General features: G+C 35.6%; 6 protein-coding genes and 2 non-coding genes across 9 annotated transcripts; 6 read left to right on the top strand and 2 right to left on the bottom strand.

Moving 5' to 3' along the window:
• The first annotated feature begins 23,371 nt into the window (after positions 1–23,371).
• Positions 23,372–26,169, top strand: LOC145579413 (uncharacterized). The gene is made up of 8 exons (XM_081636661.1): positions 23,372–23,654; positions 23,764–23,853; positions 24,455–24,514; positions 24,634–24,673; positions 24,793–24,886; positions 25,506–25,565; positions 25,645–25,736; positions 25,842–26,169. Exons 1-8 carry the CDS (start codon positions 23,539–23,541, stop codon positions 25,926–25,928), a joined length of 639 nt encoding a protein of 212 aa, XP_081492787.1. The 5' UTR covers positions 23,372–23,538; the 3' UTR covers positions 25,929–26,169.
• A 286-nt stretch (positions 26,170–26,455) lies between these two features.
• Positions 26,456–28,865, bottom strand: LOC145579412 (uncharacterized). The gene is made up of 4 exons (XM_081636660.1): positions 27,935–28,865; positions 27,111–27,218; positions 26,908–27,017; positions 26,456–26,801 (listed from the first exon to the last, which is right to left on the bottom strand). The coding sequence occupies exons 1-4, from the start codon at positions 28,671–28,673 to the stop codon at positions 26,730–26,732; spliced, it is 1,029 nt and encodes a 342-aa protein (XP_081492786.1). The 5' UTR covers positions 28,674–28,865; the 3' UTR covers positions 26,456–26,729.
• TRNAF-GAA (transfer RNA phenylalanine (anticodon GAA)) lies at positions 27,773–27,845 on the top strand. The gene has a single exon. It is a non-coding gene; the product is annotated as a tRNA-Phe (tRNA).
• A 513-nt stretch (positions 28,866–29,378) lies between the features above and the next one.
• On the bottom strand, positions 29,379–37,091 carry LOC145577401 (DNA-directed RNA polymerase II subunit RPB2). Its single transcript, XM_081634819.1, has 16 exons — positions 36,575–37,091; positions 34,613–34,834; positions 34,231–34,521; positions 33,054–34,082; positions 32,453–32,608; positions 32,256–32,360; positions 32,010–32,135; positions 31,855–31,932; positions 31,654–31,749; positions 31,452–31,567; positions 31,278–31,347; positions 31,142–31,195; positions 30,913–31,056; positions 30,527–30,826; positions 29,900–30,322; positions 29,379–29,801 (listed from the first exon to the last, which is right to left on the bottom strand). The coding sequence occupies exons 1-16, from the start codon at positions 36,839–36,841 to the stop codon at positions 29,679–29,681; spliced, it is 3,600 nt and encodes a 1,199-aa protein (XP_081490945.1). The 5' UTR covers positions 36,842–37,091; the 3' UTR covers positions 29,379–29,678.
• Positions 37,092–40,900: 3,809 nt separating this feature from the next.
• On the top strand, positions 40,901–43,932 carry LOC145579411 (CASP-like protein 1C2). The gene is made up of 3 exons (XM_081636659.1): positions 40,901–41,140; positions 41,264–41,366; positions 43,621–43,932. Exons 1-3 carry the CDS (start codon positions 40,986–40,988, stop codon positions 43,852–43,854), a joined length of 492 nt encoding a protein of 163 aa, XP_081492785.1. The 5' UTR covers positions 40,901–40,985; the 3' UTR covers positions 43,855–43,932.
• Positions 43,933–45,108: 1,176 nt separating this feature from the next.
• LOC145579410 (putative 2-carboxy-D-arabinitol-1-phosphatase) lies at positions 45,109–49,019 on the top strand. Of its 2 annotated transcripts, none has more exons than XM_081636658.1 (7): positions 45,109–45,386; positions 46,724–46,845; positions 47,538–47,657; positions 47,750–47,849; positions 48,131–48,270; positions 48,388–48,467; positions 48,568–49,019. In XM_081636658.1, exons 1-7 carry the CDS (start codon positions 45,230–45,232, stop codon positions 48,692–48,694), a joined length of 846 nt encoding a protein of 281 aa, XP_081492784.1. In that variant the 5' UTR covers positions 45,109–45,229; the 3' UTR covers positions 48,695–49,019. The 2 variants fall into 2 exon arrangements, with proteins under 2 accessions (XP_081492784.1, XP_081492783.1); XM_081636657.1 differs by having other exon boundaries at positions 45,110–45,386; positions 46,694–46,845; positions 48,568–49,018.
• A 5,761-nt stretch (positions 49,020–54,780) lies between these two features.
• On the top strand, positions 54,781–61,746 carry LOC145577400 (callose synthase 11-like). The gene is made up of 2 exons (XM_081634818.1): positions 54,781–60,322; positions 61,409–61,746. The coding sequence occupies exon 1, from the start codon at positions 54,938–54,940 to the stop codon at positions 60,293–60,295; it is 5,358 nt and encodes a 1,785-aa protein (XP_081490944.1). The 5' UTR covers positions 54,781–54,937; the 3' UTR covers positions 60,296–60,322; positions 61,409–61,746.
• Positions 57,927–58,006, top strand: LOC145580522 (small nucleolar RNA J33). Its single transcript, XR_014099544.1, has one exon. It is a non-coding gene; the product is annotated as a small nucleolar RNA J33 (small nucleolar RNA).
• Positions 61,747–64,713: the final 2,967 nt, after the last annotated feature.

Raw genomic sequence — 64,713 nt, 5'->3', positions numbered from 1 at the left:
ACGGCGAAGAAGAGAAGCGAGGTCATTCATGGTGAAAGAGATAGAAAGTTTAAGAGAATTGAAGAGGGTGGAGAGGAGAGAAAAAATAAAGATTGTTGATAATATTTGTCCATGATTTATGCTTGAATTGTTTTGATAATTGCTTGAGATTCTCGAATTTATCTAAAAATGCCCAAAAAATCAAATTTGGGCTTTCTTATGTTATGTATAATTGTTAAAATTGATTGTCTCATAATATTGTGTGTTGAATTGTGAGCCTTTTGATAATAGATGCATGTATTTTGGTTGAGAAATGAGCTAGTTATGTTATATTCATGACCTTTAGTACGAGCTGTTTAATGGAGGTTCCCCCATTGTTATACATATCATTAAACAAATTATACATATCCTCAAACAAGTTATACATATTCTCCATCAAATAATTTATATCCTCCAATAATTTATACATATCCTCTACTAGCTGGATGATATCCTCTATTGGCTATATGATATCATTTATGATTGTGTCTATGATATCCTTTATTGACTAGATAATATCCTCTATTGGTATATGACATCCTTAGAGAATATCATTCAGCCAATAGAGGATATCGCATCCTATCAATAGAGGATATCAAAAATTCTCAAGACTGACGAAACATTTGATCAGTCCTAGTCCGAACTAACGCAATAACTTCTCTTGTTTTTTTCATGTCAAAGTATAAAGAAAATCTTTCAAATGTGCAAAATCACATTATTGAAGACTTTTTTTTTTTTTTTTTTTTTTTTTGAAAAATGATTGAAGACTATATGTAGTCAGTTTACCCAGTTAAACTTGCAAAACTTGTGAATTTCCTGTTAACTTTATGTGATATTCGAAATTCTTATACCAGTACTAAAATGGACCACGTTATCTAGTTATTACGAGTATTAAAAACTACTAATCAATTATTCTCACTTAATTATCTAATATTATGAATTGGTCTTTAGTCTTTATTTCAAGCACTAATGTTAAATCAATACAATCTTCCCATCAATCTTGCTTAATTGCCACACAATTAAGCAAAACAACGTATAATCTAAAAATAGATTGTAAAGGAATAAACACTACATCAGTACTAATTTAAATTACTTCTACTCCTCTGTAATGTAATCCGTTAAGGCATTATTAATATTTTAAACTAAAACTTAATTAATTATTAATTAAGCTATTAGTCAACCATTGACTTCATCTATACAATAACGGATCACCCAAGTGAACATGATTAATAGACATACACCAATAACTTAGCAAATGGCTAAAAATCCACACGCCTCAACTAATGCAGGTCGGTTTGTCATATTACGTATTATTATTATTCCAATATTACTTAACTTTTGTACAGTACCTTTTTTTTACGTTATCATCAGCCTACGTACTGCATTACTGCAGAATTAAACACAAAAAATAATTAGTTGCTTAGACGTCTTTTATTCATTATATTATTAATTCAGTGTTTACAAATTATTATTTTAATCAATTGAGTGTACGTGGGTTGAACGTTTTCAGTCTCTTGACAGATGCATTAACTATTAGCAAGTAAATCGACTCATTCAAGATCTTATTTCTTTGTGTACCTGATGGATTTTTGTACGGATCAGAGTAGATTAGAACCATTGTGAATCAAGTGATAGAGGTGCTAAAAACTAATTTGACTAATCCGATCTGAAATTAATCTGAATAAAATAATATAGATTCGATCCTATTTTACCAAAATCGAACCAATTACTTGAATTTACACCTCTAATTGTGATGATATGGGGATAAAAGCACAATATTATATGACCACAAATTAAAGTAGATATGAAATGGTGCGTTATTTTATGTGTCGTATCTACTGTTTAGGTCATACCTTAGCTTTAGGGAAAAGCATAACAAAAAAACATACTAAAATGAATGAAAGTTCATTTAGACACACAGGGACTACACGTCTGCACAACACAATGGTATGGGAAAATTGTATTATGTATCCCGGGTGTACCATACACCTAGGATCATTTACTCATTTAATCAACAAATGAGCAAAATAATATTGCAACAATCACCGTCACAATGCCATCATCTTGGGGAACTCCGGAAGAACTCTTACTAGCCTGCACCGTTCAACGTCACGGCATCAACGCTTGGGACTCCGTTTCCAGAGAACTCCAAAATCGCTCCTCTTTCTCTCACTTCACTCCTCTAATCTATTAGCAGAAATACCGCGACCTTAAACACTACTTTACCTTCGACGTTGCCGGCAAAATTTTCGGTGATGATGCCGATTTGTGGCTTGAGGAGTTGTGCCGCCTCCGCGTTGCCAAGCCAATTACGATCTTTGTTTGACTTAATTTCTAAATTTAGGAATTATTTTGATTTATATGTATTTGAGAAATTCATCATCAATTATGCTCTTCAAATTTGTTGAACAGTTTTTGTTTTCATCATCAATTGATCTTGTTGAACGATTTTTGTTTTCAATTTTTGCAATTTGAAGATTATGAATTAAATCGTGAAAGCGGTTTGAATTATATTGCAGGGCTCGTACAGCAGGAAGAAGTTTTCTAGAAGCAGCGGTCTAGAGTTTTGTGGTTGACCAAGGGAGAAAAAAATACTAAAATTTTCCACCAACGTGCTTCCAGTAGAAAGCGTCGGAATTCGATCCGTAGACTTCGGGATGATGATGACGATGTTCATTCTGGTGATGAGGAGATTGGGAAAGTGGCAGTATCCTATTTCCATCATTTATTCACTTCTTCAAATCCGTCTATGATAGAGCATGCCCTGCAATCTTTCCAAGAACGAGTTACCGGAGCTATGAATTTAACGTTGCAAGCTGAGTATACAGTGGATGAGATTACAACAGCTTTAAACCAGATGCATCCCATTAAAGCCCCTGAGCAAGATGGTATGTGTCCTTTATTTTTTCAATCGTACTGGCATATTGTTGGTCCCTCTGTGTCAAATTGTGTACTTGCTATTTTGCGTGGTGCTCCGATTCCTCGTTTTTTGAATCGTACATACATTACTCTTACTCCAAAGAAGAATAATAATGCTGATCGTATGGCTGATTTTCGTCCTATTGTGTTGTGTAATGTGGTTTATAAATTGGTTTCAAAAGTGCTTGCAAATCGGCTTAAAGTTTTCCTTGACAAGATTATTTCTGTAAATCAGAGTGCTTTCACTCCTGGTAGATTGATTTCAGATAATATTCTTGTGGCTTTTGAGTTATTCCATTATGAGAAAAATTTGCCGAATAAGGGTGGTTGTATGGCTTTGAAACTGGATATGTCTAAGGCGTATGATAAGATTAAATGGAATTTTCTTGAGGCTCTTCTGCAAAAATTTGGCTTTGATCAGAGTTGGTGTGAGAGGGTGATGGACTGTGTTAGGTCCGTGTCTTTAAATGTGCTAATAAATGGTCGACCAATGGATGAGTTTTCACCGGGAAGAGGTATTAGGCAGGGGGATTCGATTTCTCCGTATCTTTTTACTACCTCCGTTTCATATTATTTGCAACTTTGGGGTATTATTTGTGAGAGATAAAATATTACAAAGTTACAAATAATATGAAACGGAGGTAGTATATTGTGTGCCTGAGGTTTTTTCTCAACTCCTTAGGGATGCTGAGGAACGGGGGTCTCTTCGGGGTGTTCGTATTGCTCAGACGACACCTTCTATTTCCCATTTGTTGTTTGCAGACGACTATATTATTTTCTCTAGAGCAGCGGTGGGAGATGCAAAAGAGATTCAGAGTGTTCTTACTACTTATGAGTTGGCATCGAGTCAAAAAATTAATTTTGATAAGACGATTGTTTCTTTCATTAAAGGGGTGGTAGGAACTCTGAGATCGGAGTTAGCTAGTAAGTTGGGTGTTCGAATTGTTGATATTCATGATCGATACCTTGGGCTTCCTACGGTTGTTGGAAGATCTAAGAAGGTGATTACGAGAAGGGTGAAAGAAAAGTTGTGGAAAAAGCTTCAAGGGTGGAAGGGGGTGGTGCTATCTAAGGCGAGTAAGGAGGTTATGATAAAGGCAGTGACCCAATCTCTCCCTACCTACGCGATGAGTGTATTTAAGTTTCCATCTTCTTTTTATGATGAATTGCGATCTCTTGTTGCTCAATTTTTGGTGGGGTCAGAAACAAGGTGAACGGAAAATTCACTAGCTAGCTTGGTAGAAGTTGTGTAAGAGGAAGAGTGAAGGGGGCTTGGGATTCCGTGACTTTAAATTGTTCAATTGGGCTCTGTTGGGTAAGAAAGCTTGGAAATTATTGACGAAGTCGTGTAGTATTGTAGAGCATGTGCTTAAATCTCGTTACTATTCCAATTCCTCTTTTATGCAGGCTGATTTGGGGGTTAACCCAAGTTATACGTGGAGGGGAATTGCGGAAGCTAGATGGGTGATTCGACAAGGTGCTAGATGGAGAGTGGGAAATGGTGAGTCAATTCGTGTGTGGTCTGATCCATGGGTACCTCATACTCAAACACATATGATCCTTTCACCTCGAGGGAATGCTGACTGTAATTTGAGGGTGAGTGAGCTGTTGGTTCAGGATTCAGCTAACTGGGATTTTGCAAAGCTGCAGCAATACTTTTTGCCTTTTGAGTGTGATAAAAATTAGCAGCATTCCGCTAAGCTCTCGTCTACCATGTGATCGCATATGCTGGGACCTAGAGAAAAATGGTGAGTACTCAGTCCTATCGAGTTATGTTTGAGGACGACAGGAAACAGGGTCAGGAAGCTGCTTCTTCTTCTTGTACTATCTGGAATCTCATTTGGCATTTACATGTTCTGCCACGTGTTAAGATCTTTGCATGGAGGGCCTGTCAGAATGTGCTCCCTACCTGTCATAACATTCATTATCGGATTCGAGACTATGATCCTAATTGTTGTATTTGTCAGCGAGATTTTGAGACTACTCTTCATGCCCTTAGAGATTACAAGCTTGCAAAGGAAATCTGGAACAAAAGTCACCATGCCTATGCTGCTTGTTAAGACTGAGTAGTATCATTGACTGGTGGGAGAGTATTTTTGTAGAGTTTGATAATGATGATGCTGCTTGCATTATTATTCTTTGTTGGACCATTTGGGGAGCCCGTAACTCTAGGATTATGAAAGGTAAATCCTATGAACCTGAGGACACGGTGAAGTTTGCTATGAAGATCTGCCAGGAAGTTTGTGAAGAAAGTAGTAAGCTGGAACTTAAGCCTGGAAGAACTACTTCTGTGTGCCATCATGCGACATGGTCTACTCCTGTTCGTGGATGGCATAAGGTCAAGGGGAGTTAGGTTCTGGGCTCGGGGCAGTAGTCAGAAATAGCAGTGGGGTGGTGTGTGCGTGTTCTTCTGTTAAGGTTCCTGATAAATGGTCATCTGAGGTGGCAGAGGCGAAAACGGTGCTCTATGGATTGCAACTTGCTAGAGAGATGGGTGTTCATCAGCTTGTATTGGAAAGTGACTACCTTCTTGTGATCCAAGCTCTACGTAGCAAGTTGACTTGTTCTAGTTCCTGTAGACGCCCATTTGTGTCTCCCCAAAACCAAACCCAGTGATGAATGCCTTTCACGTTGTGTTATTATCGAATTAGGTGAAAGTGGTTTGAAAAGTCAAGTGTTGCGGTTTAGTTTTAATTAAATTCTTTTCTCTCTGTTTTTGAAAATGACTTTGTTTATTTGAAAATAGCCGAACCAGTTTAGTTTGGTCCATAATTAAGGTCCAATAATAGTGTAGAAGGATGGGGCTCGAAGAGACCTTTCCAATGATATATTATAAGATCAATTCCGATGAATATTGAGGAAGTTATGGCCAAAATACTAAACTGGGCCTGGTTAGTTATTTAAATACGGCCCAATGATCTAGAGGAGGGCCCAATATTAATTATTATTCCTAAAATTATTAGGATTAATTATAGTTTTCTAGAAGTTTCTAGAAAGTTCTTTTTAATTCTAATATTATTAGATTTAATAATTAATTATCTTTAATAGATTTTTATTTGGAATAAAATATCGTTTTGTTATCTTAAAAATATATATTTTATCTTCTGTACGGATTTCGTAGATCAAGTTGATTAAAGATCGGATTCCGCGTGAAGGAAAATGCGCTAATACAGGTTGTCGCCAAACGACAAATCTGTCGCCGCGCGACAGACCCTGTCGCGTCGCGACAGAGTTGATTCCTGGCGACAGCGTGGAGTTTTATTCCTTATCAAATTCTATGATTTTTCTGGACTATTTTCATTATAAATAGCGTCCGAATCCCTGTTTTCAGAAATCATTCACAATCATCAATTCTTCTTTAATTTTTATTTTCTTTCTCTCTTTTTCTAAACTAGCTTTTCAAAATACAATATTCCGCATTCACAAGACTTAGAGTCTCTTAGCCAAGTTCGAAGCTGCCTTCGCCCTAGACGTGAAAGGTTGATAATTTATGAGGGTTTGGTCCAAATCTAGTCTAAACTTTATTTAATTTGATTTTAATTCTTTAATTCTTTAATTAATGTTTATTATTTTCATTGAAGTTTACTAACTTGTGTATTTTGTTATTAGAAAGAGGTACGAGGCTTCAAAGTAAGTAGATTAGCTTACTCCCTATTTTATTCACAATGTAGAAAGCATGTTTATTATTGATTAATTCCTAGTATCATGTTAGGATGTTATTTAATGCTTTCTAGTATCATGTTTAGGTTGCCTTTTATTATTTCTAATATTATGTTATCATGTTAGTGCCATGTTAGGTTTAAAGCTTTGATCTTTTTTGTTTAGTGACATGCTAGGGTTTGTTATTAATCTTGTTGATATCATGCCTAGGATCTTGCTATTATTATTAAGCTTTATTATGCCTTATCATGATGGTTATGATCATGTTTATTGTTTATTATTATGTTGCTTGATATATTTTATTGTTATTGCTTGATCACACTTTTTATGCAGGTTTAAAGGGAATTTGTACTTGAAATCACGCTTAATAAGATAATTATTAATTTGGTTTAGGCTAATGTGGTTTTAACTCAAGTGATCGCCAATAATAGTATTATTTGTGCATTAATATTCAACCAACATAGATAAACAGGGTAGGTTTAATATAATGTTTGTATGTTATTCGAAAAGCGCACATGAATACGAGCAGAACAAAGTAGAGGCCTATTTTATAGGGCGGGTCCTTTCTTTTGTAGATTGGATTCGTACCCTCATCCCCGAACCCTGTTTGGTTCAAGACCTTATGGAGTAGTTGATGGTCCTTTTGGATTGTCTTTTGGGTTTACAAGTTCCTAAAACTTGTTGGCGACTCTTTTTGCTCTTTGTCTTTCCCTTTGGAACGCCACCGTACTTTAGTGTATGATCACAGTGGGGTTCAATTTTGGGGTTATCGTAATGCTTGAAATATTCCCTACAGTTTTTGGCGACTCCACTGGGGAGGATTTCTATTTATATTCCTAAAATTTATTTAATTTTGGCAATTATTTAGAATGAGCGGATGAGACTCGAAAAATTCTAAGTATTTCATGTGCGTAATTTGATTAACATTATTGTCATATGCATTAAAAGGTCCTCATAGGAGCACCCCATGAGTCAATCCATAGGAATTTTACACGTAGGAAATTTGAGAAATATCTTTCATGACTAGAATCGAAAAGATGATGCGAAATCTGGAAAATTCGAAGAACACAGAAACTTGCCAAGGCATGTAGGAACTAGCGTCTAGAAAACAGGGCTTGTCGCCCGTAAAAAGTTTCTGTCGCCTGGCGACAGAGGCTTTTTTGCGGCGACAGTCCCTGTAGTCTGGCGCCAAGTTCTTCCAATACCGAGCCAGGGGTCTGCCTTCTTGCTTTGACTATTTCTAGCATTGTTGGCTTGATTTTTCTTATTGATTGAGTCCTTTTCTCACTTTTCTGAACCCATATGTGTTCTACATATGGAAATAACCCTCTGGGGGTTCCTGCTTCACCTGCCCAATGGAATATCCCACTATCATGTGCAAAGTTCAGATTTGGGTACGTGCAAAGTTTGTGAATCCACCAAACCATGGAGTCGAGTTCGATTTCATCACGAACTCGCGGAATCCTGTCCATTCGCTCCAACCCTCCCGGTAGGCTTGTGTGCAATGCATATGGATTCTTAACCATGGACCTTTTTGACTTAACCCATATCCTCGAACTTTAGAGAACTAGAGTCATGGTTAGGTTGCAAACTCATCTTGTGACTATGTGAACTACTTGTGCACCCTTGCTTGTATATTTTATATATGTGTTAACCGTTTGTTTGACTTGTGTTCAAAACTAAATAAATTGACTAATGACTAAAAGGATTTTGTCTAATTAATTAATTAATTTTGAATTAATTAAAGGCTAATAAATTAATCAATTCGACTTAGTACGACTTTAGGCATGTCCATTTAGAGTAAAATTACTGGAAACAGTCCAGATTAATGTTCCAGCAATGGCACAGGAATTTGGACTGTGGCGCTGCAGTCTAGTGTCTGTCGCCCGGCGACAATTTTGTCGTCTGGCGACAGGCTCTAAACGGTGGCGACAGTTCTGTCGTTTTAGCGACAGTCCAGTTTTCTTGCTCGAGTCACCACGACGAGTCTAATTAACAGTCTACTAATCGGATTAATCAGTTTGTTAATGGTACAAACCATGTTTAAGTCTTAAATTGAGTTTAGGCACTTAAAGTCCCATGGTCATACACTAGCAGTTAAAGCATGTCACTCACATACACATAAAGCACACACATAACATGTTTGTCACATTATGACCATGTCTAGAGAGTCTTGAATGCGTGTTTTCCGTCATTTTTTTTTAGGGGGGTAAGTCGGATATTAATCCTCCAATTTTTTAAATTCCCTCCAATTTTTTTTAAATTCCCTTAAAATATATACCCCATTTTTTCTTTTTCTTTTAATCTCTTGAACATAAAGTCAAGTCAATTAGAGTCGAGTATTAAAACAAATATGGTTTAAATTACAGTGCGTGGTCAAGAAAGGAAGGGCGTTTAATCAAGGACAACACTTTTGTTCAAGTCTTACCTTTTGACAAACCAATCGGTAGGAAAAGGAAAGCTAAGAAGGCAATGGCTAGTCAAGAAGAACTTAATGAAGTCAAGGGACAGGTAGCCAACTTGGCTGAAATGTTGCAAAACCTATCGCTGCAAATAAGTAATCCTGAAAAACAAAAACAAATGGACCTAATCCAGGAAAGCTTGGGCAAACTGTCCAACGACTTTAGATTTCAAGAGATTAGCTCCCAAGGGGTCTCGGTGGATAAGGACCTTCTCCCACAAAAGTTCAATCCCAATGACATCCCTAAGTTCAAGGCTATGGACAATCCTTATTTTCATTTAAGAGCTTTTGAAACTGTAATGAGTATTAAGGGGATAGATAGAAAAGCATTTCATTCTGTATTTTCATTATCCTTAGAAGCTGTATGTCAACAGTGGTACTTTTCACTTGATAAAGAAAAGACCTCTAGTTGGGAATCCATTGTGAGCGCTTTCATTGAAAGGTATAAATGCAATATACAAGTTGAAACCGATCATAGAGAATTAGAAATGCTAAAACAAAAAGAAAATGAAGGTTTCACCTCCTTCTTTAATAAATGGAGGGAAACTACTGCAAAAATGGTTGAAGTGCCTAGTGAAAAAGAATCCGTTAGGATGTTCATTAAGAACCTCCAAGAAAAATACTCTAAGCACCTTAAGTACCAAAGCAACTTAAACACTTTCAAAGCTGTATATGATATTGGAATTAATATTGAAGATGACCTTCCTAAACAAAAAACTGCTAATAACAACTCAAGCAGTGGCTGGAAAAATAAGAAGAACGACAATCCTTCTTCATCCAAATCTACCCACTCAAATAATGTTAGCACTTTTCCTCTAAACGAAGTTTTGGCAATGAATAATAATCAAGGACAAAAGAAATCATTTAGGAAGAATTATACTCCTATTGGTATGAGTTATGACACCGCATTTGATCGCTTACATGCAAAAAGTCTTATAACTCCTATTGGACCATTTGGGGACCCACCTGTCGAAAGGAGAACGGCTAGCTGGAACCCAAATGCACATTGCAAATATCACCAAGGTAGGGGTCATCCTACAGAAAATTGTTGGAGACTAAAGGAAACCATTCAAGACTTGATCGATAGTAACAAGCTCCCATTGCCTCCTGCAAGTAAGAAGCCAAGTATCAATACCGCACCGCTATCAGATTCTTTGGCCATTTCTGACGAAGAACACCAAGAGGATCCATCTAGCCTCATAGAGCCTATCGAGACCATTGAAGAAGAAATCTTCGAAGATGCTCTCGAATTCCTTGGTCAGGAACCTGTAACTAAGCAAGAAGTATTGGCATTGACATCAATATTGACAGAATTAAAAAAAGTTGATCTCACAAACCTTTGAGGCTATAAAAGAGAAAAATGAGTTACTTAGAAGTAGACCCCTACCTAAACAAAAGAAACCCTTTTCTCTCCAAGTAATTGACACTCCCAAAAAGAATAATAGAAAATATACTCCAATTGGGACATCATACACAAACATGTTCAAAATGCTCTTCGAGAATGGAAAAATTCAACCTCTCGAACCAAGACCATTTGAATCACTGAAAAGAATAGACAAATACTATTGTTCATATCATCAATCAGGGGGACATACAATAGAGCAATGCTTCAAGTTTAAGGACTTGGTTCAACGTTTGATTGATGAGAAGAAATTAGTTCAATTTCCACAAGATGCCATGATTAATGGAGTATGGGACAGTGACGATGAGGATGTTTACCTTAAAGACATTGAAGAAACTCCTCTATCAACAATATACCCAGTAAGTGACATTTGGGACGAGGAGGATTCGCCCATAGATGTCCTCACTAGGTCCGGGAGAATACAACCTCCCATTTCAACACAACCTATACCTTCTATTCAGCAAATTCCCGTGCCTATTATAGAAGACAACGATGTTGTCAAACAATTAAAAAAGACTAAAGTGGAAATGAATGTATGGAAACTTTTAGCCACATCTCGAGAACATAGAGTTGCAGTCATGGATGCGTTGGCTAAAGTAGGCATAGATTCGGACACTACTCCTGAGGGACTTGCTAACTTCCTCACGAGTGACCTTCCAAGTCCAATCAATTTAGTCATTTTTTCGGATAAAGATCTACCACCGGAAGGTGGCAAACACAATAAAGCTCTAAACCTCACAGTCATATGCAAAAGAATGAACGTCCCCATGACTCTTGTGGATAACGGTTCAGCAATTAATGTGTGCCCACTTAGAACCGCAAGAATGTTGGGAATAAGAGATGAGGATTTATCCCCATCAACCCAGGGCATAAGAGCTTATGATAACTCACGTCGTCAAGCACTAGGGACAATTACCATGAATATAACGGCGGGTGCAATTGAGACGCCCTTGGCTTCATGATTTAAAGGCCGTCCCTTCATCTCTTCATCAACAAGTAAAGGCCATAGTTGGAGGCATTCCAATTACCATTGATGCTTCATCTATGAGAATCAAAACAGTAGAAAATCCACTAATTAATGTGGAACATGATGAAAATGATGAAGATTTGTGGGGCTTTAGCGAAGAGGTCTCCTTAATAGAGGAAGATGAAAGGACCCCTCTTCATTACGACCTCCACTCAAACATGACAACGAATGCTATCCTAAGAAAGCAAGGACATTTTCCTGGAATGACTCTAGGAAAGAAGAAAGGAATAGCTAAACACATGGGCGTACCTGGCCTCCCTAAATTGGATACTTTCGGACTTGGTTTTGAACCAACTCGCGAAGACCTTAAGCGGGCCCAGGAAAAATCAAGAGCACGAAGAAATGCCCGCACACAAAAAAAGGAGATACCCATGGACCAATATCCTCTCACTTTAAATGGACAATTTATAAGAGAAGGAGAGGACTATCCTTGTCATGAATTTCCCGAACCCTTTGTTGTAAATGGTATAAGACAACATGGGTTCGAAATCTTTTTGGATTGTTGCTTCCTAGACGAGATCCCAGCTCCAATTTATAAGGAGAAAGCACCTCCTTGTTTCGACTTTAATGTCATGGGACTCCTCTTTGGAAGAGAGAAAAATGAATCAAGATACACGGAGGATGATTCTTCACTTATCCAAGCGGTTCTCCAAAGTGAAAGTTTTGACCCCTCCGAATTTATCACTCCAATAAAAGATCAAGAGCGTGGATGGCGCAAGACGGTGAAGATAACCACTACAAATGGAAAGAAGATTTCAATAACTACAGGACAAGGACCAATGTTCGAAGAATCGTTTGAGTCAGAGTCTGAGTTAGAGTCTTCCCCTATCAAGTCTTCTAAGTCTTTAGCTGTAGCACCCTTATCTTCCATTTCTACTCCTAGGATAGTTAGCAATCAAGTCCCGACGGACATTTCTTTATTTGATGTAATGATTTCTGAATTTAATAATATGTCTTCTTCCCCGTATTCTTCTTGTTCTTCTTTATCTAAAGATGACGAGCATTGCTTAACTAATGATGAAAATGATAAAGAAATAATTAAAGCAGTGGAAACACTTGAAAATAAGACACCAATAATTGAGGATACAGAAACGGTTGATATCTCAAAAGATCCAACCATTAAAAGAGAAGTTAAAATCGGACTAACACTAAACAAAGAAGAAAGAATCGATTTAATTAATCTACTTAAAGAATTTATCGATGTATTCGCTTGGTCATACGAAGATATGCCAGGCATTAATAGAGAAATAGCTCAACACACAATACCATTAATTCCAGGAATGAAACCTGTAAAACAAAAGTTACGTCGAATGAAACCCGACGTGGCTCTTAAGATAAAAGAAGAAGTACAAAAACAAATAACTGCAGGTTTTATCAGGGTATCCAAATACCCCGAATGGGTCGCCAATGTTGTCCCGGTTCCGAAAAAAGATGGTAGAGTTCGAATGTGTGTCGACTATCGAGACCTAAATAAGGCAAGTCCAAAGGACGACTTCCCTTTACCACACATCGATATTTTGGTAGATAACACAGCAAACCATGCACTTCTCTCATTTATGGATGGGTACGCAGGATACAATCAAATCCTCATGGCCGAAGAAGATATGGAAAAGACAACATTCATAACACCTTGGGGTACTTATTGCTACACGGTAATGCCATTCGGGTTAAAAAACGCGGGTGCTACTTACCAACGAGCAGCAACTGCCCTACTCCATGACATGATGCATAAAGAAGTGGAGGTCTATGTGGATGACATGATTGTAAAATCAAAAGACCGCCAAGGACACCCAATAGCCTTAAAAAAAGTTCTTTGAAAGACTAAGAAAATACAACATGAGATTAAACCCCTCCAAATGTGCTTTTGGAGTTACCTCAGGGAAACTCTTGGGATATGTCATAAGCTCTAGAGGAATAGAGATAGATCCCACCAAAATTAAAGCAATCATATCCATGCCACCGCCCAAAACCGAAAAGCAAATCCGAGGATTTATTGGCCGGTTGCAATACATAAGTAGGTTCATATCCAAGTTAACCACGATATGCGAACCAATATTCAAGAAGCTTAAGAAAAATGTACCAATAATATGGGACGATGAGTGTCAAAAAGCCTTTGAAAAGATAAAAGCCTATCTCTCGAATCCTCCTGTATTAGCTCCAGCACTCCCCGGAATACCCTTAAGACTATACTTAACCGTCACAAAGGAAACAATGGGAGCTATGCTTGCACAAGAGGTAGAAAGCAAAGAAAATGCTATTTACTACCTAAGTAAGAAAATGCTCGAGTATGAAACACGCTACACACCATTGGAAAAGTTGTGTCTCGCGTTGGTGTGGGCCGCAACTAAATTAAGACATTACATGCTCGTGCACACCATTTACGTAGTCTCACGAATGGACCCCCTTAAATACCTATTCGAAAGATCTACACTTAACGGGCGTATCTCAAGATGGATAGTAAATTTGGTCCAGTTCGATATAAGGTTTATGCCTCAAAAGGCGATTAAAGGATCAGTGGTCTTGGATTTTCTAGCAGATTTCCCAATAGAAGATTCGACACCCTTAGAAGAGAATGAATTCCCAGATGAAAGTTTAATGATGACAGAGGATGATACATGGACTCTATATTTTGATGGAGCCTCAAACCAAAAGGGATGCGGCGTAGGAGTCTTGTTAGTATCACCTAAAGAAGAACATGTCCCTATATCCATTAAATTGGATTTCGACGTCACTAACAACGCAGCCGAATATGAAGCATGTGTGGTAGGCCTCGAAACCGCTTTAGCCTTAGGCGTAAGGAAACTCCGGATATTTGGAGATTCCTCCCTAATTATTAATCAAATTTCCAAAAGATGGAAGGTTAGGAGTGAAAGCTTAGCTCCTTACCAAACGTATTTGGAAACTCTCACCGATCAATTGGAAAAAGTGGAATACACTTACCTACCTAGAGAGGAAAACCAATTCGCCAATGCCTTGGCAAGACTAGCCTCAATGGTCAGAATACCTAAGGAAATTGAGCAAATGCCTTTAACCATAGAAAAAAGGCACAAACCAGCATATATTCAAGCTATAGAAGATGATGAAGTGATTCAAGAAGAGGAACCTGAAGAAGAACCATGGTTCACAAATATATTAACTTATGTCACCAAAGGAGAATATCCTCCTCATGCTGACAAAAGAGCGAAAAGAGCATTAAGACTTTTAGCTTCTCAGTTTGTACTCATAGGAAATGAACTACACAAAAGGGTACCTAAGGGTCGAGCTCTATTATGTGTAGACAAAAAGGATGCCCAAAGAGCTATGAGAGTAATCCATGAAGGTATATGTGGAACACATGTTAATGGCAAAATACTAGTCCAAAAGATAATGCGAGAAGGATATTACTGGACTACCATGAATAGAGATTGTCATCAATATGTAAAAATATGCCCAAAATGTCAAATTTACGCAAATTTGCAACATATCCCACCTTCTCTTCTCTACACCTACACTTCACCATGGCCTTTCTCTACATGGGGAATAGACATAATTGGAAAGATTACACCTCCCGGAGCAGGAGGTCATGAATACATCTTGGTTGCAATAGATTACTTCACAAAATGGGTGGAAGCACAATCATATGCCAAACTCACCGCCAAACATGTAGCACTCTTTATCAAAAGAAACATAATGTCGATACGGAGTCCCACATGAAATGATAAGTGACAACAGAACTCACTTTCAAGCCGAATGTGAAGAATTGCTACAAAAATATGGTATTCAACATCACCATTCTTCACTTTATAGACCTCAAGCAAATGGAGCAGTTGAGGCCGCTAATAAAAATTTGAAAACGATCATTGAAAAAATGACTGAAAATTATAAGGATTGGCCTGACAAACTTCACTTCGCACTGTGGGGTTATCGCACGTCAATCCGAACGTCAACAGGAAATACGCCATTCAACTTAGTATATGGAATGGATGCCGTACAACCTGTAGAGTTAGAAATACCTTCTCTACGCATTGCGCATTGCGTTAGAAAGTAAACTCGATGAAGTCGAATGGACTAGAGCACGATATGAAGAGCTAATCCTACTCGATGAAAAGCGACTAGAAGCTCTACATCATACTCAATGTTATCAAACCCGCATGGCTAGACATTTCAATAAAAATGTCAAGACTAGAAATATCAAGGTTGGGGACTTGGTACTAAAAGCATTAAGAAAAAATGTTTTAGATCCAAGAGGCAAATTCAGGCCTAATTGGTCCGGACCATATATTGTCAAAACAATCCTGTCAGGGGGCGCGGCTAAATTAACTGATATGGATGGCAATGAATTTTCAAACATGACAAACCTTGACCAACTTAAGAAATACTACCCATAAGTACTTGAGTGAAATACTCAAGAGAGCTACGTTTGGCCTGATTCCTTATGCAAAGGATACGTAGGCAACCCAGACAGGGTGCGGCCACTTTAATCTCTTCAAATTCTATATCCCCGAAGGAAAAAACGCATGTCTGCAAACTTTCAAGACTGGCGCCAGAAAATAGACTTTGTCGCCAGACGACAATTTTGTCGCCAGGCGACAGAGCCAAATGGTCGGCGACAGTGAATCAGATAGCAGCGCCAGCTTTCTGCGAGTGTCTAGACCAGTTTCGCATGTTCTGGAAATTTATTCGACTTCCGTACTCGAATTAATTCTTCGAAAAATAAATGTTGTAATTGTTTTCATTGCTTTAATTGAAAGTTAAATAAAAGCTGAAATTTTATTAATTAATAAAGAAAGTACATTATTGATAAAATAAAAGTTGAAAAATTAACTAAAACAAATTAACTTTGTCTAACAAATCAAAGGAAAAGCAATGCTCTAGTCTTTTTTCTCTTTCTTGATTCTCTTCCAATTTGTGTCTTCATTTTCTTCCTCTTGATCCATAACCTTTGCTAGGAGGCAACCATTAGAAGACCTACACTCTATCTTAGTATATATGGTTTCTCCCTCCGCTAGAACTCCATGTTTCTTCTCTACCCAAGTTTCCTTCTTTGTAGAGTCAACTTTTCTTTTTCCTTGATTTTTCTTAGAACTTTTCTTTCTTGGCATAATAGGAGTTTTGAATTCAATCTTTTCCCCTAGACTTTCTTTAGCAGGGACCTTTTTGTCACCTAGACGATCCTTCACATTGGTCCTCTCAATTTTGACTCGAGATTTTTGGAATCTTCCATCAAGCCATTGTTTCACTTTATTTGACAAACAAGGTGGTTCCTTGTGGGTAATCACCTCTCATAAGGGCCTACCACTCCAGTATCCGTCAAATCGCAAAATCTCTTATGACACAGGAAATTCATAAGGACGGCGGAGATCTCCTATAGGGATGGTTTGTGCAAGACCATATTGTCTCATAACTCTACAAGGAAAATAAAAAGTTAATCTTGACAAGCTCGGGAGACGACAATATGCTTGGTTACTGCAACCAACCATTGCCTCAATCTTCCACCAAGGAACAATCCAGCTTATGGTAAAGTCACCGGCAGCAAACACCTTGCTCCACTCACAGCGACCTATTTTCAAAAATCGTTTCTTTCGCCGGACTATGCAATTTGGAACATATGTGTGTATATCGTCAGGAGGATTAATAAGCTTTAACCTCTCCATGAGCCATATCTGTAAAATATGTATTTAATTAGTATTACAGTGTAAAATAATATTCTTTAATTCTTGGTAAATTAAAAATAGCATTATTTTATACCTGTAATAAAATTGGAGAACCTCGAAAAGGTGCTCTTGGATTCTTTCTTAATGCATCCAACCATAGCATAGTCTCTCCAACAATTAGCGGCATTGGATTTCTCCCAGATTCAACTTGTTCTATAACAGATATAATCATTGATTGGCCTTCATTATCCTTACCACTAACTAAGAGTAATTGGTTAAACAAGCAATAAAGAAAAGCCCTTCTCTTATAGACACGAAAATCAGGATTAGGATTATCATAAAAATAATGTGCAAATTCTGTCAAATCAACTATATTCCCATGCACTATATGTTTTAAAGCCGTACCCCTCAAATCAAAAAAGCATTCAAAATCTTTATAATAATATTCATTGATTCTAGGCATTACCGCAAGACCTGTGGAATAATAACCTATAATGGCTCCAAATTCTTCCGGTAAAGGACATATTTCATCATGGAAAAATCTAAAACAGTGAGTATCAATATCCCAATAGTCTATGGCAGAATAAATAAAATCAATGTCAAGACTCATCCCCTTGATTCCAAACACACCCTCCATATGAGAAATATCTAATGCTTTTTTATCTTTAGCAGTTAAATGACGACACCATTCATCCATGTATCCACAAAAAATTCTTTTAGCTAAAGGCATGATTTCTAGTTAATTAGCTAATTAATAAACTGGTTAAATTATGCAGTAAACGGATAATTCGGGGGCTATTTATAACTTTTTTTTCATGACAGACTTCAATTCCTGTAGGAAATAGGAAAGCGCGTCTGTCGCCAGGCGACAAAATTGTCGCGTGGCGACAAAGGCTGTAGCATGGCGACAGACCCTGTCGCGTGGCGACAGGATGAATTACACGACACCGGTTTATTTCTTTGCAGCGACACCTATTACGCGTAGGAAACCATGTTTTTACGTACTTGATTTCGACTTTGACTTGACTTACTGTTCTATTCCTATTCATACACCCTTCTTATCATTATTATTATTATTATCACTATTATTATTATTATTATTATTATTATATCATATTAAGCTTAATTAATTTTAGGCTTATCATTTTTTTCCTTCATTTTTCTTTTTTCATTTCTTTTTTTGGGGGAGAGAGTCGGTACCCTCCACTAATATTAAAAATGACGGAAATTTTGCGCAAAAATTACACTTTCTCACACACTTACATGCACAACACATTTGTTACAAAATAATAAATCAGGCAAATAAAATGTTAATAAATAATAAAGTGCATATATATACAAATGTCTAGTACATAAGTCATATGAATAAAGTAGACAAAGTCCTACAAAAGTCAAAAATAAATAAACACAGGTACAACTATGGCGCCGGAGGTTCGCAAGTCGCGAGGGATGCCGAATGTATCAAAAAATGTCCTACTCCGTGGAGTATGTCCATCATCGCCCCCTGAACCACCAGGCGGCGCGAACTGCAACTCAGGGCCAGACCACCTAACCTCACCCTGAAATCCGACGAAAAGAGGCTGAGGCTGCAAAGGCTGCTGCGACGACGAGCCAAACTCAAACGTCCCACCACCCATTCCACCTCGAACGGTCGGCCCGGTCGGAACCTCCTCAGGTGATGACGCCGAGTCCTCTACCGCTGCGGCCTCAGAACGACCACCCCGGCCACCTGAAGTAGTCCGGCGACGCCTCGAGTCGGACCTAGTAGTCTCTCTCCTAGGCTCGGGTCTCGACCGAGTGCGTGGAGAAGGAATAGGCTGCCCCTGCAAAAGTAAATCAAGTTAGTAAATGCAACAAAAATAAAGTCAAAAATAATAAAAACAAAAGTAATACCTCCTCAGCATCATTGCTACGACAGATAGCACGGTTCCGCAACCTCACAAGCTGGCTGCGAAAGGCGTCTATGCACCTAGCCATAGCCGTCACCACCTCACGAGAAAACTGCCAAAGTAACTAAGTCAGTAACAATTACGAGGCAAATATGAAGATAATAATGGTATTACAGAGCCCCTCCTTATGGTTTTGTGGGCCTATTTTAGTGATTTGGGTTCCTTGGTACGCCAGTTAGCCCCTTTAAGCAAATTGACATGATTCAGTCAGCTTGATCGCAAAATACACTAAGTGATCGACTTGATGAAAGATTGTCTCACTTAGCTTAAAGTGCCTAAGTATTGGCTCATAATAAGGCACCGAAATATTGGTTCAACAGATACACCGAAATATTGGTTCAATAGATGCACCAAAGTAATGGTTTACAAAGGCAAAAGCACCAAAGTACTGGCACAAATATACAAAAGCGATGGTAAACAACGGTATATTAAGGGTCAATAGGCAAAATGATTCTTTGGCAATGTCTCAACATAGAGAGGAGTTGTCTAGTGGCGAAGCACGGTCGTGGCGAGGTAGTGTCACAAATTTTGGAGATGGCGAAGCAAGGTCAACTTCGACGGTCCCTCAAGGTAAAGAAGAGATTGTCTATAGCGGCGACGCACTGCCGTGGCAACGTACAACCACAACCTAGAGATGACGACATACAGTTATTTTCGACGATGTTCCCGAAATACTGTGGAGGATTGTCACCAAGAATATTGAAGATGACGACATATGGTTATCTTCAACGATGGTGTTCACGAGGCACTGTGGAGGTTGTCACAAACAACAAGAAGCAACTATAAATGGTTACGTTCGGAGACGTGTGCTCGACGGTGCAAGATACGCGTTTCTTAACTCTTTTATCTGTTTAACTAATGATTAGTTTGCAGGTATCGGCGTTATAAGAATGATTTGGAATCGCAGAACGTTTTGAATCATTCTCCGTCCCTATCGCTACTTTGACTTTTGTTTTCGAAACTTAAGTTTCTCCAAACTCAGTCAAAGTGGGGGCTTCTGTAGACACCCATTTGTGTCTCCCCAAAACCAAACCCAGTGATGAATGCCTTTCACGTTGTGTTATTATCGAATTAGGTGAAAGTGGTTTGAAAAGTCAAGTGTTGCGGTTTAGTTTTAATTAAATTCTTTTCTCTCTGTTTTTGAAAATGACTTTGTTTATTTGAAAATAGCCGAACCAGTTTAGTTTGGTCCATAATTAAGGTCCAATAATAGTGTAGAAGGATGGGGCTCGAAGAGACCTTTCCAATGATATATTATAAGATCAATTCCGATGAATATTGAGGAAGTTATGGCCAAAATACTAAACTGGGCCTGGTTAGTTATTTAAATACGGCCCAATGATCTAGAGGAGGGCCCAATATTAATTATTATTCCTAAAATTATTAGGATTAATTATAGTTTTCTAGAAGTTTCTAGAAAGTTCTTTTTAATTCTAATATTATTAGATTTAATAATTAATTATCTTTAATAGATTTTTATTTGGAATAAAATATCGTTTTGTTATCTTAAAAATATATATTTTATCTTCTGTACGGATTTCGTAGATCAAGTTGATTAAAGATCGGATTCCGCGTGAAGGAAAACGCGCTAATACAGGTTGTCGCCAAACGACAAATCTGTCGCCGCGCGACAGACTCTGTCGCCGCGCGACAGACCCTGTCGCGTCGCGACAGAGTTGATTCCTGGCGACAGCGTGGAGTTTTATTCCTTATCAAATTCTATGATTTTTCTGGACTATTTTCATTATAAATAGCGTCCGAATCCCTGTTTTCAGAAATCATTCACAATCATCAATTCTTCTTTAATTTTTATTTTCTTTCTCTCTTTTTCTAAACTAGCTTTTCAAAATACAATATTCCGCATTCACAAGACTTAGAGTCTCTTAGCCAAGTTCGAAGCTGCCTTCGCCCTAGACGTGAAAGGTTGATAATTTATGAGGGTTTGGTCCAAATCTAGTCTAAACTTTATTTAATTTGATTTTAATTCTTTAATTCTTTAATTAATGTTTATTATTTTCATTGAAGTTTACTAACTTGTATATTTTGTTATTAGAAAGAGGTACGAGGCTTCAAAGTAAGTAGATTAGCTTACTCCCTATTTTATTCACAATGTAGAAAGCATGTTTATTATTGATTAATTCCTAGTATCATGTTAGGATGTTATTTAATGCTTTCTAGTATCATGTTTAGGTTGCCTTTTATTATTTCTAATATTATGTTATCATGTTAGTGCCATGTTAGGTTTAAAGCTTTGATCTTTTTTGTTTAGTGACATGCTAGGGTTTGTTATTAATCTTGTTAATATCATGCCTAGGATCTTGCTATTATTATTAAGCTTTATTATGCCTTATCATGATGGTTATGATCATGTTTATTGTTTATTATTATGTTGCTTGATATATTTTATTGGTATTGCTTGATCACACCTTTTATGCAGGTTTAAAGGGAATTTGTACTTGAAATCACGCTTAATAAGATAATTATTAATTTGGTTTAGGCTAATGTGGTTTTAACTCAAGTGATCGCCAATAATAGTATTATTTGTGCATTAATATTCAACCAACATAGATAAACAGGGTAGGTTTAATATAATGTTTGTATGTTATTCGAAAAGCGCACATGAATACGAGCAGAACAAAGTAGAGGCCTATTTTATAGGGCGGGTCCTTTCTTTTGTAGATTGGATTCGTACCCTCATCCCCGAACCCTGTTTGGTTCAAGACCTTATGGAGTAGTTGATGGTCCTTTTGGATTGTCTTTTGGGTTTACAAGTTCCTAAAACTTGTTGGCGACTCTTTTTGCTCTTTGTCTTTCCCTTTGGAACGCCACCGTACTTTAGTGTATGATCACAGTGGGGTTCAAGTTTGGGGTTATCGTAATGCTTGAAATATTCCCTACAGTTCCCTTCACTTAGTTATTGATGATATTCTTGCTATGAGTAGTAGTTTTATTAATATTTGTTGGTCCTTTGTAAAGCGAGGTGGAAATAGAATTGCACATGCCTTGGCTCATCTTCAACCTTGGGAGATTGGTCATAGGGTATGGAACGATGTAATCCCGGCTCACGTCTTGGAGCTTGCTTCGGCTGATATTAATTAATTGTCTTGCCCTTAGGGGTGTTTAAAAAAAAATTCGTGAAAGAGGAGGAAAGAAGGAGCTAAGAAAGTCCAACTGGGCAAACTAAGTGGAAAATTATGAAAATGCCCTTGGTACAGAACAGGCTCCCATGGTATGTGGCCTTGAGTTGCGGTTGTCTTTTGGCTGTTATACATAGTTTGTTTGACCAACAATTTTGACAGAATATGAACTGGGCGTAGACAACCCAAATGAAGAGGAGAGTTTGATCCACAAATAAGGTCTTTGAGCATACTAAAACCAATTGACAATATATAATAGGAGTAACCCCTCTACCTAATAAAGTGAAATCATCTCTAGCTCTTCTTCTTTCAATGTGGGACACTCACAAGTGAATTATAATGGGGTTTCAAATTTATTTGTGGCTCTTAGTTGTCTATAATTAAAAAAAAATGGCTTTTAACTTTTGACTGAAAACCAGCTTCAAAGGCAACAATTAAACTTTTTTTTTTATTTATTTTTTTATTTTTTTTATTTTTAATATTGTTCAATCAAATTAAAAATTAAAAATTAAAAAATTAAAAAAAAAAAATCAAAAGATAGACAAATAGCTATTTGTCAAACACCCAAAAGAGTTTGTGCACTATATTATAGTATATTAATGTTGATAAAAGAATGAAAGATAAAATAACTCTCACAACTAACATACTCCGTCCGATCATACATGAATAACATGATACACAGACCTAGTAAACCATATTTGATGGTTACAATTCCACCGACGTACTGTGTGAGCAACTCCATATGTTATATTTTTATTTACTAAATCAACCTTAGTTTAATTAAACTAAAAGGAATCGAAATCAATTGAACTGAAATTAACCGATCCAAAGTCATTTGACTTGAATTCAACCAAGTCAGACCCATTTTGTAACAATACTGATTTATCCAAACCTAATAAGAACCAATCTGACATTGACCCGACTTAAACATGACCCCAGCTCGACAGATCTTGTAATCTTGACTCGAAATTGACCCGTTAACTCAAACAATGCCTAAGCATATAGTAAACCCCTAATTTTTGTTGAGAAGAATGGAGAATCGGAATTTGGCTAATGGACTTAACCTAGTCAACCACTCAACGTACATTCGTGCTTTTCACCAACTGCCAGCCCATATTCACTATCGGTCCGGTCTGACCCGCTTAATCGTTTACCCGTCTCATTTATTGATTCAATTCAAACATTTCAAAAAAATACTCATTTTATGTCGCGGGAACTCCAACTCTCTCTCCACTTTCAAAAACTCAACCTCCATTGTCATCGCCATTTTCAACTCAACACCAAATTCTCTCTCTCTCTTCTCTCTCTCTCTAAAATTAGAATCCGATTGCAATGTCGGCGGCGAAAGGGAGCGGCAAGAAGCGAACAGAAGCTGAAGCTCAGCAGTCCGATAAACGAAAGCGAGAGTTTCAGGAAGATGACGATATTTTCGACAACGAGCTTTCCAGGTCTCAAACTTCTTCAAATTTTTTGTTTTAATCGCTTCATTTTGATATTATTTTTCGAAATTTGTTGTAAATTTCGGCCAATATTTGTAAATTTCGGCGTAATTTTTAGCGAGATCAAAGGAATTTTCTCAGCGTTGCAACAAATCAGAGAAAAAGCTGCAAAAGACGGTCAGAAGAAGAAGGAAGAAACGATTTCTAGGTCTGGTTTGTTTTCCTGTTTCATTTGTTGAAATTCTGAAGTGAAATTTTGTTTTCTGGAATTTTCGAATTGTTGTCTTCATTTCAGTTTTAATCGCAATGTATTATGTTTGATTGATGAATGAATTCAAATTTTAGATTCTAAATTTGAAGACGATGAGTTTTACTCTCAAGTTGTTTAATGTTAACATTTACAAATTTTGCAGTTGGTTATATATGCATTATAATTACTGATTGTAATAAACTTAACTTTTTTTTTTTTTTTTTTTTTTTGAGGAAAAATTGTAATAAACTTAACTTCTGCAACTATGCGTCGGATTTTCTCCAGAAAATTTGACAATATGTCTGATTTATAAATTTTGTCAAATTACTCATATAGTTTGATGAGAGTAGTAAATTGATTTTGAGATAAGTATCTAAGATACTCTAATCAAATTTGAGCTCATTATTCTGCTGAATCTTCATTAACATCTTCAAAAATATCTTAGACTAATCATTTTAGCTGCTGGATATTTGCCTATTTGCTACACGAGTAATATTGTTCGAATTGCTGGTTAGTTGCAATTACAAACTGAAACTAAATTAGTTGGTTTTTCGATCAGTGTTGCTGCTGAGATCAAGTCTATGTTTGAGGAGCTGAAATCAAAGATTGAAAAAGAAAGGTAGAATTGATTTTGTGGTTTAATATGCTGAGTGACAAGAACATGGAGAATTGTCAATGTTGATTTCACTGAATTGAGTGAAATGCCTAATGTTTCACCTTCGAATTTTGTATTTTCAGGCAAACTTTTGCAAAGGCATTGACAAAGAGCTCAAAGGAGGTGATCATATACCGAGATACCAAATTCAATCCTCGGTCTTTCTGATTTAATTAAGTTTGTTCTTTGGTACAGGAAGCTCAACAAATATCTGATGAATGTATTATTGTTTGGTTTTCCAGTGTGAAAATTCACTGAAGGAAGAGACTGTCAATTTCCAAGGAGTTTATGAGAAATTCAGCAAAGAGAAAGCAACATATCTGCAATCACTGAAGGGTAAAAATTCTTGTTATCCTACTACTTACTGTCTTTTGCATATTTGACAAGCTACAAAAATGAAGCATAACTCAATAATTTAGTAGAAGGTTCTAACTAAGATGATGCTAGTAAATGAAATTGAGATTACTTAGCCTTTTGCAACCCCCACTCCCTTGGGCTCATTACACGGTAATTGTTTCTCGATTTTGGCTTTTGAGACTAGGAAGATAGCTGAATTCTCTTTTTGGCTCATTGCTCTTAACTCTTAAGCAGCTTTTCTGTTAAATAATGCAGCTACTAGCATACAATTCCTCATATTACTACTATGAATATGAATAATTTGGCATGATACATAATTGATGACAACCAAAAATACATCGTGTTGGGCTCTTGAATATGCTAATTATGATTTTGGTATCTAGCAGAAGGCCCTGATTTCTACAGAACTGAAACCTGATCAAGTGCTTTGTTTGATAAAAATGGTTTTCTAATGTGTAGTTTCCTAGTGTAACCTAGTATACTTCTTGGTGATTGCCAGTCTGCCACTGTGATTTACTTACATTGTGTGCAGTTAGAGAAAACGTGATAGGAGTATTTTTCTATAACTAATGATGTTTATATACTTCGTTCCTGACAGATACCATTTCCAAATATGAAGAAGAGAAGGAAAGGCTCTTCGTGCGATATGAACAACAAAGTGAGCTACTAGACACCCTTCTAATTTCATGATTGCAGTTCCTCACAAGAGAACACATCCCCATTTTGTTTGATTTCAGGGAAGAAAGAGAAGAGCATGATACAAGAAAAGGAAAAGGCGTGTGCTGACAAAATTGCTGAGTTGGAGGAGTCTTTGAAGAAGAAGAAACAGGTGGGTTTATATTTTCATCAGATACAATCACCTTAATTTCTCTTTATAAGCGTTCCAATTGCTGGGAACATTCTTACAGATGCATTTCTCTCTAATTTTGCTCAGGACGACAAAACTTTCAGCCTTCTACGGAAGACTCTGGGATCCTTTCTCGAGACTGGTTCAGATGACGAATTTGCACAAGATGAGTAAAAGAGTGTTATGGTTTAAGACCTTGTCTTTCACCTACATTAATGTAGAGAATGACATAACTTTTGATTCTGCAATGTCTTTGTATAGGCAATTAGCTTTTGCTTCCCTTTAAGCAAATCTTGCAACATGAGTAGTGACTGAATTATAATGAAGTAGACATACATTATCTACCATTATAGAAATTTCTCCTATATGTTGTTAATATACATATATTAGAAGCAAGTGGCACTTGTGCTGTAAATTCCTGCAGACTAGTTAGAAGACTCTTTGATCAGCTTAATAACAAATGTCAAAGCACAAGGAAATAGCTTGTAGTGTCGGGTAAGGTCTATTATTGACTCTGCAATGTTATCGTATAGTCGAGTAGCCATTTATCTTTGATCAGGTGTCAGTTCTGGTCATGTTTTTGAATCTTAAAGTGAAGCAGAAAAATATATTGCCTGCTGCAACAGAAAGCTCTGCTATATAATGTTAACATACACGCCTTTGAAGATGAATGTGGTGCAACAGAAATCATACAGTTTGTTTATAAGACATCTCAATTATCTTACCAATAAAACAATTGTCTAACCATAAGGAATTACACTGTAATGTACTCCGTTGAAGATAATATCTCAATTTTTCATCCCATGATGGCTACATAGCCTACATTTGGAAAATGATGCATGACTGCATTTGCAATTAGCTACTTTGACGTGATGCATTTAGCATAGCCATGACATCTAGTCACCAATTTTCATGAGCGTGAACTGATTAAAATGGAATAACAATTAAAAATGATAGAGCTAGAAATGTTAGTCCTCAGTGAGACACGCTGAAAGGCCGGCAAGCTTGGCTTTGCTGTACAGACAGAGGAGGACGCCTGTTATGGTCCTGTAGACACATAAAAGTGAAAATCCTTTGTAAGTGAAATGTGATAATACATGACTATAATTGTTGCGGTTAAAAGAACTCGTTAATTACAAAATAAAATACATACTCCTATGTATAGGACAGAATGGCAGGAGCAACACCGAACAGATTGAGCCCCAAAGGGGTACATCAGAAGCACTTGACAGTTTCCACACTTGACTTGTCCGACTTGATACTCTACAAAAGCATCATAATCAATCAAGTTGACATAAAATTCTAATAAGCACAGACTGAATCGAACTATATGCTTAAGGCTGAGCAAGAAAGAACCTTCGAGTACATAGTTCACAGTCTGGCAGCATGAGCATTGGACATGCTTGGATCCAAGAGGATAAGAAAGGAGGCGGCGGCAGGAACCACAAACCATTTGACCCCTTTCTGCATAACAATGTTTGATTTCATACCTTTTAGAACAATTAGCCGAACACAAATGTAAACGTAAAGGAACAAATTTGATGTGTCATCATTTATAGAAGAAATTTAACACATTTTCAAACATTACATCATGACGGAAAATGTGGATTTTATATATAATGTAATAGTAAACTGGTTGCTGTTATTTTTACATGAGAAAAATTTCTTCAAAAATATGGTGATTTGCAGATAGATACATAACCTTAAATCTTTGGATTGATTTTTTTTTTTTTTTTGAAAGAAAATCTTTGGATTGATAAGAACAAATTTGCAAGACAAATCTATACAAAGCTACCATCAGATTATCCAATTCTGACAATGTTAATTAAAAATCCTGCCCATTAATCAGTTCATCGATAGATTTTGGGACACACTTTATATTAGCCCAAATTTACCAAAGAATTTTAATAAAGTACAGCCCTAAAATCAAATTAGGTCACTGATTTCAGAGAATGTAATTACGGAGTAAAATTTAATATTAATTGTAATAAATATAATAGGAATAAAGAGTACAAAAAGCGGGGATAGTTCAGTTGGGAAAGCGTCAGACTGAAGATCTGAAGGTCGCGTGATCGATACACGCTCACCGCATTTTTATTTTTATTCCCAATAAGCGAAATTACCGTAATACCCTTAATATAAATAAATAAAAAAATCCGAAAAAGAAAAGGAAAACGAACCGGGTAGAGAGGACGACGGAGGCAGGGGAGGAGGCGGCGGCAGCGCATCCCAACCTGGCGGCGGACCTTGTTCGTCTTCATTTTCTTCTTTCTGATTTTCTCTCTCCTCTTTTTCTGATGATTTTTCCTCCTCTTTCACTATTTGTTCAATTTCTCTCCCCTCAATTTCTGTCGATTTATCCTCCTCTTTCACTGTTTGTTCAATTTCAGTTTCTGGTTTGGTTGTATCATCCTCTTTCACGAATGCTTCATTTTCTCTCTCCTCATTTGCTTCACTAATTTGTTCTTCACTTGATTTACCTTCATTTGCTTCGGTAATTTGTTCTTCTTCTGCTTTTGGTTTTTCTTCAGTTGATTTACCCTCATTTGCTTCAGTAATTTGTTCTTCTTTTGGTTGTTTTTCAGTTGATTTACCCTCAGTTTCTTCGATTATTTGTTCTTCAATTGATTTACCCTCATTTGCTTCGGTAATTTCTTCTGCTTTTGGTTGTTCTTCAGTTGTTGCTTCGGTAATTTCTTCTTCTTTTGGTTGTTCTTCAGCTGATTTACCCTCATCTACTTCGGTAATTTGTTCTTCTTTTGGTGGTTGTTTTTCGTCGTTATCTTCTGGTTGTTGTTGCTGTGGTGGTGGTGGTGGATGTTCATTTCTGTCGTCTTTTGGTTGTTGTTGCGGTGGTGGTGGAGAGGTAGGCTGGTGCTGCACTTGAGTAGTCATGGGAGTATCTTCTTCTTGATTCATCGTATAAACAACCGTCGAATGTTATGAAATTTTAATGTCTTATTTAAATGCTTGTATTATGATGCTACTAGTACATTTTAAGTTTCTAGCCTTTTTCATCTTGTATTAGCATACAATTAATTCTTAGGTTAAGCTCATACCTTCACTTTTTTGTGTGAATTGATTTATTAATTCCTTATTCACATAATTATTACAAAGTATTAGAACAAATCGATGGTGATATTAAAGAGAAGTCCATTATTCATAGTCTTAAGAGTATACCTTGTTAATCATTTTGTGTGGGGGTGGAATGTGGAGGGACAAAGCTCGATTGTAAATTTATTTATTTATTTATTTTTTGAAAGGTCGATTGTAAATTTATTAGGTCTTGTATAATGTTGAATCTGTAAAATATTGCCTAAAATTTATTCAAGTATTGCCTAAAATTTATTCAAGTATCAAACTAGCAAGGAAAAATAAGAACCAAATTGATTTAGGTAAAATTACTATAGACAGAGCATAATGTCGTATTAAGCGCAAAAATAAAATGGAAAATTTCCAACCACTGTAATAGGAAACATAACAAATCAAATTAGTCTCTCTTTTTAGTGATTAGTACACTAATGAAAATCACTATCAATTTCATACCATTATTAGTTTTTATAGTTAGCTGCTAAAGAGCATAACAATAAGCTACTTAAGTAAAACACATTGCTACACTTCACAGAACACTATAATACGCTTGTGATATAGAAGATGGAGTAGCATCACAAGCTCAGGCGTATATTACAAAATTGGTGGATCAAGGATTGAGATCAACTCGTCCAAACAAAGATTAAAACTAATTGATTAACTGAGATGAGATTGTGTAAGTTTATAATACAATACTATTGCTTTAGAAAGAAATGGATTGGATGTATAGGAATACGAGAGACCTTCAAACTGCTTTTGGCAAAGAAGGCCTACATCACAAGCAACATCGCCTTAGGCATTACGAGTATAGTTTGAAAAGACAAGACTTGCGCCTTATGCTCCCTTCTTTCTCTGATCCTTGGCTATCTTGTTAACATCCTTGGTGAACATTCTTGGCGCTATAGCCATAGACATGAGCTCTTGGAAGAGCAGTTTGCATGCATATGGAATGTGAACCTGTATAAGACGTTATCCATTAGCATGAAAAGGGAGAGGAAGAAAAGGAAAAAAGGAAAAAGAAAATAAGAAGGGAAAGAGTGGATTGAGGAACCAACCTGAACAATGTCAGTCTTATTCTTGCAGCCTCTACATTCAAATGAATTCTTTTTTAGATTTGCAATGGCAATGAGCCCACATTTTTCACAAACATGAACCCTGTATGCATCACTTTGGTCAAAAAGCCTTTCTTTAAGGAAGTGGGCGGCACCATGGGCAATCATACAGTCTCGCTCCATCTCTCCAAATCGAAGACCACCATCACGAGATCGTCCCTCAGCAGGCTGCCTGGTGAGAATCTGTACAGGACCTCGGCCACGAGAATGAATCTTGTCATCAACCATATGCTTAAGTCTTTGGTAGTAAGTAGGTCCCAAGAATATCATTGCAGTGAGCTTTCGTCCTGTGTGACCATTATACATGGTTTCAAAACCACGCATCTGATACCCACATTTGTGGAGGGCCTTACTGATGTTGTCTACCTATTAAGCCAAGAGGGTAGAAGTCAGTCATCAATAAACACTGATATACCCTCTTTGTTTGTCGAATACTCATTAAATAAACTTTCAGAGGTAGAACAGTAGATAGTTTGTTCTTCATCAAGTCAATTGCTGATTTTTTCTAACATACAATGGAGAAAAACATTCTAGCACAGCACTATAATGGTGGAAGAACACAAGACTTACAGTGACATCAGTAAATGGTGTAGCATCTCCTTCCTTTCCAACATGAGCTGCAACCTTACCCATGATACACTCAATAAGCTGGCCAATTGTCATACGTGATGGGATAGCATGAGGATTCACTATGATGTCAGGAGTGATGCCTTCCACAGTCCATGGCATATCCTCCTGAGTGTAAGTCATGCCAACTGTTCCCTTTTGACCATGCCTACTGCTAAACTTATCCCCAATCTGAGGAACACGCACGGATCTCACCCTCACTTTCACAAATCTCAAGCCATCGGCATTGGTTGTTAGTAAAACCTACAAACACAAAAGTTCTGAGAACCAAATACAAAGATAACATTTGGATTACAAATGTAATCTACTACTCATAGATATAGAATTACCTGATCCACCATCCCTGTCTCACTATGACGTAAGCTAATACTATGATCACGTCGTGAATAACGTGCAGATGGCCCCTGAGCTTCTTCTGGGGCAAGTGGAGTAGTCTTTCCAATAATAACATCCTCACCTGCAACTCTAGTACCCTGCCCAATAAGAAAAGTTCAGATACAAAGTTACAAACTTGTTTAGACAAGACATCTCTTTCATGACAGCAGTTAATATACTCACAGGAGGTGCAAGCCCATCATCATCTAATTTGTCGTAAGATCCATGTCGCATACCCTACAAAATAATGCATTCAGTATCAAACCATCATAACATAACAAAAGAACAAAACCATGTAGATTCGCTTCTTAGCACCTACCATAGTATTAGATCTGTCGGGACGCCCAAAGTCCTCCTTGACAAGTGTTCCCATTTTCTTCTCCTCATCCCTATGCAAGACATAGGTACAATTGAGCAACTACTGCACAAATATGCCTAGCTACCAAATTAACCAAAGGACTTGATATTTAGGAAACCTAACCAATTTACTCACCTGTAAGATCGGAAAAATAGGGATCTAAAGAATCCACGATCAATTGCAGATTGATTCATAATAACAGAATCTTCTTGGTTATAGCCAGAATAACAAGCGATGGCAACAATAGCATTCTAAGAAAAAGAGGAACAAGCAAACGTCAACAATACTTCCAGCAGTGAAAGATGTGAATCATAGATCTGCAGTAAGATTAACTTACGATGCCAGCAGGAAGCTGTCTGAAGTGCAAGTGCTCCATGGCACGTGTTGTAACAAGAGGCTTCTGAGGATAGTAGAGGACATAGGCCAATGTGTCCTAAAGAAGGCGGAAAAAATATGCAAAATGAAGTTATAAGATTTGGCAAACATCACAAAGAATGATGTAATGGTAATAATCTCGACTTAAGGAATACACTGATACCATTCTGAACTGATAATTTGTGACGTAGATCCCCATGGCTTGCTTCCCCATAGCTGATTGATATGTATTACGTGGGGACTGGAAGAAACAAAAACATTAGCAACTGAAGCACAATAAGCTGGTCACATTTCAAACACTTAGAAATACCAGATTACCTGGTTGTGATCAGGAAATGGAATAATAGAGGCACAGACACCCAATATCAAAGATGGGTGAATTTCACAGTGAGTGTAGGTCTCAGAGTATGCCTCCTCTGGATTAAGCCGTGCTGTCACAAGATCCTGCAAGAAGATGTTTAGAATCATCAAATTATGAAACAAGAAAGTTCTTAATTTCAGCACTCAACCACTGACTAACAAGGCCTCCATAAAGCCACATTAAGATTTCTAGTGTATGCTCACATTGATGGTCATGGAAATCATAGTGGTCTCTTCTTCTTCCGTGTCAATGTACTCAATATATCCCTTTGCAACGAGATCATGCCAACCACCATCTTCAGGTGACTCCTGAAAAAAGGCCAATTATTTATAAAATGCACAAATCCCCATAGTTAAAACGAGCAGTACAAGAAATCAGATAAATGAATAATGCAGCATACCCTCTGTTGTAATGCCCGGATATCCTTTTTCTTTATCAGAAGACTTTGTTTCTCAACAATAAACAGTGGGCGACTGCAACGACCATAATCTGTGTATATACGCAATTCTTTCAGCCGGATATCTCGAACAACCCCAACTTCAGTATTCACATCAACCTGAGTATAGTAAATATATGAGGCAGTGATAACAATCAATCACATGTATTTGATCAATATTGATATCAGGATTACAAAATAAAGATCAGTAATCAGAACAATATTCTTCACAATTCAAAAATATTATCAAAACAGCAATATCGGAACGTAAAGAATACACCAAACTGAGTCCAACTTCACTCTGCTATCAGATCCTCATGTCAGATAAACTTAGCAGTGGAAGTTATAAAATAAGCATGATCAAACATAAAGTTCAAACTCATAGATCAATCAATCAAGCCTTGATCCCATAAGTGGGGTTGGCTACATGAACCATAACTGAAAACTCATAAGCCAAAGCAAAATATATATATATATAAAAAAAAAAAGGAATTAAATTACACAATGTAACACAAACATCTAACCACCTCTGCCATACCATCTAATCTTAAGGTAGAAAACATACCCTTCTCCTTAGTTGCCTCAATGTCTTGACAAGTAACTCAGGATCCCGATGGATTCCTACCCAACAACCATTCACAAAAATCTTTGTAGCCTGGGGGATCACAGCCGGTGAAATTTCCTCAAAATTTTCTGTACTCCATTCCTCTAAAAATTCCAATATGGGATATGCAGCAGAACCAACAGTTATATACACCATTAGCGCAAGATTCTTCACTAGTCCACAAGCTTGTCCTTCAGGTGTTTCAGCTGGACACATCATTCCCCATTGTGAATTATGCAGCTGCCTAGGCTTAGCCAACTTCCCTTCACGTCCAATGGGAGAGTTCAACCTACGTAAGTGTGACAAGGTGGAGGCATATGTAAGGCGATTCAGCACCTGAGAAACTCCAGCTCTTGTTCCAGCAGCATTAGCCTGCCCCCAATTTCCAGTGGCAAGAGAGTACTTCAGCCCACTAGTAATTGTCTTAGCTTTGATAGCAAAGCTAAGGTTCAGATCCTTTCCTGAATCAACACACTTCTGAACATAGGCTCTAACATCCCTGGTTAACTTTCGAAATAACATTCGAAAGAGACCTCCCAGCAACGGACCAGCAAGATCCAGTCTCTTATTTCCATAATGATCTCTATCATCCTCAGGTCTTCTACCAAGTGCACATAATAGAAGCCGATGTATAATGTATCCAAAATAGTAAGCTTTCTTAGTCTCACAATATTCACCAACACCAACATGTGGAAGCATTTCCTTTTGAAGAATCTCCCTGGCATACTTAATCCTCTTTTCCTTGGAAACACCAACAGTAGCTCCTCTTTTACCAATGTAATCAAGGGCAACTTGCTGATTCTGAATCACAAATGCCTCTTCCAGAGAAGGGCGAAGTAACTCCATCATTTGAGTATCAGAGAAGTCGTAGCAAATATGCTCCAATATATCTTTATCTGCAACGAAGCCCAAGGCTCGAAAAACTATAATAATAGGAATATCTGATTTGATGTAAGGTAAAGTACAACGAATGTATTGCCCTGAAGAACCCTGCAGTCATACCACAGAAACACATGACATTAAGATATCAACTTTTTTTTATTTTTTTTTGGGGGGGGGGGGGGGAAGAGGGGAAAAACACAACCTAACAACTATCTAAAGACTCTCAACAGCCAAAATAAACATAATATCCTATTACCCCTTTAGCTCCAGCTCTAGAGAGCATTCGTACAAACATGGTACTGGGAGGCCTGTTTTGGGACTCTGCCATAGATCGAACTTCAGCTACATAGGCAAACTTGTTTGGCTGCCTCTTCTTAAACACATAGACATGATTCGTGCTCATCTTCTCCTGAGCAATAAGCACCTTTTCACTCCCATTGATGATGAAGTATCCCCCTTGATCATAAGGGCACTCACCAAGCTCTGTAAGATCCTTCTCTGAATTCTGATACAATGTACAATAACTTGAACGAAGCATGATGGGTACCTGATCAGTAGACTCAAATCAATTAAGCACATCAACATTGTTACTATTGCAACCAAGTACATCAACAACTACTGCCAATTCAAGGAAATACCTTTCCAATGAACACCTTCGGAAGCTCTTGTAATTCAGTACATTCATCACCATCATGCCCTTTTCTAATTACTCTTTTAATGACATCAACATACAAAGGAGCTGAGTATGTCAGGTTTCTCAATCTAGCTGCTTTTGGGAACAAGGTTGCTGTCTCACCGTCTGATTCTGTCATCATAGGCTTACTCAAATAAATTTGGCCAAACTTTATCTTGTATATTGTCTGCAACGAAATCAAACGTGATGATCAATTCTAGAGCATAGTGATGCCATGAGAGAATCTAAAATCCTTAATTCCCGACTGAATTCAATTCTAATTTGTGCAGTTCAATAATTTCGGTTCATCCCATTTCCGCCCAAAGACGAAACAATAAGTCACAATAAGAGACATGGCAAAACAAGCTGTCAGAATAATGGAACCTTGATAATAAAAAACATTGGTTGCACCATTGCAGGGGCACTATCTTACAAAGAAACACAAGAAAAAGCAGGGGCACTATCTTGATCTCCAATAGTTTAGCCATTTATTTGCGGACTTGCTACTAGCCCATACAATCTAAAATTTGCTTAGGCAAGGAACAAGAGTCTGAACTGTAAATATTTCTATCAGATACAAACTTAATTCAAAGTTACCAGTAAGCCAAAGTCCAACCCCCCTGACATTGGTTGGTGAAGCAACTAAGTAACATGAAAAATGATGTCTATTTATACACTTGAAGTATTTTAAGGGGACGGGCCAGGGGACTTTGAAGGTAATAAAGTTATCTATTTAGTCGTGCTTACAGCTTATGCCAAAAGGCACATAATGAAACCTATCGACATATGTGGATCAACCAAATTCATGCTAAAATGCAATAAAAGTTCCATGTTCAAAAGCTCTATTTTAACTACCATGTACACAATTCCTTAGGTGCCATGAGATAAATATCAATAAAAGCCACTTCCACTCTTATTTCAATCATCAAAATACATAATTTCCTATTCTACAATGTCAAGAAATTATACACAAAGGCAGCTAACAATAAGGCAACAAACACGAACTCAGAAGTTCAAAATTCATCCATAAATGTTTACATTATGTCATACATTTTCACAAGACATAACTAAAGCTTTCCCATTTTAGTAGCTCTTGGATGCTTCATATTGGCTTTTGCAATTACCAAATTCCCACTATATTCAAAATCTTTAAGCTCCTAATTCTCCCCTTTACATGGAGGTAAAACTCAATTCATAATTTTCCAACAATAATTTCCCAAGAAAATCAAACAGAGATCATCCAATTAATTCAAACAACAAGCATACTTCAACAATTAAACTTGATCTAGTTTATCTACATTAAAATTCAACATATACAAACTCCTAAAAGATCCAACTAAAAACCCAATATCAAAATTCAAAAACAATAGATGCTAATAGTGCAATAATAGCTCTGTATTCAAAAGCTCCAATAACTACTATCACTGAGGTACACAATTCCATAGGTACCACTAGATAAATACATGTAAGAAAAACACTCCCACTCTTATTTCGATCATCGTATGCGAGCAATAAGGCAACAATAGTCACAAGTCATACATTTTCGCAACAGCCTAATCAAAGCTTTCCCATTATAGTAGCTCTTTGATGCTTCAAAAGTTCAAATTGGCTTTTGCAATAACCAAACTCCCACTATAATCAAATTCTTTTAGCTCGCCGTTTTTCCCATCTATAAAGGTTATAGTTGATTCACATTTTTCCCACAAATCAAAGCTAAGTCAATTAACCTTAAAACAACAGGCATACATCTACAATTACACTAAATCAGTGTTCACCCACATTATAATTCAACATATACAAACTCCTAAAAGCTCCTAATACAGCTAAAAATTCGAAAACCAAAGTTCAAACCATCCATAGATAGCAAATTTCAACAGAAATGCCAAAACATTCAAACTAAAAAAAAAACTTGGGGAAGTAAGAAAACCTCAGCAAAATCCGACTGATGGCCAGGATTGTGCTGGGACTCAGGCCGAATCTCGATATCAGCAGATTCATCAACAATCTCTTGCATCGTATTCTGAATAAACTCATCAAACGAATCAAGCTGCTGCCTCACTAACCCCTTCTCTTCAAAATAAGCACTGATAACAGCCCAAGCATCTTCTTGGGTGATCTCTTCTTCATCTTCTTCTTCATCCATCATCATCATATTCTCATTCTCATTCTCGTATTCATATTCAACCCCATTCATTTTCACTTCCCCTTTTTGATTTTACAGCTTCAAATTAGTAAATTTTGTTTAAATTTGAGCGTTCTAAATCGAATTTTTTTTTTAGGGTTCTTGAAATACCATACCCCAGATTAAATTGTCCTACAAGAATGCGAAAATTGAAGTGGGTATTGTTTAATTTTGGAGGGATCTTATTTAAATTTGATAGTTTGTTTTGTTGTTAGTTGATTTTCGCAGATTGAACTGCGAAGAAGAGGAGAGAGAAAGTGAGATTGGAAGAATGGAAAAGGGGGTGAATGTAGGGGGGTAGGTCTGCTTTTATAGACGAAGAGAAGCGGTTCGTGGGTTTTTAGGGCGGTGCTTGCTGAACCGGACCGGCTTCCGGTTCAGCCCAAATATTAGGTTTGGTAATGGACTTTAATTTTTTGGGCTAGTTTGTAATATAAAAGCCCAATACTCTATTTATTGGGCTAGTTTGTAATTTAAAAGCCCAATCTTCGTCTCTTGGTTTGTGGTCTGATCTTCTGGATTTGTCTCCTTACTTGCTTGCTTCTCTTAAGGACTAGTTTGGACTGGACTCTTTTCCAATGTCTGCTTTGGGCCATCTGGCTAACTCGCAATAATTTTCATTTTTGTAATGATGATCTCTCTTTGGAACCTACATTGAATAGGAGTGCTTAGGAGTGCTAATCAAGCGAGTCAATCACTAGTTAAAGGGTGTTCAATTCGACTTGAAAACTTTTTAGATGGCCTCGGTACTTGCTGCGCTCATTAGTACCATGCTCGAATCGTGCGTGTTAAAGTTTTGAGTCAAGTAGTTCATGATCTGCTCGTTAAGGTTTCGGTACTTCTAAATATTATACCTTTGTGTTTTTTTTCCTTTTATATAAGTTTCCCTTTTATTTATTTATTATTAGAAATTTACTCTTTATTTTTTAATAATATAAATTAAGAAAAATTCACAACAATGATCCAAACTATAAGCATTCTTCCCATATTAATCCCAACTATGGATTATTATAGTATAATCTAAACTATTGGAGACATATTCCCAAAATAATCCCAGCAACCGAAAACCTTTTGAACTGGTTAATTTGTTTTTTTTTTAATCTCTCTCTTCCTAATTAACTTAGCGAAGCTCCACACGTCACCACTCTCGTCACCCCCCCCCCCCCTCTTATTAGCCACCAAAACCCAATCACCTATGCTACTACTTTTGCTAATTAAAAAGTGGTGGCCGTAGATGAGGCACTTCGTTGAGGTGGTGAGTGTAAGAGAGTGAAAGCTGGTGGTGGTGCTAGCCATGGTAATTCGCAGCGGTTGGATTCAGGTTAGAGAAACAGGAGTATATTGTGATTAAAAATTCCTTATAAAATTTAATTTTAATTTGAATGAGAGATTGAGAGCCAGTAATTAGGAGACATGTAGCCCAAATGACTTATTAAACCGGTTTCATCAAGTCATGGATCAACAGGAGAAGAAACTCTTTATAGTTTGGATTATTATAGAATAACTCATAGTTGGGATTAATGTAGAAAGGATGACCATAGTTTGGATTATTTATGTGAATTTTCCCTATAAATTAACTCTTGTTAAGTATTAAAAATTTTATCGTAAAAAAAAGTATCATAAAATCTTAATCATAGTATAGGTAACTTTGTTTTAAAATTTATATATTAATAAAAATATATATTATCGTGTCGAGACATAGCTTGTTCAACTAATGTTCTTGAGTCAAGTACGAGTTGCTCTCTTGGATTTTCCATATTCTCCTCTTACCATCTAGGGAGTGATTTGTCTTTGCTTGATATTTGTCTCTCTTTTGACAGGGTTTAGAATCTTTCAAATCATAGTGCAGGGATACGTTCGATTATTTCAAATCCCACTTTTTATTATATTAAAATCAATTAAATTGCCTAAAATTATGTGTCGATTAAAGTATAACACTGTAAAAAAAAAAAAAAAAAAAAAAAAAAGAGTATTATAAATAAGAAGCACAGTATAAAAGTATGACAAGTACGTCTATGTATAAAAACTGCTTTTTGCATTGATATTTGTTGACATAATTTCAAAGTTCATTTAGATATCTTGATGCTAAAAGTAATACGTAATATTTGTTAATTTAATAGGTTTGTGTAACATCAACCTCAAAGTACATAATAATGCGAAGTATATGGAAGAAATCTTTTTCACCAAAATATATATATATATATATATATATATATATATATATATATATATATATATATATATATATATATATATATATATATATATATAAATATCGAAGAAATCTTGTACGGAGTACTACGTGATTAAAACATCACTAAACCCTTTTTATTTTATTTTCTTAAATAATAACAATAGTATGAAACAAAGAGAATACGCAATTATAAAAAACACGGTGCATTTAGAGAACATGAAGAAATCTTAAAAGTGTGCAGCTAAAAATAGTTTTTCCAACTTCCAAATACTTCTTATTTTAGTGTGGTAGTTCACCTGAAATATTTATGGAAGAAGACTTGTTGGAATTTTTAGCCAATTATTATTAATGCCCATGCTACCATGCATAGATTTTCATGAATTCGACTTGTCTATTTTCACCTGCCTAATCTACAAATGACACAATTTCTTTACAAATGTACTCCAAAAACATTTTAAAACTTGGTTTTTAATTTCTTTAATTTATAAATGTACTTTAAAAATATTTTTAGCTTTGTTTCTCTTCAATATTTTAACGTTGCCGACACACGTTATTAAATTTTTTGTACTCTAGCTTTGTTTATATAATTGTTCAATGGGATGTGATTAATTTGGGTTTAGACTTTTAGAGTTATTTTTGTTTCCAGAAACATAACTCTAATTGGAGTGTAAACGTATTTTGGGTATCAAGATGTCCTAAGCTTAAGGTTCAATGTCCAGACGTATGTGCTAACTCCTACGTAAAAGTCTAATTATGTCTAATTATCTAATATAATTTATTAGGGTGTAATAAACCGAGATAAATTAAACTTACTTGCACGTTAGTTGAATGATAAAGTCATAATATTGATTAAAAAAATTAACTTAATTAAGTGAGGTGAACTTGGATTTAGACCTATCTTAGACTCTTAGTCTCTCAATGGCCAAGTTGAACAATCCTTAACATGTTGACAATGCAATTGATGGAGACATTTTTTTATAGTAAAGTTAATGTACCCTCTCTGTCCCATAATATATGACACAGTCAAATATTGTATATATGTCAATGCAATAGTTTAACTTTATTTTTTTATATTTAAATATTAATGAATATTATTTTTATAATTATATTATGAAATTTTATATTAAAACCTATCTAACAACATATTTTATGATAAAAGATGTTTTTATTATGTTTGTAAAAAATTATGGTCAAACCTAATGTATGAATAGTGAAAAAAGGTCCAACGTGTTATGTATTATGGGATGAAGGGAGTGTGAGTTTCAAAGAATAGGAAAAAATAATCCAAATAAAGAAAAATGTTGTCATCAAAATCAAAATCAAAAAAGTTATACAAATTATTACAAACATATAAAAATGCTTACTTTCCGAAATAATATCCAATATTGTGTTACCTTTTGTCTTGGTTATTGAAGTGTTTTAATGTCATACCCTCATTTCAATAATGAAAATCCTAAAAATCAATTAACATGACAAATTATAAGACAAAAATAAAATTTATTGCTAGGTAACCTAAGAAAACAAGGTGAAGAAGAAACAATAAGTGAGAACAACACACATTGACCATCACTAATTCACTACAAATTTAAAGATATTTCCATAACAAGCATACAAACAAAAATGTATAGGCAAAATTAATTTGGAGAATAAATTAAAAGTTGCTAGGTAACCTAAGAAAACTAATTTCATTATTAAGGCCGAAAAGTAGGAAGTTTAACATGTATGTATAGCTCGTTGCTCCACTTTTTACCTGCCTTACCTACCAATAATCTCTCTCTCTCTCCTCAATACTTACGTATATCAAACTACCATACACATAAATATTACTACTATTTCATTTTAGCGTTTGAAACTTTGCTTAATTCTCTATACTATTTCATCACCCAAAAAAATCAGTTGAATATATATAGAAGATATTTCTTTTGATTAATCAAGATAAATTTTTTTTATGATTAGTATAATATGAGCAAGATTAAAGGTATTATTACCTTTGTTCTTAGGCTTATAGCTTTGGCATCTACTATTGTTGCAACTATTGTTATGGGCACAGCCCATGATTCTGCTTCTGTGTTGGGAATCAAATTCGACGCCAAATTCACAAATTCTCCCTCTTTCAAGTAAGTCATTATAGTATCGTTATTTAATATTCTCTCTGTTTGGAATTAATAGTTATATGGATTGTGTGATTTGTGACGTTGAATTAATTTAAAATTGTTGAAAACGCGGGTGTGAAAATGTAGGTACTTTTTGATTGCGTATGCAGTAGTAAGCTTTTATTCTCTGGTGGTTCTTTTGCTGCCTTTCAAGAACTTGCTATGGCGCCTTATTCTGGTTTTAGACATGGTAAATTCCGGCCTCTTTCTCTGTTTCTCTCTGTTTTGGTCAAATTGCTCTGTTTTCTTGTCATTTTAAATAAACCAGTTAAAAAATAATTAAGCAAAAATTTATTCATCTTAATTATTATCAATATAGAAAAGAAATTTATTTATCTTAATTATTACATATTAATATAGAAAAGAGGACACCCTAAGGGCTAATGTCTTGCAAGAAAGTTATCAATATATCAATATATATATATATATATATATATATATATATTAAAACTCAATGGCAAGGATTGTAATCCTGCCATGTGTCACCAATCTCGCCACGTGTCATTATGGCTTGACAAATCATGTGATATACCAATGACATAACTTATGATACTTCGTAATAAATTTGCATTTTAATTTAAATGAGTTATTCATGTTCATAAATTCTAAAATTTTAATTGTCAATTTATCTATGCATATTTTAACAACAATATGATTACAAAGTTAAATTTATTTCTTTCAATTTATATAGGTTATATGTATTTAAAATATGTAATTAAAATGCATAGTAATTTTACAGGTTTTTTCTTTTAACCACAAGATAGGTTTACTTTGTTCTTAAAAAAATACATATATGTTTACTTACTTTAATTGAAGGAATTTTTACGACAAATGAAAAATAATTTAATATTAAGCATAAAATTTAGGTTGCTACATAATGAATAATGAATTTTAATGTATACTAATATTAGGAAAAATAAACAAGTGATCATTACTATTACACTTTATTTTACTATAATTTTTTATTTACAAACAATGACCCGGGACATCGTCCGGGTCAAAAATTAGTTGATGATTAAAAACCATTTTCAAATGAGTCAAATCATTATTTTTTATTTTTTATTTTTTTTATTCGGAGTAATTACGTAGGAGGTATAATAATTGAGTGATTAGTCAATAGTGAAACTGTACACAATAATGGAGAACAACAAGAAAGGTGTTGTGTCCTGTAGAAGAGAAATTGCTCTTAAATAAGAGGGGCTTTTAATCTTGTATTTGTGTTTTTTTAAAAATTCCGATAAATATATAAGGGCTTTGTAAATTACTTGTGCTGTTGTGCATTAACAATCTTGTCATTAGAGACTTTCATTAAGTTGGAATTAAAAGTAGCTCGAACGACATCACAAGACAATCATTCCTCAAACTTTAAATTATTATTATTATTATTATTATTATTATTATTATTATTATTATTTCCTTTCATACATAAAAGATTTATATATTCTTTTATAATATACTTCCTCCGTTTCTATTTACTTAACTCATAGCCTTTGGCACAATATTTAAGGAGAGGAGAGAGAAATAGTATTTGGTGCACATGGTTCACCTTATTACCCTTAAAAGTTGTCCCCTATATGCACTTTATGAGGGAATTTAGATAACTTGTTTACCAAAAGCTTACCAATTATAGTATGGGTCAAGTAATATAACATTTCCATTTTAGGAATGTTAGTCATGTAAATAGAAACGAAGGAAGTATTAACGTGCTCAACAAAGGAATTTATTTCCTTAAATGAAGTACGAATAAATGTTTTCTAAGATCATAGACGGTGGGTCGTCTGAGGGATAGTGAGGATTCAATTTTGTTGGTTCGTAAAAGGTAAATGTCTTACCACTTGAACGATGACATGTACATTATCGTTGAAAGGGAGCCCTAATTTATCTTCATGAAAAACATAAATTGTTTCTCCAGTGGCATTTTGGTAAATAAATCAACAAAATATCCTAGCCACTGTGATATTTTCGTAAATAAATAGACTTGTATTTCATAAAAGTTTTAACTTATTTACAGAAATGTCACTAGATAAAATTTATTTTATTTATCATAAAGATAAACTTGTATTTTCTTGTTGATGAGTTCCTCATGGGTCATATACTTCCTCTGTTTTTTTTAGTTGACACCTTTCTATTATCACGCTTGCTAACGCATGTTTTTAACGATTAATATCTCTAATTATCAATATTATAAAATTATAAAAAATGGATATTAATAAAATATACATTGAAACGATTCAAACAAGACACCACATGAATATGTTTTATCGTATCTATAAACCACAAAATCGAGTCAAAGCGTGTTGTGTGAATAGTGTAAAAGTCAAACGGTGTCAACTAAAAAAAACGGAGGAAGTAACTACTACACACATAGACTACCTTAGCTTATACGAGTATTTTTGTTGGTGCAAAACGTAGTCATTACTAATTTACGGGCACAAAACGTGCAGGTAGTGACACTACTTTTGACTTCAGCAGCATCGGCAGCATTGGCAATAGCATACGTAGGAAAGAAAGGGAATAGTCATGCAGGATGGCTAGCAATATGCGGGCAAGTCCCTAAATTTTGTGATCAGACCAGCGCTGCCCTCGCCGTAGGCTTCGTTGCTGCAATCATCTATTTTGTTCTCCTTCTCTACTCCCTTCATGCTGTTCTTAGTCCTCTATTTCCTGCTTCCACCTAAATTTTCTAGCTAGCTAGAATTTATTAGTTAATGTAATGTATGTATACCATCAAATTTAGTGAGTTATTATTATTATTCCCATTTCCCATACTTTCATGTAATTTTGGCTATATACTCTCTATCATTTTCACTATGACTTAGATATATGTACACTTTTTTTTTTCTTTGATTTAAGGATGTCTTAATTCATAGATAAAAATCATACAAAAGCTTTAATATAGTAATATATAAAAATAAAGATCAATAAAAAAAAAACTTAAAATATTAATTTTAATTGTCATCATAAAATGACATCTTAATTGACTACAAGTCTGTCACCATTGAGGAAAAAACAAATCCAGATAATTCAGATTATATATTCATCTTATTTTTCAATTTGTGTCAAAATTCTTAAAAAACAAAATTGAAAATGTGAATTTTTTTTCAAGAGATTAAAGGAAATATCACGAGTTTTTTGTTTTCCTTAAGGCAGTGTTTTATATTGGCAGATGATTGGGCATGGGGGCAAATGCATGTTATAGATGCAATCTCTACTTGTTTAACCACCCATGATAGTTACAAGCACAATTTATACTTTTGTAATCATCACACCACTACAAAACTCCATCTGGATTTTGGTTTGGGCTTTTCTCAATTCTTATCCAATTTAAAATTGTATGGAGTAATTCAAAATTTTCGAATAGGTTCTACAGTTCTACCTTTGTCCATTTGTCGGAAGTCGAATTATCCATCAATTAAACCTATCTAGATTTGACACCACTGACCCAAAACCCAAAATCTACCCATACCTGACCCGACTTGATTATACATTTATACCTGATTTGACATCCGAAATGACCCGACTCGAAGTTGACCCGAACAAACCTGATACTCGAAATGTCCTAAACTAAAATCACCTAATATCTAAAATAAAATGTCTGGTGTCGTTAATGACTTAAACTGTTTCATCCCCAACCGTAACTTAACTCACAAACCAAATAAAATTATCGATTTGAGCTTGATTCACAAAATCGACACAAAATGAACAATCTAATTCTGACCTGACCTGAACATACTTGACCTTAAATTGACCCAATTCGAATTTGACCTGATACTTGACTCGAAATATACCTAAGGCTCGAATAATCCGGCCAAACCTAAATGTTAGTTAATCTGAAATAACCCGAATAAAATTGACGCGACCTGAAGACCACAAAACAAGACAATACCGGAGCATATGAAAAAGAATGTTCTGTTTATCCAAAAGACGAGTCCACAATAGCGACATGGATCAAATTATGACCTCGAGTCCAAAATAATTGTTCTGGTCCTTGACAAAAACAGACTGAAAATCCATACAAATCTGGGTTTGAAATTTTTTTTCTCTTCTCTGAAGATGAGTAGTGTACTGATTACTGGAGCAATTCTAGCATCAACCCATTTGAATTTTCCTTCAACCCACATTTCTAAGCTGCACAATCCCATTTATGGAAGGAGATCAAGAATTCGGATTCAATGTTCATCTTCATCTCCTGACCTTGCCTCAATTACTGGTATTTCATTAATTATCTCTCTAATTTTTAGTACTGTACTTTGATGGTTCAATTCCATACTTTCTAGTTTCTACCGTTGTAATTATTTCAACTTACTATGATTAAAATCCCAAAAATGATTAAAAATAATAATAATGATTTAATTTCTCCTTTAGTTCTTGTGATTTTGAAGTTGATTTGCTTAGCAATTGTTTAAACTAGAGTTAGCAATGAACTTCACTCTTCAATTTATCATTTGTACTTGGTGTCACTTGGACTAAAACATGAACTTCTTACCTTACACTTTCATTTTTCAATTGGACTAAGGCTGCAATTGCTGATTTGGTAGGTGATATTATTATATGATGGTTACAAGGAAAGCATCATGCTATGTCCATGGTATTACAATTCCGTCTCGTAGCGTGTGTTTTTCTTCATAAGTTTTCATTTCCACTCAGTTCCAACCCCTTTATGGATAGTGATGGAAAACAAGAAATATCATGGGGTGAAATGAGAAAATTCAAGTTTATCACCTTCATTGCAAATCAAGTAGTAGTTATGTAAATTAGTAAACAAAGTAAGCATGAGATTTTTATGATAAAATCAACAACTTCATAATAATTGCGAAGCATTCCTTGTTGATTTTATTACCAAAATGTTATGCTGACTAGGTTTTTTGTTGACTTATTTACAACATCTCCACTTGATTTACAATTTTCGTTTACCATGGTGATATTGGACTTGCTTGGGGACTTGGGGTGACAGAGCTTTACCATGGCCATGGCGTTGGCATTTGACTTTCCTAATTTTGACTATCATATATGTAGAGAACATGTGTATTTGAGGCAAGGAACCGGAAAAAAATGATTATTTTGAGGCAAGAAACTACTGGAAAGGGGAGTGTATATTTGTAGCTGGCCACTAAAACAACTTGTATATAATCTTCATGGAAAATGAAGAATAGAAGATATTAGTAGTTTAAATAATACAAGCTCAATTTTGTGTCATGCAAATACTTGTATGATTTGACTTATGAATAAAATCAATTATAGTATAACCTCTACGAACGAGTGAGGAAGATTGCAATCTTTAGAAACCCTCTTAAACCCATTGTTGCACCAAGGAATTTGCAATAAGCTGTGATATAATGGTTATTGCTGTTTATGCATGTTTTTTTCTTGCCACTAATGCTGTCGACCTTGTCTGTGGCTCTCACCGTGGGTTCTCCCTTCTATTTTTACCATCTTTTTCACAAAGTTTTGTGAAATAAAGTGAATATTTTAGCTTTTTCCAATTAAAATTGACAAAATATTGTCTCTTTTGAACAGAGAATTTTAAGGATGCTATTTCTCTCACAGGTGGTGCACTGGATTTTCAGAAGGCAACTACCTCTCTTTCTTCTGAGCAATTATCTTCCCCTAAGAAGATAACACTTGTCAGGCATGGCCTTAGCTCATGGAATGCTGAGAGTAGAGTTCAGGTTTGTTGCTTCTCGTCCAAGGCATTTTTTAAATTTGGTTCTATTACGTCTTAACTATCTTACAAGCTGCTATAACAGTCTTATCTTTGTCGTGAGCAGTAATCATGTTGTCTTTACTTTGTTAGTTTTGAATTCTTGTGCATTAAGTTATGAGCAAAGCACCTCTTCTGGGCAACATTAAGCTATGTAGTTTTGTCTAAGTGGACTAGTGGAGAGAGTGAGAAAGAGAGTTCCTTAAATCCCAGTTTCTCAATTGGAGTGTAGGGGTAGGCGAAAGAATATGGAACATGATGCAGCAGCCTTCCTAAGCAGCCAAGCTCATTATCTGTTATCACTTTCTATATTGGGATGTTTTAGCATAACCAAAATATATTATAGCCAAAAGATTATTTAAGTTTTTCATCTTGCATTCATTACTCAAATATTTTGCAAGTATGCCTTGAGTTTCTTAAAACTTTGCTTTATATAAGTGAAAACCTGTGCAGCCTTCAATGTTAGGATGTGGATAAATCATATGTTGAGAATATTGAGATTCAAGAAATAATCACCTATGCATATAATGAAGTTGTTGATTTAATAATTTTGATGTTTACCAATAGTGTTGTTGTTGTTGTTGTTTTTTTTTTTTTTTTTTTTTTTGACGGGTACCAATAGTGTTATATCTAAAGATTGATCCAGTTTTGATACACCAGGGAAGTTCGGACTTATCTGTTCTCACAGATGAGGGAGCAAAGCAGGCGGAGAGATGTAGGAAGGCATTAGCAAATATACATTTTGATAAATGCTTTGCAAGTCCAATATCTCGTGCTAAGGTTTGAGATCTTATGAGTTGTATTACTAGTTAATCTGAAACTTTAGGTAGTTCATAATTTAATGATGTTCCATCTGTGTCAATTCATTGCAGTCTACTGCTGAAATACTATGGCAAGGGAGAAAAGAACCACTTATTTTTTATAATTCTTTGAAGGAGGTTCATCTTTTTTTCTTGGAGGGCATGAAAAATGGTCAGTTCCTGTTGTTTAGTAATAAAATTTCGCTCATTATGTAGCAAATCAGATTTAAAATGGATTCATACTTTTCATACAATTCTTGTGCTGGAGTTTATTATGAGAACGGAAAATAATAAAATTCCTGTTAAAAGATTAAACACCTCAGAAAACACGAGAGCTAAGCATGCAGATTCATGTATTCGTTATTCAAATTTCTGTATGAAATTATGATATTTGCACCAAATAATTTGGGGACAAAAGAGAAAAATTGAATCATTTTCAGCATTTGGAGGCAGAGGATGCTAAACAGAGATATCCCAAGGAATATACAACCTGGAGGGAAGATCCTGTAAACTTCAATGTGAACGGCACCTATCCTATTAGGGATTTGTGGGTGACAACAGCTGAAACTTGGAGAGAAATCTTGTCAAATCCTGTAAGCCCTTTCTTCTCTAATCATTGTGAACATTGTGAGATTGCAGACATTCAAATCTATTTTATGAGGTGTGGCAGTGCTTTCAACTTTGATGCATTAATTTCTTCTGTTTATTAGGGGGAGAGCTTTTTGGTGGTCACTCACAAATCAATATTGAGGGCACTCGTCTGCACAGCTCTAGGGCTAGGCCCAGAAAGGTATGCTATGTCAATTCATGCGTGAGAAGCTTTTCTATTAATATATTCTGGCTGTAACTTTAAAAGTTAATAACAGGCTGATTATTTCATGGTAATTTAGATTTCGCGCAATTGATGTGAACAATGGCGGAATTTGTGTACTGAATTTCAACAAAAGAGGAGAAGTTATGCTTCATTCTCTGAACATGACTGCCCACATGTACACTGATCTCACTTATATGCACTGAATTTTGTCACAACTTTCTGGAAGGGGAGATCACGAGACCACGGCTAAGTAATTAAACCGATTCTGTTCTAGCTTGAAAATTCTGATTCCTTACCTATGGCATAAATCGAAACATTGATTCCATTCGAAATCATACTTCTTGAAGTGTTCTGGCAATTCATTGTAACTTATCGGTTTTAAGGATGTCAGTACTCGTATCAGTCATTGTAAGTGACTGATAATGTAAACTGTTACACCAGTGTATATAGCTTAAATGATTGTATAATCTTCATGTTTCCCTCTGGTTTCATTTGTCTATACCAATTGTATGCTTTTTGTTCAAGCTCCATCCCCGATCTAAACGGTTCCAAGCTTCCCATTGTGGCCCTCATAAGAACATATAAGTTGTATATACTTGTACAGTATTTTGTATTTAGGTACATATCACATGAACTTAGGCCTTGTTTCGTCCAAAAACTTGCATCCTTCATAGAAAATAAAACAAATCCCCATAGCTTTAGTGCTTAACTAAAGCAAACTCACTACACTCATACTTCAAAACCGAGGACCTCATATAAGAGAAGATATTTAATTCAAATCTTGTGTGTCACCCCAAATATATAGGCAAAACATTAGGAAAACCATCGAGAGCCTCAACATCCCCCATTTTGTGAGCCTCTATATAAGGTAAAACTGTTTTAAATATTTTCAAAATTAGATTACAGTTTTTACTAGGTCCCCTAAAAACTAATTTTGGTCCTTAAAAACCTTTTTTCTAGTTTCACACCTGACTTTAAATAAGGATGTGTATGCTTAAAAAAGATCCAAATATATTAATATAAAGAGGATAATGATGTAGATAAGATTTAAAGTACAAGAACCACTTTAAAAGCTAGCTCCAATAATTAAATGATGTTTAGTGATAAAAAAATGTTTAAATGATATCCATGATAATACATTTTGGACACTCCCTTTCAAATTTTCAATTGTATTTAGATAGACAATTATGAGTATATACACCAAGCTAAACTTGGTCTAGTGGAGAGGAGAGGAGGATGAGATTCAGATTTTCTTACCTTTCCCCCACTCTCCAACCCACTAACTTGGATCGGATTGACCTATAAGGGATTTCGGTCTGATGAGATCCTTCATCTTACCTACCAATAAAACATTTGCATCATCGCATCATTTGCATGACCAAACTCGTGACAACTATTAGGATAAATCATAAAACATAAGGGCCCTACATATTAGAGAGAGAAAGGCTCAGCATAATCCTATGACACATATCATACATTAGCAAATAGCAATCATGTAGAAGAAGAAATCTTATTTTTGATCTCAATTATAAAATGACTTCATGTCATATTTTTTTACAAATGCTTTCATGATTTCATCACCAGATTACATTATTTGATTCGCTTAATTTTTAATTTTTTTATTATACTTGACGCATAAGCCAATTTCATTGCCGAAAAAAGAAACCCGTCAATTTCATTATTTGAGTCGCTCAATTTTTAATTTTTTTTATTATACTAGTACAGTTCGTAAACATTCCTTAGACTTTTGTTTTTTTTTTTTTTTTCTTTTTTTACAATAGTAACTACCAAACTAAAAACAACAAACACACAAAAAAATCAAAAGGACCAAAACAAAATCCTACGCTCACAACCTCGTCTGGCTATCCAATGGGCTGGTGTAACCCAGTCTCAAGGCACTTTAGATATCCTGCAAACCGAAAGACCCTCAAGAAGCCGGCAAACATCACTCAACAACCATAAGCAAGAAACATCAAATGGTCGATCATGATGAAGAAGTGAAACCATAGTAGCCCTATCCGTGTAAATAAAAAGACTATGAATAGCTACCTGAAGGCCCCATAAACAAGCCTTAAGCTCAGCCTGGAAAGCGGACACAACACGACAAGCCCTAGAACCACCTCCTAAAATCTCATCCAATTCAAACCTACTGAAAATCCATCCCGCTCCCGCCGAACAATCCACAGCAGTCCACGCTCCATCCAAAATCAGGTAAACTTGCACAGGGTCAGTCGAAATTCCTCGAAGACAAGTAATAGAACGAGGCACAGCAGGGTTAACCCGGCCCTGATGATCAGAAAAGAACTGAATAGAGAACAGACCAGCCTGATCGCCATGAGAAACCCACTCATTTGCTATGGCTATTCTTCCAAAACTGAAGGTTTTTTGTTGGAAGATTCTCCATAACGCCATGCTTCTTTTAGCTTCCCTGTATTTGAGAGGTGTTCCGATCAATCCCATTTGTGTTTTCTGTAGGGAAGCTCCTTAATCGACTTCTCGTCTTTTTCGGGATTATTTCTTTGTTCGACACCTTTTTACCTGCAGATTCCCATCGTGGGATAGCTCTTTCTTATCTAGGCGCCCTTTTGAATTATGGTTCTCGGGTTTGATTACGGAGTTTAGACTTCTTAAGCAGTGGAGGGGTTTACGCTCTTTTTTATGCCTCTTATGGGTTATTTGGTTGTCGCGAAATCAATTCATCTTTAGGCATGCGCTTTATTCTCTTTGCCATAACAGACTTTTGTTTAAAAAACTAAAAATACTTATGAAGTGTTCGAATTAAAAAGCAATGAAGCTAAAGCTCATAAAATGATTCATATGGAGTCACAATTATTATGAATCTAGATCTATTCATGCATAATGAATGATTGATATTCTTTAAAAGCAATTAATTAAGTGTACTTAAGTTTGTGGTTTATGCCTTTTGAAACCGAACAATTTTGACAAATTATTGTCTGTGTAAGATTTTCTAATAATAATATTTGTACTATATGTCAGATAATATAAACTCCTCAATCAGAGTGATTTCCATTGATCAATATTTATAGGGTTACAATGAGAAACCTAATCATATTAGGTAACTATAAGATATGTACAGATATCAAAGATAATCTTATACAAAATATATCCTAAACCTAAGATGAGAATATTCTATGGATATTCTCTATCACACCCCCGCAGTCGGAGAGGGAGAAAATCGGATGCTCAGACTGGATCTGAATCACGCATCAAGCGGTAAGGATAGTATGGTAACCCATGATCAAAAGAGAAGTAGTAGACATGTGCCGGTGATGACAATGATGAGAAGCAACAGCCACGACCTACATAGAGTAGAAATAAGCACTGCTAGGCCGGAGGAGAAGGAGAAGAGCCGAACACAGACTTGGGCTAAGTTGCAGATCCAGAGAAGAAGAAGCTAAGGGATCAAACCATCATCGGGAAGAAGATACTACACTACTACGTGAAATCACAGTTGAATAAAAACAAATAAAATAGCGCAAGAAAAGATTAAATTTCACCGCTTGAAATTAATCTCAAAAGAGAAACCCAGGTAGCAAGAATCAATACTCCACAAAGATTCCAAGTGCTGCAACAATAAGAGGAGCCAACTTGATAGCAAAAGAGATGTGCAAAAGTAGTTGACCTTATTCTGATATACGACCACCAAAACAAAATCTATGTGATTATGTGTAGAAAAACCAATGGGGCAATGTAAGAATCATTGTTGGTCATGAGGAGGTGGAAATAGAGTGCGGCACATGGAGAAGGTTGGCAGATGTGGTTACTGCCAGTAGTGGGAGGCGGTAGTGTATGCGATTGCCACCAATGATGGAGGCGGCTTTCGCGGTTGCTACTGTCGGTGGGAGGCGCAAGGTTACATAAAGATTTTAAAAAAAACACTTTGAGAAAAGGAAAAAAAAAAAATCTATATGTGTGTTTGCGAAAGCATAAAAAATTTGTGTATATCCCGCCGGTGGGTTTAATTTTCCAACCCACCGGCAGGGTGAGAATTTTTATATATGATCCCAAGATCTCACCTAAGCTGTGATACCATGTCAGATAATATAAACTCCTCAATCAGAGTGATTTCCATTGATCAATATTTATAGGGTTACAATGAGAAACCTAATCATATTAGGTAACTATAAGATATGTACAGATATCAAAGATAATCTTATACAAAATATATCCTAAACCTAAGATGAGAATATTCTATGGATATTCTCTATCACTATACAAAGAGATGGATTTTCCAAAGAATTTGTATAAATTATTTTTTTTTTGAATGGAAATTGTATAAATTAATCATTGATACTATTCTTTCTCTTCTAAAACTCACAAAACTTGTATATATGTTTAGTTTTTAGAAAGACTTGCGACCATTGTTATTAAAAACCCGATTTAAATATTAGAATCTTACGATTCATTTATGTCACACGATTTGATTTACAATTCTACCCGATTTTACATATTTTTCTTAACTAGCAAAGTCCTTACAAGTTTAAAACATGTCTAAATAGGTATTTATTATAAATATATATTGTCTAGTATTGGTTGATTAATGGGTAAATAACTATTATCTATCAATAATTAGGTTTCAAACTCAAAATTTCAATATATTTAATTAAACTTCGATTTGACGTCTTGATTATACGATTCGATTCTGATAGCCTCTTCCGATTCAAAGTAAAATCCCGATTTTAATAACATTACTTTTAACTTGCTTATATTGTACTCCATATATAGAAATGAATAAACTTGTATTTACTCTCAAGTCTTTTTAAAATTACACATAAGTGAGGGTATATTTAATTGTTTGTGAAAGAAGAAATAAAGAATGAACATAAATGAGATTAATGGGACGTAAGCAGCAAAATACGAGTAATACAGAGTAGTGTTCTCAATCATTCTCATAGTGAATGTGTGACACCTTATAAGTAATCAAAATTACACAATATATGAAAGCTACAAGTAGACCGTATTTAAAAATTTAAAAGGGTATTTCTATATAGTAACCGTGTTAATTTCACTTTTTTATGTTGTGCCCCAATATATATCACTTTCTACACTGTAACCTCAATATACACTTTGTTTCCATACGGTAACCTCGCCGTTAAACCACCGCCAAAAATTCCGTTAGTGGGGCCCACTCTCAATTTATTAATATTTTTTTAATCGATTTGCGAGTTCGAAAATATTCCGTTAAAGGTTTTGTGGGTTATTTTGGTTCTTAAGGGTCCAAATTGAGCTCAGATTTCCCAAATAAATAACATAAATGCCTCGTTATAAATATTAAATCGTGAACACGTAAATCGAGACATTACTTAATAAGCAAAATGAGACATTTAAGTTATTTTTTTTGCCAAATTCGAGTTCAATTTGGTTCCTTAAGCCCCAAAATAGCCCCGAAAACCTTTAACGGAACATTTTTCAACGCGTAAATCGATAAAAAATATTAATAAATTAAGAGTGGGCCCCACTAACGGAATTTTTAACGACGGGATAACGACAAGATTACCGTATGGAAACAAAATGTATATTGGGGTTACAGTGTGGAAATTGATATATGATGGGGCACAACGTCAAAAAGTGAAATTAAAAGAGTTACTACATAGAAAAACCTAATTTAAAAAGAAAGGGGTTATTTATTTTCCACAGATTTTAAAATTTAAATCCAATTAGTTGTACCAAATCTAATATATATATATAAAGGGGAGTTTTTTTCTTGAGTTTTTAGAGAGTCACGTAGGATTTAATTTTTTCAGCGCGCCATGTAGGATAATACATTTTAGTGGTAGCCAATTAAATACGAGATTATTAATTTATTTTAGAATTAAATAATTTAAATGACACGTAAGTAAAATTGACGAATGAGATTTCCCATTTTAAATTAATTAAATACAAAATATTATCTTTTGATATCAGCAAATATGTATCAAATTTTAGCACAAATATATATATACAAAATAAGTAAAATTGACGAATGAGATTTCCCATTTTAAATTATTGAACGGATTTTATGTAGTTAAGAAATAAATAGATGACAGAAACAAGTGACATCCGTTATAAGTACACAATTTTCATTTTCTCAAACGCTTAAAATGACAAAGTTGTTTCTACTACGCTACAATTACACCAAAGCTGCCAACGTTAGATTCTCGATTCCATCATTTATTTTTTATTTTTTATTTTTCAAATTTATTTATTTATTTACTCCGTATTTTTTTTTAATTTATAAAAAAAAGAAAAAACATTAATCCCACCTACACATTACTCCACACAACATCAACACACGAACATTAACAGTCATTCTTCAGTCTCTCCTTCTTCCCCCACTTTCTCTCTCTTACTTCCATTTCACAACACCCTCTTCCTCTTTCTCTCTCCTCCATGCTACTTTAAACCAAAAAAACAAAAAAGATACAATCTTTTTTGAAAAAATAGCAATGAATCGCCGGCAAAGAGGGAATCCCGCGCGCGCGTTTCCCGACGCGCCACCACCTATACCACCACAAACAACCTCGTACAAACCCTTTAACATAATCCCAATTCACGACCTCTTAATTGACCACCCTTCCACGCGCTACCCTGAAGTACGAGCCGCCGCGTCAGCTTTACGCGCCGTCGAGGACCTCCGGAAACCACCCTTTCACACGTGGCACGACAACTACGACCTTTTAGATTGGTTGGGTCTTTTCTTTGGGTTTCAAAACGACAACGTTCGGAACCAACGAGAGCACCTTGTTCTTCACCTGGCAAACTCTCAAATGCGGATGACACCACCTCCGTCAAACGCCGCCGTTTTGGATTTCGACCTTGTGCGGAAGTACCGGAAGAAGCTTCTGGCGAATTACAGTTCGTGGTGTTCGTTTGTTGGGAAGAGGTCTCGGGTTCGAGTCCCACTGTTCCGAAAAGGAAGCGATGAATTTCGGCGGGAGTTGTTGTATGTATCTCTTTACTTGTTAATTTGGGGTGAATCTGCTAATTTAAGGTTTATGCCTGAATGTATTTGTTATATTTTTCATCATATGTCACAAGAACTTAATATGATAGTTGATAATCGGGATGACCCGGAAACGGGGCGGCCGTATTTGCCGGTAATTAGTGGTGAGAATGCATTTTTAGATCAGGTTGTGAAACCCCTTTACGATACGATTCGGGATGAGGTTGGTTTTAGTAAGGGTGGGAGGAAGCCACACTCGGCGTGGCGGAATTATGATGATTTGAATGAGTTTTTTTGGAGGAAGAGGTGTTTTAAGTCGCTTAAGTGGCCTTTGGATAGGAGTAGTAATTATTTTACGACGGCTAGTAAGGCGGCGAGGGTGGGGAAGACGGGGTTTGTGGAGCAAAGGTCGTTTTGGAATGTGTTTAGGAGTTTTGATAGGGTTTGGGTGTTGTTAGTGTTGTTCTTACATGCTATGATTGTTGTGGCGTTGGAAGGGACGGATTGGCCGTGGGAGGCGATTGGGAAGAGGGAGGTTCAGGTGAAGTTGCTTACAGTTTTTATAACGTGGGCGGGGCTTAGGTTGATTCAGTCGATTCTTGATGCGGGGACTCAGTATAGTTTGGTGACTCGGGAGAAGTGGTTGCTTGGTGTGAGGATGGTGCTTAAGAGCATGGTGGCTGTGGCTTGGATTGTTGTGTTCTCTGTGTTCTATGTTAGGATTTGGAGTCAGAAGGATAGGGATCGTCGTCGGGGGTGGTCTTATGAGGCAAATCAGAGGATACTCATGTTTCTTAAGGCAGCCTTTGTGTTTATTATCCCGGAATTGTTGGCCTTGGTTCTTTTTGTTGTTCCTTGGGTTAGGAACTTTTTTGAGGAGATCAATTTTCCTTTGTTGTACTTGGTAACTTGGTGGTTTCATAGGCGGACTTTTGTGGGTCGTGGTGTGAGGGAAGGGCTGATCGACAACGTTAAGTATTCTTTGTTTTGGGTTTTAATTTTGGCTGCAAAATTTTCATTTAGCTATTTTCTTCAGATCAAGCCCTTGATAGGCCCAACAAAGGCCATCTTGAGGTTGAGGGGTGTACACTATAATTGGCACGAGTTTTTCAGTAACACTAACAGAATAGCAGTTGTATTGCTGTGGCTTCCTGTTATTATTATCTATCTCGTGGACTTACAGATATGGTATTCTGTCTTCTCCTCGTTGGTTGGTGCATATGTTGGACTATTCTCTCATTTGGGTGAGATTCGGAATATTTGGCAGCTCAGGCTTAGGTTCCAGTTCTTCGCTAGTGCCATGCAGTTCAATCTCATGCCAGAGGAGCAGCTGCCCACAGTGCAAGTGATAAATATTGTGCACAAGCTTAGAGATGCGGTACAAAGATTAAGGCTTCGTTATGGATTTGGGAAGGCCTACAAGAAGATTGAGTCTAGCCAGGTGGAGGCAACACGTTTTGCCTTGTTATGGAATGAGATAATTAAATATATGAGGGAAGAGGATCTTCTTGGTGATCGAGAAGTGGAACTTTTAGAGCTTTCACCCAACTGTTGGAATATCAGGGTTATTCGCTGGCCATGTATTCTTCTGTGTAATGAGCTTCTTCTGTCTGTCAGCCAGGCAAAAAAGATGGCAAATGATCACGACAGGTGGGTTTGGCACAAGATGTGCAAGAGCGAGTACCGAAGGTGTGCAATCATAGAGGCCTATGATAGCATCAAATATTTGCTGCTCAATCATGTTGTTAAATATGGCACAGAAGAGCATTCAATTGTTATTAATGCTTTCAAAGAGATGGAATACTACATGGAGAATGAGAAGTTTACTGCATTCTATAAGTTGACTTTGCTACCGCAGATTCATGACAAATTGGTAACTCTTACAGAGCTTCTGCTGAGTCCTGAGAAGGATATTGATGAAATAATTAAGGTCTTGCAGGCGTCATATGAGCTTTGTGTTCGTGAATTCTCAAAAATTAAGAGGTCCGTGGGGGAGTTGAGGGCGGTGGGTTTAGCACTTCAAAATCCTGACACAGATGCAGGGTTTCTTTTTGAGAATGCTATTGAATTTCCTGATGAGGAGGATGTGTTCTATTACAGACAGCTGCGTCGTTTGCATACACTTCTTACTTCTAGGGATTCTATGCACAATGTACCAAAAAATAAAGAGGCTCGGAGACGCATTGCCTTCTTTAGCAACTCTGTCTTCATGAACATGCCCCACGCTCCTCAGGTGGAGAAGATGATGGCCTTCAGTGTATTGACGCCTTACTATGACGAAGACGTTATTTATGGAACTGGCAAACTCAAAAGTGCGAATGAGGATGGCATTTCCATCTTGTTCTATCTGCAGAAAATATATGAGGATGAATGGGATAATTTCATGGAGCGGATGAGGAGGGAAGGCTTGGAAGATGAGAGAGAAATTTGGACAATGAAGGTCAAGGAACTGCGTCTTTGGGCATCATACCGAGGCCAAACTCTTTCTCGTACTGTGAGGGGAATGATGTATTATTATCAGGCGCTCAAGATGCTCGCCTATCTGGATTCAGCATCAGAAGTGGATATAAGGGCTGGTAGTCAACAAATTGCCTCACATGGTTCATTGACTCTGAGTAATGATTGGGATGGCTTAGGATCAATTAGAGGCTTAGGTTCAATCAGAGTTCCATCTTCACGCAATCTTGGAAGAGCACCTAGTGGTATGAATATCCTATACAAAGGCCCTGAGTTTGGGACTGCTATGATGAAATTTACTTATGTGGTAACCTGTCAGGTATATGGGATTCACAAAATGGCAGGGGACTCACGTGCTGAGGAGATCTTGTTTTTGATGAAAAATGACGAGGCTCTTCGAGTTGCTTATGTTGATGAGGTACACCTGGCGAGAGATGTTGTAGAATACTATTCAGTTCTTGTTAAGTATGATCAGCAGCTGCAGAGAGAAGTGGAGATATATAGGATCAAGTTGCCTGGCCCTGTGAAATTGGGAGAAGGAAAACCTGAAAACCAGAATCACGCCATTATTTTTACTCGAGGTGATGCTCTCCAGACGATTGACATGAATCAAGACAATTATTTCGAGGAAGCTCTTAAGATACGCAACCTCTTGGAGGAATTCAACAAGTACTACGGGATCAGGAAGCCAACAATTCTCGGAGTTCGAGAAAACATCTTCACAGGTTCTGTGTCCTCTCTTGCTTGGTTCATGTCTGCTCAGGAAACAAGTTTTGTCACTCTTGGCCAACGTGTTCTGGCAAATCCTCTTAAGGTGCGTATGCACTATGGTCACCCAGATGTGTTTGATAGGTTTTGGTTTCTTTCTCGTGGTGGAATCAGCAAGGCGTCTAAGTTGATCAACTTGAGTGAGGACATATTTGCTGGTTTTAACTGCACGCTTCGAAGTGGTAATATAACTCATCATGAGTACATACAGGTGGGTAAAGGAAGGGATGTAGGGTTGAATCAGATTGCCATGTTTGAAGCAAAGGTTGCTAGCGGAAATGGGGAGCAAGTTCTCAGCAGGGACGTGTACAGATTGGGCCATCGGCTGGACTTCTTTCGGATGCTTTCAGTCTTCTATACCACTGTGGGTTTCTATTTCAATACAATGATGGTGGTTCTGTCCATCTATACCTTTTTGTGGGGCCGCTTATATCTTGCTCTTAGTGGTGTGGAGGATCATGCTGTTAAACATAGCAGCAATAATGCAGCCTTAGGTGCTATTGTGAATCAGCAGTTTATCATTCAAATCGGCCTCTTCACTGCTCTCCCAATGATTGTGGAGAATTCTCTGGAGCATGGTTTTCTTCCAGCAATATGGGACTTTGTGAAAATGCAGCTGCAGCTAGCTTCGTTGTTTTACACCTTCTCAATGGGAACTAGATGCCATTATTTTGGCCGAACAATTCTTCATGGAGGTGCTAAGTACCGTGCTACTGGACGTGGGTTTGTTGTGGAGCATAAAAGATTTGCTGAGAACTATAGGCTTTATTCTCGTAGTCATTTTGTGAAGGCGATTGAGCTTGGGGTGATATTGATTGTTTATGCTTCTCACAGCCCGATGGCCACGAGTACATTTGTCTACATAGCCATGTCGATCTCTAGTTGGTTCCTTGTAGTCTCATGGATTTTGGCCCCATTTGTTTTTAACCCATCTGGCTTTGATTGGTTAAAGACTGTATATGACTTTGATGATTTCATAACTTGGATATGGTATGGTAGTGGAGTGTCCACTAAGGCAGAAAGGAGCTGGGAAACCTGGTGGTATGAAGAGCAGGAACATCTCAAAACTACTGGTTTGTGGGGGAAGTTATTGGAGATTTTATTAGACCTTCGCTTCTTCTTTTTTCAGTACGGCATTGTGTATCAGCTCAATATTGCTGCTGGCAAGACCAGTATCGGTGTTTATTTGCTCTCTTGGCTCCACTTTTTTCTACTTGTTGGGATGTGCGTAATCGTAGCATATGCCCGGGACAAATATGGTGCTAAAAAACATATCTACTTCAGGATAATACAGTCTTCTGTCATATCCCTCACTTTACTGGTGATTGTCATTCTGTTGAAATTCACCAGGTTTAAAGTTATGGATCTCCTAACCAGTGCTCTAGCATTTATCCCAACGGGCTGGGGCATCATTCAAATTGCTCAGGTGCTCCGTCCCTTTCTGCAAACTTCAGTTGTCTGGGACACAGTGGTTTCCTTGGCTCGGCTCTATGATTTGATATTTGGCATGATTGTTATGGTTCCCGTGGCTTTGTTGTCTTGGATGCCTGGATTCCAGTCAATGCAAACTAGGATCCTTTTCAATGAAGGTTTCAGCAGGGGCCTCCAAATTTCGCAACTTCTTACTGCCAAATGATAAGTCAGATTTTAAGTGTGAATAGAGGTAATATTTTTCTCATAGCTATTGTCTTCTAATAGTGTACATGGAAACTTAATAGATCTTAGACCAAGTTGACTGACAACTAAAATTTATTTTGAAAAAAAAAAAGAGTATGTTTACAAGACCCTTTCTTATCCATAAATTATCTGTTTCCTCCTTGTCGCTTTTAAGCTTATGCAATAATGCTTTCTTGTTAAAAGTAGTTTAACAATGTTTTTGTCAATTCTTGTAGATGCTATTTGAAATTTCAAACCGTTCTTTTCCTATCCATGCCAGCATTTCATATAAAAGTTTTTATAGCTGATAGTGTCATTACCCATGGTGAATTGTAATCAGTGGTGCCCTGGTGCCTCCAAAATTTGATGCTATTTACTTGCCTTAGTATTAGTAATTTTTGAAAAAGGATATGAATAGTAAAAGCTATATGCTTAATTAGATAGAATCTACTTTTTAGTATTTTATCAAATGCTCTACTTATCATCTTATTATACCTCAAAAGCTGTTAAAACTATTATATAGTAAAGTTTGTTTAAAGTGCCATGCCATCGCACAAATTTTTTACTTGTAGCTCTTTTTGGATTCCTTTCTTGAATGATGATAATGCGGTACTGTCAGGAACTCTGTACAATGGCGCTCAGAGTGTCTAATATAACCATTATGCCCTTATTAATCAACCAATTAAACTTGAAAGAGGCGGGAAGGGACTTTGGAATCCCAATTAACAATGACCCTAATGAGTTATATGACAAAATAATGATACTACCTAAATTAATTATCTATGCTTGCTACTGTCCAGGGTATTTTGGTCCAAAAGTTGGATGCTAGTTAACCAACGACTAACTTCCCTGCCCTTTATTAAAACCTTGTGCCATCATCTTGTACTTGTTATAATGTAGTATCATCTAATCTCAATGTCATGTTGATTGAAATATTTGTGCGACAATTGGCTATCTTGCTTTTACTACTGAATTTTTAAAGGTTTTCTGTTCAGAGATGATGTGTGCATTACATTTAAAATATTGCTTTTAGCATCCTTCATGTTGCTGATCTACTTAAAATACCATTTTCTAATTTTGTGATTCTTGTCAGATTTTGCGCCATCGGTAGGGTATGGAGGTGAATGCAGGCAAGCAATTTGCTTCTTTGATTCAGGAACCTGCTGTATGTATCACTTGATTCACCCTTCACTAACCTAAATGTGAGAAGGAAATTTAATTAATTTTGGTTGTGCAGTAATATGCTATCTCTCTTTAGTTTTATTCTAAATTTTCTTATCTTATTAAATATCAAGTTTCTGATGTCGTAGCTTTGTTAGATTTTCAATAGAAAGGATATTCCCTTGCCACATTCTGTGATGCTGTAGTTTGTGGCCGATTTTTTCTGTATATATTATCAAAGTTTGAATTTTTTAGCTCAATAAAGGCACCAATATGATCAAGTGAAATTCATTCAAATCAAAGGCATGTCTTTCAAATTGCAGCATTGAATCAAAGCTTCCAATTGGAGTACAGTATGAATTATAATTGTCATCAAGTGCAACTAATACTAAGTTACCTTAGAGCATCCATTCATTGCGATGCATATATTATATATATTATGTGCACTAAATTTCTCCATTATAGTTTTGCAGTATAATTTAAAGGATTGGCTAGAACTAATAGTACTGTATGTCTGTATCAGTGATTTGACTAGCGATATGTTTCTATTATATGCTTTAACAAACTCTTTTTGAATTTCTTAGCTGGAAGCAATATTTCTGGGAGTTTTGTTGTGTTATTGTGCAGCCTTTATTTATTTAATTACTACCTTGGTTCTTACAAATAGTATCCCTTTGTTGCAACTAAAAATTAATAGAGGTAGTATTAAATTTTATGTGTCCTATCACATAGTTTTATTTTTTATTTTTTTTTCCCTCAAACACACTTAGGCCCCATTCTTTAGAGTTGTTCTGCTCTGCTCTGCTTTAATCTGCTATGCTATGCTCTGCTTTAAAATAATAATTAATATTGAATAATAATAATAATAATAGATGTTTTTATAATAAAAACTAATATTTAAAGATAATTACTCTCTCAGTTCCTATTTAATAGTCACTTATATATATATATATATATATATATATATATATATATATATATATATATAAAGGGGAATTTTTTCCCAAGAATCTAGAGAGCCACGTAGGATTTTTTTATTTTAAAAAAATAATAGATCACCACGTAGAATTATGATTTTACGCTATGTAGGATTAAAATGTGTTATGTAAGATTGCAATTTGATGTGTGCCACATAGGATAATAACTATTAAAATAATAAAATTTTAAATAAAAGTCAAGATGAAATATAACAATCCAAATTTATCAACTGCTACGTAAGCTTAAAATAATAATTTAAGCAGCAAAACAAAATGAAAAATTAAAATTATCATACTATTCTAATGATCTATCTAATTACTTAAAAAAAAAATGTAGTATATGTCTGTTCTTAAAAAAATATAATGAATGTAGGTTTGTAATTAGCGTGCATATTAATGTTTATCATAATTAAAAAAAAATTTAAAAATTTTGCACAAAAAAAAAGCCTTGAGAAATTAATTCTTATCATTATCATTAGTGATGCATGGCAATTGTGAATGTATATTGACTATATAATGCATATGATTACTATTTCTAAGAAAAAACACTTAAAAAATTAATCCTTTTAAAAAAAATTAATCCTTATCATTATTATTTGGACTGTTAGGAATTTTCAGTGATTACAATTAACCTTAAGAAATTAATCCTTATCATTATTATTAGCGATGCACGGCAATTGTGAATGTATATTGGCTATCTAACGCATATGATTATTATTTCTAAGAAAAAAAACTTAAAAAATTAATCCTTTAAAAAAAAAATAATCCTTATCATTATTATTTGGACTATTAGGAATTTTTAATGATTACAATTTGAATAATGATAAAATTAAATTAGGAAAAAGATATGAATTGATTTAATTAGCATATGATTTGCTACCATTATAAATTAATCCTTATCATTAGCTTATTGTTAACCCTAATATTCAAAATCAAAATCACATATATAACGAAGTATGATATACAAAAAAATGAAGCTAAAAAAAATGATATTGATAACATTAAAACGGATTAGATTACAAAGTATGATAAAATTTAGGTAGAGAAGATATGATGTATTGTATGTCCTTATAAATAAATCTTAATTTAATTTAATTCGCAGTACATGCACTGCCAATTAACCACAAAATACATAAAAAAATATTAATAATAATAAGATACAAATATTAAATAATAATGAAAATAAAGCCGTGCATCACATAGGCTTCACACCTAGTTTTATCCAATTTGCAAAAATATTTGTGCAAATTTAACTTTTTCATGTAAATTTTGCTTTCCCATGTACTTTAATTACTTTCTCTCTCTACTTTTTTGCATACTCAATGTAAATTTACTTTTTCAACATACTTTTGCTACTTCTTATTCATGTTTAATAATTCATGTGAAAATTGCTCAAAAGTGACTATTAAATAGGGACGGAGGAAGTAACTTATAATAATAATAATAATAATAATAATAATAATAATAAGTAATTAATATTTAATAATAATAAATAATTAATATTTGATAATAATAATAATAATAAATAATTAATATATAATAATTATTATGTTTAATAATATTATTTAATTATTACAATAATAATGCAATAATAATAATAATAATAATAGTAATAATGCGGTAATAATAATAGTAACAATATAATAATAATAATAATAATAATAATAATAATAATAATAACGAAATCTGCTCGGCTCGACTCCTGACTCTTGCTATGCTACAACCCCTTATAAGTCATTGCAAAGAAGGGAGCATGCACTTGGAAAAAATTACTTGAGCTGTTTAAACTGTCATGGGGTCTTAGAATTATGCATGACTTAAACTTAGAAAATTTTGCTTTATAACAATTGGTGATATATCAATCTCCTCCTCATCACTTTAAATAAGGGCGTAATAAATATTCAATCATAAGTATACAGTATTGTTTTTGAAAAAGTGACAATCATACTTTTTGGACATCCTGCGATAGTATGAGCGATTATTTACTCTGGATAATAGGAATTATAAAACTTTCACATTGCTTCAACAGTTCAACTATTTTCACTTTTTTTTTTTGTTTTTTTTTTTTTTGTTTTTCTTTTTCTCTGAGGGCCCTGTTGACTTCAGTTTCAGTTCAGCTTAGCTTAGCTCCAATCAATTCAGTTCAGCTTTTAATTTCCTTCTCTTATAAAATATTCATTTCAGCTCAGTTAAGTCAGTTCAGTAAATGTGAACAGGCCCTGAGTGTGTTGGCCTTGAAAAGTTGGTTAGGGAGAAACAA

Source organism: Chenopodium album, chromosome 14, assembly GCF_948465745.1.
Source record: "Chenopodium album chromosome 14, dcCheAlbu1.1, whole genome shotgun sequence".
Taxonomy (NCBI): domain Eukaryota; kingdom Viridiplantae; phylum Streptophyta; class Magnoliopsida; order Caryophyllales; family Amaranthaceae; genus Chenopodium; species Chenopodium album.
Note: the sequence above shows the minus strand (reverse complement) of the source record. Positions and strands in the feature narration are given on the sequence as shown.

Bases quoted from the DNA above. Each gene is read 5' to 3' on its own strand.
- LOC145579413 (XM_081636661.1), top strand. From the start codon at position 23,539: ATGTCGGCGGCGAAAGGGAGCGGCAAGAAGCGAACAGAAGCTGAAGCT. The intron at 23,655-23,763 runs GTCTCAAACTTC...CGTAATTTTTAG, and splicing joins TTCGACAACGAGCTTTCCAG to CGAGATCAAAGGAATTTTCT. The intron at 25,737-25,841 runs GTGGGTTTATAT...AATTTTGCTCAG, and splicing joins CTTTGAAGAAGAAGAAACAG to GACGACAAAACTTTCAGCCT.
- LOC145579412 (XM_081636660.1), bottom strand. From the start codon at position 28,673: ATGAATCAAGAAGAAGATACTCCCATGACTACTCAAGTGCAGCACCAG. The intron at 27,219-27,934 runs GTTCGTTTTCCT...ATTGTTATGCAG, and splicing joins TCCGTCGTCCTCTCTACCCG to AAAGGGGTCAAATGGTTTGT. The intron at 26,802-26,907 runs GTATGTATTTTA...ATGTGTCTACAG, and splicing joins ATTCTGTCCTATACATAGGA to GACCATAACAGGCGTCCTCC.
- LOC145577401 (XM_081634819.1), bottom strand. From the start codon at position 36,841: ATGAATGGGGTTGAATATGAATACGAGAATGAGAATGAGAATATGATG. The intron at 32,361-32,452 runs GTATGCTGCATT...GCCTTTTTTCAG, and splicing joins TCCGGGCATTACAACAGAGG to GAGTCACCTGAAGATGGTGG. The intron at 31,348-31,451 runs GTGAGTAAATTG...TGTCTTGCATAG, and splicing joins CTATTTTTCCGATCTTACAG to GGATGAGGAGAAGAAAATGG.
- LOC145579411 (XM_081636659.1), top strand. From the start codon at position 40,986: ATGAGCAAGATTAAAGGTATTATTACCTTTGTTCTTAGGCTTATAGCT. The intron at 41,141-41,263 runs GTAAGTCATTAT...GTGAAAATGTAG, and splicing joins ACAAATTCTCCCTCTTTCAA to GTACTTTTTGATTGCGTATG. The intron at 41,367-43,620 runs GTAAATTCCGGC...CAAAACGTGCAG, and splicing joins TTATTCTGGTTTTAGACATG to GTAGTGACACTACTTTTGAC.
- LOC145579410 (XM_081636657.1), top strand. From the start codon at position 45,230: ATGAGTAGTGTACTGATTACTGGAGCAATTCTAGCATCAACCCATTTG. The intron at 46,846-47,537 runs GTTTGTTGCTTC...TTGATACACCAG, and splicing joins ATGCTGAGAGTAGAGTTCAG to GGAAGTTCGGACTTATCTGT. The intron at 48,271-48,387 runs GTAAGCCCTTTC...TCTGTTTATTAG, and splicing joins GAGAAATCTTGTCAAATCCT to GGGGAGAGCTTTTTGGTGGT.
- LOC145577400 (XM_081634818.1), top strand. From the start codon at position 54,938: ATGAATCGCCGGCAAAGAGGGAATCCCGCGCGCGCGTTTCCCGACGCG.